The following is a 72,089-nucleotide window of genomic DNA, read 5'->3' as shown; positions in this document are numbered from 1 at the left end:
TGTGTGTGCGCGCGCGTTCAGCATTAAACTATTGTGCAACCTTATACACTGTACATGAATATTGGTCCAGTCATTTAGACATACAGAGAGACAGACAGATTATCAGGACAGATTATCACATAGACAGACGGATAGATAAATATAGATAGATGGATGGATAGATGGATATACAGACGGATTATCAAGACGACAGACAGACCCCACCCTCACACACACACACGTTTGTATGTTCAAATGTCATCATTGGGGGAGTAAGGTTACATGGGCTATCTATGTTAAATTATATTTATCTATTAATTCCTGCATTTCACTGGAAGCCCTGGTATGCATGTGACAAATAAACCTCTTGAATCTAATTCTGTCATGAATGATGGATTCAGTCGAAGCCTGTCTATCCGCTTTGTCTAATTGCAGTTTGTTTGTTTTGTTTAGGTGTGTTATTTATAGTTTCTTTTATGTGTTTTGTGTCAATGTATGGTGATGAGTGTGAATGTATTTATGTGTGTCTGTGTCACCGTGTAGATTATTGGACCCCAGGAAGAATAGCTGCTGCTATGCAAAAGATAGTGGGGATCTAAATAAAACACTCACTCACTCACTCACTCACTCACTCACTCACTCACTCACTCACTCACTCACTCACTCACTCACTCACTCACTCACTCACTCACTCACTCACTCTCACACACATACACTGTATTTGCATGTGTGTAAGAGGCGACCATTATGTCTGTATGTGATGTAATGTACACCCTGGACTCAGGGGCGTAGCTGGGGGGGGGTAGCTTAGGATGATTCCAAGGGCCCAGCACTGAGAGGGCCCCCCCAAATTTTTTTTTTTTTTTTTTTTTTTTTAAACTAGACATCACTCGGGTGTATTATTGATGCTCTCATTGATACTATGTTTGTTTCTGAAGTGTGTGTGTGTGTGTGTGTGAGATATATAGAGAGAGAGGGGGGGCTTTGGTAGACTATTGCATTGGTCCATTCATTGAAGATGAACGCAATGCGACATCCTTTACTAGGCTCACCCACCAACAGTGCAGGTGCTGAACTGCTGATCCGAATGTATAGGTAAAAACCATATTATGCGTTTTCATCAATAAAAAAATGGCCAAAAAATATCTGCTTGCGCCCTTACGCGCGCTTGCATTCACTGGGGGCCTACAAATACATTCTTTCATGGGGCCCAGAATCTGGAGCTACACCCAAGTCAAGTCAAGTCAAGAGTTAATGGACTTAATGAACCAGTACAATGATGTTAATTCAGTGAGGGAAAAAAAGCTTATTGTGGAACCTTAATGTCAGGAGTGTCACTTTTCAGCGTCAGAAAATCTGTATCATTTGACTTATTATAACTGTTCGCCCTCTGTGAGCACAGCCTACTCTCAGTAGGTTGAGTGGGCGTGGCCTTCTGTTCATTGAAAGGCGATGTCAAGTTAGTATCATAATACCGACTCTTTCAAATGCAAACAAATTCATTGGACCAGTGTGATCGTTTGCTATGGGAGATGGAACATTGGCTAATAAATTCATCACATTGGTGATGAATAAATTGTCACAGTTGCTGTGGGTGGAGAATTAACTAGGAACTGGGCTTATTTGGAACGCACATTAGAGAGGGTACATTCGGTACCCATTAAACCCATGCCACACTTTGGACATATTTCCTTGAATTAAATAATACAAAATGTTTAAAAGTGGTATAAATGAATTACCAAAACGTCAAATGAGAGATTAATGTTTCATTTCATCTATCATTTTCTTAATTAAATTGTGGCAGTATATATATATAAAACATTTCTGCAAACTGGGACATTTACTCTAGATCAGGGGTTACCAAACTTTTTCAGCTCGAGACCCAAAAGAGAAATTTGGTGTTTGCCCGGGACCCAAACTTACAAAAATACATCATGAATTGCCATAACATACATTTATAAACTACTGATAAAGACCACAACAAACCATGAATTTCAAATGTATATGAAATGTATTTATTTAATTATAAAAGTACATCACAGCAATAATCAGAGTGTAATGTTAAGTTGCTCACCACCTCATAACACATGTACATACAATTTTGTAACACTTTTAAAAACAAACATGTTCTACTCTCCTTTCTATTTCTCACCCCTTTTTCAACTCTCCATTTCTTACCCCCTCTCTCCGTCCCTCAACCTTAAACCCCAACATTGAGCAACATTCTGATTAATTTGTACTGACTTATTAAAAAATTCTACTGACCTGATATCATGCTAGAAGGGGTATAATATTTCATCTATGGCACAATGAAATCTAATGAGAGGTATGTGGCTGGTTGAAGTTTTCAACCAGCAGATCTATTCTGGGCTTGGTTTTTGAAAGTGCTATTATGAGGTCATGCTGAGCATTTAGTCTGTTTCTGTATTTGTTTTTCAGGTATGCTAGAGTAGAAAACCCAGATTCACATAAGAATGTGGTGCCAAACTGAATCAACACATCTACAGCTTTAAAAAAAAAATATATATATATATATATATATATTTTTTTTTTTTTTTTTACTTTTTATATGCGACCCAATAAAAACGGGTCCAGAGTTTGGGAAACGCTGCTCTAGATTATAGCAAACTAGTTTCATTATTTGTTTGTGGACTAGCTAGCTCATAGTGGTTTGTGTAAAGTAAAAAAAATCTGAGCACTTTGGCTCGGGGGACCTAGAGACTGTTTGGTTTACTTTGGTACTGAGGAAACCTTTGCTGTAGTCTAATGCATCACTCCTGGGTTTACTTTGGTACCGAGGAACCCTTTGCTGTAGTCTAATGCATCACTCCTGGGTTTACTTTGGTACTGAGGAACCCTTTGCTGTAGTCTAATGCATCACTCCTGGGTTTACTTTGGTACTGAGGAAACCTTTGCTGTAGTCTAATGCATCACTCCTGGGTTTACTTTGGTACTGAGGAAACCTTTGCGGTAGTCTAATGCATCACTCCTGGGTTTACTTTGGTACTGAGGAACCCTTTGCTGTAGTCTAATACATCACTCCTGGGTTTACTTTGGTACTGAGGAACCCTTTGCTGTAGTCTAATGCATCACTCCTGGGTTTACTTTGGTACTGAGGAAACCTTTGCTGTAGTCTAATGCATCACTCCTGGGTTTACTTTGGTACTGAGGAAACCTTTGCTGTAGTCTAATACATCACTCTTGGGTTTACTTTGGTACTGAACCATTTGCTGTAGTCTAATGCATCACTCCTGTGTTTACTTTGGTACTGAACCATTTGCTGTAGTCTAATGCATCACTCCTGGGTTTACTTTGGTACTGAGGAAACCTTTGCTGTAGTCTTAATGCATCACTCCTGGGTTTACTTTAGTACTGAGGAAACCTTTGCGGTAATGCATCACTCCTGGGTTTACTTTGGTACTGAACCATTTGCTGTAGTCTAATGCATCACTCCTGGGTTTACTTTGGTACTGTGTGGAACCCTTTGCTGTCGCCTAATACATCACTCCTGGGTAGGGGTGTAATGATGCAACCTCACAACGATTAATTTCAATTACGATTATTCAGGCAACTATTCAATGCATCATGAAATCTCTTCATTTGACCACGATTCGATTCATTTTCTCTCAGTTAATTCCCCAAAACATTTTGAATACACAAATGTGGCTGGGGGAACTGATTCACTCAGCATGAATGGACTATAGGTCAATAAAAACACAATACACACAAAAAAAAACATAACATAAATATTAAAATAAAATAAATTCCTGATTAATTTCTATTATAATCTATTCTAACATTTTCAAATCGATGCAGTTGAATCGTCACATTAGAATCGATGCATTTCGATTAATTGATGCATTGTTACACCCCTACTCCTGGGGTGTGTATGGAGTGCTTTTGTTTGTATAACTGGCCTTTGACTATTTCCATTTACAAAACAACCTCTGCATTTAGATTCTGACGGGGCAAAATCGAATCCTTAATTATAGCGACCTATTATGCAGTCGCGGGTCATGTTTCGGCGTGTAACGTTGAGCCTCAGTGTTAATATTTCCTCTCTTAGACACTTCAGCACCAATATATTACAATACATACATCCACTATAAGCTACATATATATATTATTTTTTTACTTTTTATATGCGACCCAATAAAAACGGGTCCAGAGTTTGGGAAACGCTGCTCTAGATTATAGCAAACTAGTTTCATTATTTGTTTGTGGACTAGCTAGCTCATAGTGGTTTGTGTAAAGTAAAAAAAATCTGAGCACTTTGGCTCGGGGGACCTAGAGACTGTTTGGTTTACTTTGGTACTGAGGAAACCTTTGCTGTAGTCTAATGCATCACTCCTGGGTTTACTTTGGTACCGAGGAACCCTTTGCTGTAGTCTAATGCATCACTCCTGGGTTTACTTTGGTACTGAGGAACCCTTTGCTGTAGTCTAATGCATCACTCCTGGGTTTACTTTGGTACTGAGGAAACCTTTGCTGTAGTCTAATGCATCACTCCTGGGTTTACTTTGGTACTGAGGAAACCTTTGCGGTAGTCTAATGCATCACTCCTGGGTTTACTTTGGTACTGAGGAACCCTTTGCTGTAGTCTAATGCATCACTCCTGGGTTTACTTTGGTACTGAGGAAACCTTTGCTGTAGTCTAATACATCACTCCTGGGTTTACTTTGGTACTGAGGAAACCTTTGCTGTAGTCTAATGCATCACTCCTGGGTTTACTTTGGTACTGAGGAAACCGTTGCTGTAGTCTAATGCATCACTCCTGGGTTTACTTTGGTACTGAGGAACCCTTTGCTGTAGTCTAATACATCACTCCTGGGTTTACTTTGGTACTGAGGAACCCTTTGCTGTAGTCTAATGCATCACTCCTGGGTTTACTTTGGTACTGAGGAAACCTTTGCTGTAGTCTAATGCGTCACTCCTGGGTTTACTTTGGTACTGAGGAAACCTTTGCTGTAGTCTAATGCATCACTCCTGGGTTTACTTTGGTACTGAGGAAACCTTTGCTGTAGTCTAATGCATCACTCCTGGGTTTACTTTGGTACTGAGGAAACCTTTGCTGTAGTCTAATACATCACTCTTGGGTTTACTTTGGTACTGAACCATTTGCTGTAGTCTAATGCATCACTCCTGTGTTTACTTTGGTACTGAACCATTTGCTGTAGTCTAATGCATCACTCCTGGGTTTACTTTGGTACTGAGGAAACCTTTGCTGTAGTCTTAATGCATCACTCCTGGGTTTACTTTAGTACTGAGGAAACCTTTGCGGTAATGCATCACTCCTGGGTTTACTTTGGTACTGAACCATTTGCTGTAGTCTAATGCATCACTCCTGGGTTTACTTTGGTACTGTGTGGAACCCTTTGCTGTCGCCTAATACATCACTCCTGGGTAGGGGTGTAATGATGCAACCTCACAACGATTAATTTCAATTACGATTATTCAGGCAACTATTCAATGCATCATGAAATCTCTTCATTTGACCATGATTCGATTCATTTTCTCTCAGTTAATTCCCCAAAACATTTTGAATACACAAATGTGGCTGGGGGAACTGATTCACTCAGCATGAATGGACTATAGGTCAATAAAAACACAATACACACAAAAAAAAACATAACATAAATATTAAAATAAAATAAATTCCTGATTAATTTCTATTATAATCTATTCTAACATTTTCAAATCGATGCAGTTGAATCGTCACATTAGAATCGATGCATTTCGATTAATTGATGCATTGTTACACCCCTACTCCTGGGGTGTGTATGGAGTGCTTTTGTTTGTATAACTGGCCTTTGACTATTTCCATTTACAAAACAACCTCTGCATTTAGATTCTGACGGGGCAAAATCGAATCCTTAATTATAGCGACCTATTATGCAGTCGCGGGTCATGTTTCGGCGCGTAACGTTGAGCCTCAGTGTTAATATTTCCTCTCTTAGACACTTCAGCACCAATATATTACAATACATACATCCACTATAAGCTACACGACTAGCTCTGCACAGAAGGATGGACCTCCAGAGCAAAGTGACCAGACTGCCCACAACTCTTTCATTACACCGGAATGAGGAAAAAAAGGTTCTCCAGACACGCCTATGTTCTATAATGAACAAATAATTGATCATTGTAAGTAGTGTTCCTTATGGTTTCAGCTAATGCATTGAAGGCAATTTTCTTTTCCCCCCCAAATATTATTTTAATTAGCAATGGCAACCGTACCAAACCGAAAACCGCGATATGAACCGAACCGTGATATCTGTGAACTGTTCCACCCCTAGCGGATATCCATTACTTACAACTACTGACAACTGACGATTGACTGAAATGGTTTCATTCTGTTGATCTCCATTGAGGTAGAGATCAATCATTTTCACAACAATTCTAACATTTTGGGGGCGGCTGGGTGGCGCAGCGGTCTAAGCGCTCGTCACCAACGCAAGAGACACCAGTATCGGGCGGCTGATTGGCGCAGTGGGCAAGACGCTCTCCTCTAACGCAGGAGACGCTGGGTTCGAGCCCAGCTCTTGGCATTGCTACCGGCTGGCCGGTCGTTCATACTAACACAATTGGCAAGTGTTAGAGGGTGAGAAAGCCGGTGGGTGGGGATTTGACGTTGTGGACAGCGACTCCTACAGGTCGGTTTGGTGACACCGGTGCGACGGAAGCAGGAAGTGACGGGGGCAGCGTGAGCCTCCCACGTGTTACTCCTCGCCACAGAGTTCGAGCTGCTGCGGTGAAAAGATGCGACAGGCTGCCTCCTCGTGTACCGGAGGGGACACGTGATGCAAGGCTTCTGTCCTCACTACAACCGACCTGTGGGATAGGCATAGTCTAGCAACGTTCAAGACGGGGGAGGGAAGAATTTTATATACAAAATTGGGATGGGAGAAAAATAGAAAAATGTGGGGGGAAAAGCAGATAAAAAAAACAGACACCGGTATTGAATCCGGCTGTCAGCGTTGCCTCCGACTTGGCCGGCGGTCATACTGGCTCAATTGGCAGAGTCAGCATGAGGGAAGCCGGTGGGGTGGTATTCTGGTCGTTGTAAACAGCAACTCCTACAGGTCGGTCATGGCGCCTACACAGCAAAGAAGGGATATGTTGAAGGTAGTGTGACCTCCCACGCGTTACACTTCACCAATGAGAGTCCGCGCCGGCAGGTGAAAAGAGGTTGCTGGCTGTCTCCTATGTGACGGAGGAAGCATCTGATATACTTCAGGACTCCCTAGACCGACCAGTGGGGGGCACATGCGAGCAATGACCAGGAAGGGGAGGGGGGAATTTGCATAACGACTAAATTGGGATGGGAGAGAATCCGAGAAAAACAGGAGAAAAAGTGAGAAAAATTATAATAATTCTAACATTTTGGGCAAACACGATTTTCATTGTACTAAATCTCTAAGATGCCTAATTAGATTGTTATAGGCCTTCTGCATTACGACGCATGTGCACAGATGCACTAAACACTAGGGATGGGCATCAGTTTTCGAATATTCGTTCATTTATAAAAAATCTAAGTTCGAGTTTATGCGAATATTGTTTTGTCTCAAAAAATATATTTCTCAACTGTGTATTGAGATGGGACCCTATTAACTGTTACACCACTGAACGGCATGCTTGCTGGGTACAGCTCACTAGCTAGCCAGGTAGCATAACAGTCCGTTAACAGCTGGGAGAACAGAAAAGAAAGATGAAGAAAGAGAAACTGGAGATGTTGCATGGTAGCAACGTTTTGTACATTTGCCATGTTGTTTCACTAAGTTCACACATTTCAAGCATCAGTGATGTAACTTTGGGAATTAACACTTTACGTTCGCCTGCTCCGCTAGCGTTAGCGGTTAGCAATGACAGCAGCCAGCTAGCTTGCTTGTTGGATTATCTCGTTTGCTACCAAGTAAAAACAAAACCATACGTTAACGTGGAAACGTTTCAACCATCAACAATGTAACCTTCCAAATTAATGCTTTTGTTCCTGGATATAACGTTAGCCTGCTGCGACTCTGAAATATCTAGCTGTTGCAATGATAGCAGCCAGCTAGCTCACTTGTTTGATTACTCACATTCGCTATTAAGTAAAAACAATATTGTTGGGGCGATCTTCAATTAGTATTCGAATAGTTCCTAGTTCCTACTAGTGACAATCAAATAGTCATTTTGTGAGTTTGGCCCATCCCTACTAAACACACCTGTCTTGTACTGTGCTGTGTTGCCTGTGTGCTTCTCCATCGCACAACAGAGCTGTGAAATTGAGGCGGGAAGACGGCAGGAGTAAAGTAGACATTATTCGTTGCTCTGAGACTCGATTAGGGATGCACCGATCCAACTTTTTCAGTCCCGATACCTGGGCTTTGGGTATCGGCCGATACCGAGTACCGATCCGATACCCATTGTTCAATTAATAATGGAAGAGACTGGGATCATTCTTTTGTGCAAGGCAACAGGCTTGACTTAAAAACATTACTTTCCTAACTTAGTGAAACAAAATGTAACTAATTAACACATAGATATAAATGTACTGAATTACATTTTTATTTATTTATTATAATATATTATTATTTGATACCCCGATCCAGCTATTTTAGTCATATCGAGGCCGATATCCGATATCAATATCGGATCGGTGCGTCCCTAGACTCGATCAGCTCTCTGGCATCAGTTCTCCCATTTTCTCCCCCAATTTAGTCCACGTCTCCCTGCTGAACGGTTCTGAATATTGGAACGGCACAATGTTGATGTGTGACTAATGAGATTTGCTGAAAAGAAGTAATCGCTTTCGTGCATAGATCTCTAGATTGATCAATTTCTTTATACGAGTTTCATTCAACCTTCCCTGGTTGATAACAAGATCATAGTTATCAAGTTCATAGTGGCGATGATTAAATTACCAATGGTGAAAGTGTTCTGACGGCACAATAGCTAAGAGATTCGCTGCTGGGGGAAACATCTTTTGTATTTAAACTACAACAATACAAGGTTGACTCTGGTTGTAAACTTGTAAAGTGTGTTGACACACAGAGATGACCATGAACATGGAGCAACATTTGTTATGATTTCCATTGGCAGTATCGAATTGCAGCACAGATGGCATGATGGCGCCTACCGCCCCCAGACCAGTGCCTACAATCAGCCCTGATGGGTGCTGCTCAGCGTGGGTCAGTTGACAGTGGAGAAAGCAAAACAAAGCGGGAGCATGGATTCCAGCACGACACGGTAGCAGTGGCGAATCCTTGTGGAAGCCAACGGAAGCCATGCCTCCCTATAAATTTCATATCAAATTATGAAATATGAAATATGAAAAAAAAAAAAAAAAAATATAAGCATCTGTGTTTTTTTTTTTTTTTTTTTTTTTAATGTCTCCCTCTTCTCCTTCTCACTCCCTCTAACACACTGTCAGACTGTGCTCACTACTGCAGCTAGTATAGGAGAGAAGCAGTGGGTAGGTCTCTTTCTCCAGGCTTCCAGCATTATAGAGTGAGTCCAAACTCCAAATCCGATCCTAGCCAATCAGATTCGAGCTGACTGCCACTGGCCACACCCTAAAAGTTTAAAACGGAGCTGGGAGGAAGACGTTCAGCATAATATTCCACCTGGAGGCGGGGCAGGTGCCATATTTTCCCCTCTGCACTCTGAACATTGTATTAACCCGTAACTGTTCCCACGGGCCGAATATTGCCCCGATCCTCGCGAGATTAAATCCACGGGGACCTCTCGGCGTGCCGAAGCTTTTCCTAAATCACTTCCATCATCGAAAACGAGGGGAAAAGGTCGGCTCGCGACCCTGAAAATGTCGCGTGATTTTAAAAACGCTGTATTAAGTGAGCCTATTATGGGATCCACGCGAGCTTTCTATCGTGGAAACATCTGGGCGTCCCGCAACTTTTACTGATTCACATGTAGCCCCTAAAATGCTTAGAAAAGGAAAACAGAAAGCGTGGAATAAACTCGCCGAAACGGAAAAGTGTCCCACGGGCGCGCCGTGATTCCGATCCGCGTGAAAATATTCACGGCCATAGAGGAGACCGTGGGACACCTTTTTGCAACCGAATATGTGTCTCGAATTTGCTCCCACGCGGCGCGCAAAATCGCGCAAGGAAAAATCGGACAAAAAATTAACCAATGCTCCAGCAGTATTAATGACCCTGATGTAAACAAGACAAACGTCTTTCTCTGGTCTGCATCCCCTTATACAATTGTGTGTGAATGAATGAAAACTTTATTAACAGATTGCAGAATGGGTACAGTACAGTACAGCTCAATACATACAATTGTTAAGGGGATGCAGACCAGAGAAAGACTTTCGTCTTGTTTACATCAGGGTCCCCCATTTTCAATTCATCGTAAATGTGTATTGAGCCGTACTGTATTGTACCCATTCTGCAATCTGTTAAATAAATAAAAATAACGTTTGACTGGCCGCCGAGCCATACTGTAGTGTACATGGTGAAAAAAAAAAAAAAAAAAAATAATAAAAATATTGAATAATTTTTTTTTTAATAATTTTTTTTGGCTTCCCCTGTTATTTTACCCACGCGACGCCACTGCACGGTAGTGAAAAAAACAAAAACTTAGTAACACTAGAATACTAGTTTGCCTGCTTGGTCCCCATCAGCCTGTTTGGTCCCCATCAGCCTGTTTGGTCCCGGTCAGCCTGCTTGGTCCTGGTCAGCCTGCTTGGTCCTGGTCAGCCTGTTTGGTCCTGGTCAGCCTGTTTGGTCCTGGTCAGCCTGCTTGGTCCTGGTCAGCCTGCTTGGTCCTGGTCAGCCTGCTTGGTCCTGGTCAGCCTGTTTGGTCCTGGTCAGCCTGTTTGGTCCTGGTCAGCCTGTTTGGTCCTGGTCAGCCTGGTTGGTCCTGGTCAGCCTGCTTGGTCCTGGTCAGCCTGGTTGGTCCTGGTCAGCCTGCTTGGTCCTGGTCAGCCTGCTTGGTCCTGGTCAGCCTGCTTGGTCCTGGTCAGCCTGCTTGGTCCTGGTCAGCCTGTTTGGTCCTGGTCAGCCTGTTTGGTCCTGGTCAGCCTGGTCAGCCTGCTTGGTCCTGGTCAGCCTGTTTGGTCCTGGTCAGCCTGTTTGGTCCTGGTCAGCCTGCTTGGTCCTGGTCAGCCTGCTTGGTCCTGGTCAGCCTGCTTGGTCCTGGTCAGCCTGTTTGGTCCTGGTCAGCCTGTTTGGTCCTGGTCAGCCTGTTTGGTCAGCCTGCTTGGTTGTACAGTGTGTGTATGTATGTAGTGGTGGTGTGTATATGTAGTGGAGTGGTGGTGTGTATGTGTAGTGGTGGTCAGTGTGCATCTTGAAACAGTACTGAACAGATAGACTAAACAACACAGATTGAAGCCTGCATTTCTAGACCCGGGTGCCTTGCCTACCGTTTTGCTGTGGAAAGAGCTGGCAAGTTGATTTACGGCTTTCAGGTGTGGAGGAATGTTGTCATGTGTCGAGTCTGCTGTGATTTTGGAGACTGGGAAAATACAGTTTTCTTACCTTGTAGTAGTGACGTGAATATTTAGGAAAATAGCTTTAGGATCACTTCTGTAAAGAAAGACTTCGCTGTGGAAGAGAAATAAACCATTTGGATATCTTTGTTTTACACTGGGGCGGCTGTGGACATTATTTTTCTTTATCAATGAACGTACTACTCACGAGTAAGCAACTTTAACCAGTAGAGTGGAACGTCGGCCCTCATACTGTGAGCGCTTCCACGGTTAGCTTGCGGCTAACATTAGTTAGCTCGCGGCTAAAGTTAGTTAGCTCGTAGCTAACGTAACGTTATATAACCGAACAATACACACATGCCCTGAATACGTACCGTTCGGTACGACCTCCACGGTTCGGGGCATGTGTGTATTGTTCGGTACACTGTTCGAATGCGTACCGTTCCACCCCTAGTAGAAACTAAAGACAGAAATATAGGCAATACAAATGTAATCTGAATATAAACTGACTGAAAATAAACGGTATAGACAAAGGTGCAGATGAGTGTCTGTATACCCTATCGGTAATGATAGGCTATACGTTATTGTCCATGCAGGCAGGGTCCTATAGTCTGTGTATCTGTAGTGTTGGTGTTGTTGTGTCTGTTTATTGTTGGTTGAATGAAGAACTGACAGAGTGCCATGCTGTTACCCACAATGCCATTCAGGACAGTTCATGTTAAGAGTGTGTGTGGGGGGGGGGGGGGGGGGGGGGGGTGCACCTGCCAGCTGGTGTCAGAGTTCTGAGACCGATATAGCTGCTCCCACTTTAACTACACACACACTCACCCATTAGGGCTGAATGAGAGAGGGAGAGAGAGAGGGAGAGAGAGGGAGAGGGAGAGGGAGAGGGAGAGAGGGAGAGGGAGAGGGAGAGAGAGAGACACTAATTGATCTACTGTATACTATTGATCTGCAGTTCATCTACTGTTAGTCTACTGTGTTGATACTATTGATCTACTGTTGATACTATTGATCTACTGTTGATACTATTGATCTGCAGTTTGTCTACTGTTGATACTATTGATCTGCAGTTTGTCTACTGTTGATACTATTGATCTACTGTTAGTCTACTCAATACTATCGACCTACTGTTAGTCTACTGTTGATACTATTGATCTGCAGGGCCCTATTCCCCGTACCTGGTTCAACTAAGTCGATCAAGAGTCCCATTATCCAGATTCAATTAACCCGATGTTTGAAGCCGGGATTTTCCTGTTCCTCGAAGGTGGATTCAGTCTCGTTAACTCGAACCAGACTTGATACTCAGGATCAGTGCGCGCGCCCGCCTCAGCCGAGAAGGCAGCAAGTGTCGAGAGCAGAGATCCTGATTTTCTAACGGCATTGATTGATTTAAAACTTTATTAACAGATTGCAGTACGGCTCAATAGCCTCACCGACAAGTTAAATGCATAATCTATAGGCAAATTTTAAGTCCCTCATTACCCCAATCAATCAATCAGATTATATTTCTTTAAACGTGCCCTGCTGGCAGTAGGTTCATGGAATGGATAATCAAATGAGATCTTGCTAGCGAAAATAATTAGTTCAACAGTTTCAGAATAAGGATACGGCTCTCTTATCCATTGATGGATGTATGGTTGATGTTTCATTTGTCTGCCACCGTGGTCTGATGGTCGAGCATTTTGTCTTTCACACGGACGACCCGCGTTCGAATCCCACTTCTTCTAGCTTTCTTTTTGAAATGTAAATACTTCAATTTGGTGCACGTTGAGAGCTATATAAAGAATGACATCCTCAATGCATGTAGATTTATAATATTTTAACTTAAAACTAGGCTACTTTTGCGTATAATCATTAATATTCCAAAAAAATCATATTGGAAACGCGGGGTCTCGAACCCGGGTCGCCGGCTTGCCAGGAGTGAAGACTGCCGTTGGACCACTGTGCCAGACGGGACATATCCATTGTGTATCCAAGACCATCAATGGACAAGAGACCCGTGTTTAGAATATTTTTCTTTTGAATGAAGTTTTATCTCTTTATTCTCAAATGCATTAATCCCAGTTACAATATCACAATAACGTGTGAGTGATGATACAATTCAACAATCCTCAGATTCCTCGTAATTCATAATCCACAAAAACCACAATCCACGCATAGACACTTCAATTTTATGCTTGAATGAAACACAATCCAGGCGCTCCCACAGCGGAGAATATGAAAGGAATCAGAGCCAAACGAGCGATAGGTTTCAATCATTAAAAATAGCCCCGCAGGATTCACATTTGCAATGCTGCGCGTTGTTAAAATAACCACATAATGTGTACATCGCACCTAGCGAGTGCCACGGTATATATAACGTGCATTATTTAGGACAACGTGAATTTAGTATCAGCATTTTGGGTCTATTTTACATTTCAAAAGCCCCCTCTGGAAGAATGAAGCACAAAAACGTAATTCAGAATGGTATAATGCAGATCCTAGACTGTGAGAATCATTTCAGGAAGCGAGCTGTCATTTCTTTGCGGGGGCGTGGCCATGGTTCATCCAGCTAACTGAACTTAAGCCTGCTCTCGACCAGGCTCAAACTTTTTGATCTGTTGTCATGGTGATTTGGACAATCGAGCGTCGGGGAACGGAAAGGTCCGGCTTAAGTCAGGCTATACTGGAAATTATCCGGCTAACTCAGTTAGCCAGGTACGGGGAACGGGGCCCAGTTCATCTACTGTTAGTCTACTGTTGATAGTATACTATTGATCTACTGTTAGTTAGGGGTGGGAATCACCAGTTTCATCATGATACGATACGATATAGATTCTTTGGACAACGATACGATATTTGCCGATATCACAAAGTCTCTCACGATACAATACGATACGATTAGATTCAGGTGCCTGCGATCGATATGAGATGATATCATATGCCCATTTAACACAATCAGTTATGAGACTCGCCACAGGATTTTCAAAATAAGAGTATCGATATGAATCGATCTTATTACATCGCATCGATCCGATTCGATCGTTGATAATTACATCGATGTATCGATCTGGATCGATGTATCGTCCCACCCCTACTGTTAGTCTACTGTTAGTCTACTGTTGATAGTATACTATTGATCTACTGTTAGTCTACTGTTGATAGTATACTATTGATCTACTGTTAGTCTACTGTTGATACTATTGATCTGCAGTTCATCTACTGTTAGTCTACTGTTGATAGTATACTATTGATCTACTGTTAGTCTACTCTTGATACTATTGATCTACTGTTAGCCTACTGTTGATACTATTGATCTACTGTTAGTCTACTGTTGATACTATTGATATGCAATTCATCTACTGTTAGTCTACTGTTGCTCTACTGTTTCTCTATTGTTGCTCTATCTACAATGTAGGGTTACCTATCCACAGCTCTGTTTGTGACAGCCAGGGGGGAGAAACTAAACGTGGGGTTGGGTTTCAGTCCACCAAGACTCTGTAAGTCGGTCAGTAGATGTATATGTCTTTTCTACGCTGCAGGAGTTGTTTTTTTGGCAAATGATCAGTAAATCTCTGATGAGCAATGGGTTTAAAGAGGTCTGTCCTCAGTCCTCACGACTGCATGCAGCAAAGCAAACGCAATCTTATAGATCTGGTCAATGAAACCAACTCATCTTTGGTCGACCAAATCTACAACTCTTGGTCGACTAAGAATGTCTTCGACTATAAGGGACTGCCCTAACACACGCGGCATATCGGCATCTAAGGACGATGAATCTGAGAGGAGAGACGGACAGACAGAGAGAGAGATGGAGAAAGAGAGACGGAGAGACACAGAGAGAGAGAGAGCTACTTTCATTAGCAAGGCTTCTGCATGGTCCTGGCAGAGTGGGCAGGCCACAGGGTAGCCATGGTAACAACATTCCTTCCTATTATAAAAGTACAAGACAAGTAGCGTGCTACTGTAGAGAGATAGAGAGAGAGGGAGGGGGGTGGAGGGAGACGGAGAGAGAGAGAGAGGGAGAGAGAGAGGCAGGCAGAGATGGAGAGAAGTTGCAGGCCAGCATGGTAGATAATCTGATGAACTATGCTGTTGGAGCCTTGTGGTTTTAAATTGGCATCCCATAGAGCGGTGGTGTCCACCCTGGTGGCATGACCCTGGAATACGTCCATAAGTACAGGGATTGACGAGTCTGAACATGGTACTACTAGGCACTAGGCAGGCACCTGTCAGGCCATGTCATCAGGAGCGGCTGCTCTCCCTCCTGTGTTGTGAGTAGCCCCGCTACTCTCTCTCTTGTGTTGTAAGGCTGTTTCCCCCAAGCCTGTTTTTGGGATTCGAACTTCGTCAGGGTTTTTCGAACGGCCGTTCGAACCTTTGTTTTTAATTTAAAAATAAAAAATAAAAAAATAAAATAATATATATATATTTTATATCCTCAAACTAAATCCTCAATTTGAATAAAGTGATTAATCTGATTAAATCTGCCTAATCTTTATCTGCAACTGTGAAGAAAAAACCCATTGGTTTAAACAGAATGAATAGACACATAAAAAAAATAAAGAAAGAAATAATTATTAAAATTCAAATGTTGATTTTAGGATTCGAATGCCAACGTGACGAACGATGGTCCGAACGTTCAGACGTTTGGGCTCAGCCCTACTGTGTTGTGAGTAGGCCTGCTGCTCTCTAGAGGTCATCAGGAGCGGCTTCTCTCTCTCCTGTGTTGTGAGAGAAGCCGCCTTTTCTCAGTCCTAGCCCCACAATGGTGGAACGAACTGCCCACCACAGTTACTTAGGACAGCCAAAACCCGTCCAGTCTTTCGGCGTCGACTAAAGAAGCACTTCTTCAACTATTATCTGAAAAAATTTAATAAAAATGTATTTAAAAATAATAATTCTAACCCGTCCCTAACTAACCTTACTGTCTATGCACTTGTCCCAATATACTAACCTACACTGTAGCACTCAACACTTTGATGAACATTGTTACTCAGCTGATTGAGTTGTGCCCTTCCTGATGACTTGTCGTACAGAACTTGTAAGTCGCTTTGGATAAAAGCGTCAGCTAAATGACTAAATGTAAATGTGAGTAGGCCCGCTGCTCTCTCTCCTGTGTTGTGAGTAAGCCTCACAACACAAGAGGCTTTGAATAATAACGGATGCAATCAGGGCCGGACTGGGGAAATAATTCATACCGGGAGATATAGCGTGAAATATAGCCCCAATCAGGCCACTTTTTAAGCGGGGGGTCTGGGGGTCCCCCACCAGGACATTTTTTGTTACAAAGACTTACTTTCCTGCATTCTGGTGAATTTTAGTGCATGTGAATCACAAACTAATGAGCCAACAATTGCTTAGTACAATGTACTGTTATGAACCTCAAATAAAACTGTTGTTGCACTAGCAATGCTACTCTCTCCACCTTCAAAAAGAAAAAAGCAAGAGCACAACATATTTTTCTATTTACTATTATAATACAGTTAACCACTCTCTCCACCTATTCAAACAGAGCAAGAGCACAATACCATATTCACTTTACTGATGCACTACCCATCAACAGTTAAAATAGCCCTTTACACAAACATTAAATAACAGACCTTTCATTACAATACTATAATAACAGTAGCCACTGCCAGAATAGTGACACATGTATCGCGTGTGGTGAGCACACGCATGCATGCACAACGAAGACAGAAGATTGCGTTGTCTCAATCATTTTAACTATAAAATGAGCTCAAAGTATGAGCTCACTGACTGAAATTTCCAACAAAAAGCATCAATTGTCAAATAATATTGATCACATTAACTAGACTAGATCTTTTTGAGGAAATTAGAAAGGGAACAACAACTTAACCCTTGTGTCTGATCAGATTCTTATTTTTTTGATAACTTTGCAGTAATTATGTTTGTAGCCAATGTGGCAAAGGTGTGTAATCTTTGAATTATCTTGGAATTATTTTGACTTTCTCTTTCATAAATTGTTTATTCAACTTCAGCCCCAATCATAACCACCACATAGTTTTTTGTAATGTCAGATTTAACAACTCCTTTCAGAAAAGTGGGAGTGTGCCATCTGCCATTCCATTCGCCGCCTCCGCTGTCAATCAGTTGTATCGCCTGGTCCCGCCTCCACCAATCACAAGTGGCAGCACGGCTCCATTGTGTGTGTGTGTGATCCGCGTGAGGGAGAGAGAGTCGGATAGTTCTCCAACTCTGTCGCATACAGTGAAATCCTGGTTGTTCCCCACCCACCTGGTTATCTAACTATCGCGCCGCGCCGCCGCCACAACTAGAAACAATGGCCTGGCAAAAAATAAATAAAAAAATTATAATAAAAAAAATATATCATTTTCTTTTTTTTTTTATAATTTTTTTTTTGTATCTGTGCAGGCCAGGCCACCGGGAAAACTCCCGATGCTCCCGATGGCCAGTCCGGGCCTGGATGCAATGTAGGGATGATTATATTATCCTGCACGCGTGAGCAGCACGTTGGCCGTTTACGCCCCCGCTCATAGCCCTGCTGGCATTAGTAGGTGTGCCGTGTGTCTGGACTCTGGACCTACATCACCTGGCAAGAAAAGTGTTACATGGCAAATAGCCTGCTAGCAGCTTGTGCGCCTCATGATGCCGATCGTCATACATGCTGCCCCTACCTCGCGGAGAGCAAAGTGCACGATACCTGATAATCTGCAGGCAACTGAACATCATGTCTGTCTGTCTCTCTCTCTCTCTCTCTCTCTCTAGTTTCCCAGACCCTCAGCCCATCAGTTGTTTTTCCGAGGAGCCGTTTAACCGCGGCGAGGAGGAGAGTGCTCTGAGCGACGACGGTCAACGGACACCAGAGGTCACTGTCGGAACCCGAACGCCCAGCCCGCCCCCTCCCCCCTCCCCACCGCCGCCAACGGTGCCTACCAAAGCCCCCGCCGCCCCCAAACTATTCAACCTGAGCAAACACACCTTCACTGTAAGAGCTGTTGGTGGTCTATGTGTTGAAGACAATTCTTATGTTTGTTTATATGTGTGTGTATGTTACCTGTCCGTTCATAGTTAACAAGGTGTTCAGTAGGGCTGCATGATTAATCGTAAAAAAAATAAAAAATCGCGATATCGATTCATAGACGTATGCAATCTCATTTCTAAATGACGACGATTCTAATGTATTTGCGTCAAAATGGAGATCGGTTGCGTTCAAACACTCGCTCCTATTCCCATATGCATTCACGTCGCGCTGCATTCACGTGTTGACTTATTTGCTTCGGAACAATCCCAGTTGCGATATCAATCACACTTAACTTACACGATGTAAAGCAAAACACGCTATTAATTCAACATTCAATATATTTTCTTACTGGTTCGAGCCCAGCTCTTGGCGTTGCTACCGGCTGGCAAGTGTTAGAGGGTGGGAAAGCCAGTGGGTGGGGATTTGACGTTGTGGACAGCGACTCCTACAGGTCGGTTTGGTGACGCCGGTGCGACGGAAGCAGGAAGTGACAGGGGCAGCGTGAGCCTCCCACGTGTTACTCCTCGCCACTGAGAGTTCGAGCTGCTGCGGTGAAAAGATGCGACAGGCTGCCTCCTCGTGTACCGGAGGGGACACGTGATGCAAGGCTCTGTCCTCACTACAACCGACCTGTGGGAGGCACACACACATAGGGCCCACGTTGATATATATGTGAAAAAAGCTCAGATTATCCCAAGACTGGTAAAATAGATTCCTTAGTCTAGCAACGTTCAAGACAGGGGAGGGAAGAATTGGATATACGAAATTGGGATGGGAGAAAAATTGAAAATGGGGAGAAAAAGTGGATAAAAAAAAATATATATATTTTCTTAATTTTGTGTTGACTTGTCGCTAAATTCCTGTTTTTGGGTTCCAGAGAAGAGGTAGGAGCTGGACAACACAACGGTTCCATAGCCTGAAGTCTTATAGTCATACAGTCCAAAGTTGATAAAAATCCCACCGAAAATCAGTGAATTCATTTTGTAATGTGTGTACCGGTAGCAAGGCTTTTTTTCTTCTTTTTTCTGTGTGATTATCCAAAATGGCCGTCCACTTCATAACATTCTGACGCTAGAGTCGGGACAAAGTGATAATTTGACGGAGCGCTTGTCATGGCACCCTTAGCTGACTGACGAGAGCAAAGTGCACGCGTGTCCCGACTCCCGCGCACGGGTGTAAGAGAGGAAAAGAGACTTGAGTTATTTTGTATGTTACAAGAGACTTTTAAGGAGAAAAATCGTGATTCACATTTTAGAAAGAATCGTGCAGCCCTAGTGTTCAGGTACTTTCTCCTTCTCTCTTCTCTTCTTCTCTTTTTTGTTCTCTCCTCTCCTCTCCTCTCCTCTTCTCTTTTCTTCTCCTCTCTCTGATATTGTTATATTGTATTTGATCTCTTCTGCGGTGCAGATGAGGAGGCCCAGGAACAGTTTTTTAGCCAAACTAGTGAATCTTCTTTCTAACAGGGTTTCCTCCTCTCCCTCTCTCCATAGTCTTCATCCCAGTCCAGAACCAACATGAATCTGTCTGACCTTCCCACCTTCACCCCCAGTGCCTTCCCTCCCAGTGGCTTCAACTACGCTCGGCCTCGCCACTTCATTCAATCCCAGGCGGCCTTCCAGGCCCCCAGCTACGAGAGCGTCCAGAGAGAGGCCCAGTCCCAGACCCAGGCCCACTCCCAGGCCCAGACCCAGGCCCACTCCCAGGCCCAGACCCAGGCCCAGACCCAGGCCCACTCCCAGGCCCACTCCCAGGCCCAGACCCAGGCCCACTCCCAGGCCCACTCCCAGGCCCAGACCCAGGCCCAGACCCAGAGTATCCAGACCCAGGCCCACTCCCAGGCCCACTCCCAGGCCCACTCCCAGGCCCAGACCCAGAGTATCCAGAACCTGGTTCAGAATAGTCAGAACGTCATGGAGACGTCGGGTCACACTAAGCATGAGTCCAGCCAGGCTTTGAGCCAGAATCAAACGGTTTCCCAGAGTCGGTCTTTGAGCCAAACTCATTCAGTCGCTCAGTCTGTCTCTCAGTCCGTCGCTCAGTCCGTCTCTCAGTCCGTCGCTCAGTCCGTCTCTCAGTCCGTCTCTCAGACACAGTCTCATTTTCAGTCACTGAATCTCAACCAAAACCGGAATCAAAGCCAGTCTTTGGCCCAAACCCAGATCCACCCGCAGGCCAACGGAACCGGCAAGTCTTCCCCGTCCTCCTCCAGCGTGGGCTCTCACACCTCCACCCCGGCCTTCTCCCTCCCTCCCCCCGTCTCCCTCCCTCCTCCCCCCGTCTCCCTCCCTGCCCCTCCATCTGCCTTCCCACCGCCCTCTTCCCTCCACGCCTCCTCTTTCCCTCCTCCTCCGCCCCCCTCCTCCCTCCCCGTCATCTCCCCCCCTTCCCCCTCCTCTCCTCCCTCCCGGGCCCCGATGCGCTCCACCATCACCCTGACCCCCCGCGTGCCCAGCGCCACGGGTCTGGGCAGCGCCACCCTGCCCGCCAACCAGGACCAGGTCAGGTCGTCGCCCGCCGCGTACCTCTGCTCCGTCCTGCCGCTCTCCTCCTTCCTGCCCTCCTCCTCCTCCTCTAGACCCCAGGACTCATCTCCTCTCCTCCCCTCCAGGGGGTCAGCCTTCTCCCAGCCCCTCCCCGTCTCCCCCTCCTTCCCCCGCTCCCCCCCCTCCTCCTCCTCCTCTGGCCTCCAGCCCATCCTGGCTCCGCCTCCTCAGATGCTCCCGGTGGTGTCTCTGCCCGCCAGCTACAAGTCGTTGCCCAGCATGTGAGTCTGTTAACCCCGTTAACCCTTTCACTGCCGCACCACCACCAAACGGTTAACCCTTTCACTGCAACGATACGGCAGGTTAACCCTTTCACTGCCACACGACAGCAGGTTAACCGTCTGCGGTGTGATGGTAAAGGGTTAACCTTCTGTAGTGTGGTAGTGAAAGGGTTAAGCGTACCCTACATTTTGCATAAAAAACGCCTGACGATTGCGTACCCAAAGTAATTTGCGATTTATTATATGCATGAGTCCGGTCTCTTTTGTCTGAAGTTTATTACACAAAAAATCACTCTGAGTGCTAATGTAATGGAGAAACGGAGGTTTGAACACACTGAAATAAAATATTTACTCCTTACCTTTGTGTTGACTTGTTGCCAGATGCCTGTTTTTGGGTTCCAGCTGAGAGGTAGGAGCTGTAAAACGTAACGGTTCCATAGCCTGAAGTCTTGAGTCATACAGGTCCAAAGTTTATAAAAATCCGATGAAAAATTTGTGTTTCACAAAGGTTTTTGTAATGTGTGTACCGCAATAATTCAGTGTGATTATCCAAAATGGCCGTCCACTTCCATTCTTTCAGACGCGCGAGTCAAACAAAGAGCTTGTTTGTCTTCTTCTGCCCCCTTTCTCCTTGCAATCAGCGCTCGTCTGGGATCGCTTTCGGAGACGCTCCTTCTTGGCTACAACGGTGGTCAATCATTTTCGCCATCAGAGGTGACTGGTCAGTTCAGGACCGTTCGCAAACCGGACGTGGTCACGGCTTGTCAAATGACGCTCTTGTAACTCGAGACTGAAGGCACGCAATAAACGTGAAATAGTAATCAAACCATTGGGGGATCCGTATGATGCTTCTGTCGATTAATAATTAAATATCTGTTCAGTAAGCCTACATTAGCCTATATATACTTGTTTCATGTTTTGTTTAAATAAAACTAAGGCACACAATTCCTAGAAATGTGACTAAACAAAGTCGTTTTGCCCCTGAGGGATGATTTACAATAAAATTAGAGTGCTTAAATTCTTGACGCTATAACTCTCAAAATGCTAGCGTTAGCACTTGGCACACAAAAAGATACACGCGACGTAGCTGACTTAACGCTAACTGGTGCAGCATGAATCCGAAGTATTTCCAGGCGGGGCTTTTCAGATTGAGCTCGGAGTGCAAATCACTCTCTCCGGAGCCGAGTTGGGATCTGAACTCCCTGCCATCATCACGAATTGGAAGCGACGGCAACGACGTCAACAACTATTAGCCGTTCGGGGGGCGGTCAGGTGGCGTAGCGGAGATTGTGCTCGTCACTCACCAATGCAAGAGGCTGCGGTCTCGACTCCCGGAGAGTCAGCATTGCCTTGGCTCGGGCTGATCGCTATACTAACTCGTTTGGCTGAGTTAGGGGGAGGGGAGCCGTGGGTGGGTCCTGGGCGTTGTGGACAGCGACCCCTACAGTTCGGTCGGGGCGCCTGCTCAGCGAGCGTAGGATCTGGAGAGAGGTAGTGCGGCCTCCCACACGTTACACTCTCCCGGTGAGAATCTGCGCGGCCAGGCTGGGAGAAAAATCGGTAAAAAGGAGGGGGGAAAAGATAAAAAAAATTAAATAAAAACGATTAGCCGTTCGCTATTTCCTGGTCGATTCCGGACATGATGTCAGAATGAATGCCAGGCGGCTCAGCCAATAGGCTATTCGTTCAGGAGCCTCTACTGTCAGTCATGCAGCGAGTTCTAACCTCGTTCCCAGTTTTATCTCCGTGAGATGAAGCCTGGTAAAGAACTACGGCCGAAAGTGTCTATGCCGGGTTAGAATTTCCGGTGTACAGTATGTACTTCCCCTGGAAGCTGCCTCCAAACGGACCAAACTTTTCCCGAATCCTGTCGGCAAACAAGCTATAGAACGTCCCGGTCATGTAGTGAATTCTTCAGGCAAAGCCGTTGCAGCGGCTTAAACAAGGAAATATTGTGCACTTCACACGTTTCTATAATTGTTTTGTTGAAACCGGAACGCCTGTAGCCGGTACTTCCTGTACTTCCGTTTAGACATTTTAGGAGGCATATCTTTACCAGCCTAAGAGCGTTCAGACACGGGCGAGAAGTCGAGAGGGAGACCACCGGGCTGTTTAAATTATTAATATCTTTTGTACACAAATCACACTTCGAATATACATTTTTACTATCTAATGTAAAAAAACAATTTTTTACAACGATTATGAATTTTTATATAGAATATTCGTTGACAGCCCTGGCTGCACCCCAGCTGAGACGGACACCTTTCACAACCTGGCCAGACCTGAGCCAAGGCCGACTGGGACGCGTCTGTGCCAAATACAACGCAGTTCGGTTTCCGGATTCCTCTGATTGGCCACTAAGCCCACGTGACGCGACTGGGACTGTTGCATCATCACGGTTTAGCACGGCAGTCGGTGGTGTGAATTTTGAAAGGTTTCCTAGCAACCGGAGAGTTTACAAGCAACGCATAAACGCATATATATATAATGGAACTAGGGCCGGGGGAATTTTTATTCCACAAACATAATAGAACTACAGGTAGAAGGCGGCTGGGTGGCGCAGTGGACATTGCGCGCGTCACCAACGCAAGAGACACTGGGTTCGACTCCGGCTGTCGGCGTTGCCTCCGGCTTGGGCCGGTCGTCATACTGACTCAATTGGCAGAGTTAGCCGGTGGAAGTCGATGGGTGGTAATCTGGACGTTGTGGACAGCGACTCCTACAGGTCGGTTGGGGGACGCCTGCACAGCAGAGACAGGAAATAGTGGGGGTAGCGTGAGCCTCCCACACGTTACACCTCGCCACAGAGTCCGCGCTGGCAGGTGAAAAGATGCGACAGGCTGCCTCCTCGTGTACCGGAGGGGACACGTGATGCAAGGCTTCTATCCTCCATACGACCGGCCAGTGGGGGGCATATGCGAGCAACGTTCAAGACAGGGGAGGGGAGAATTGGCACAGCGGGTAATTGGGATAAAAAAAAAAAAAAACAAGAAAAAAAGTGGATAAAAAAATTAAAACTACAGGTAGAAGATATTCTAGATATATAATACAACTAAAGGTAATATATATTCTACAAATATAATAGAACTAAAGGTAGTATTCTAGATATATAATACAACTAAAGGTAATATATATTCTACAAACATAATAGAACTAAAGGTAGTATTCTAGATATATAATACAACTAAAGGTAATATATATTCTACAAACATAATAGAACTAAAGGTAGTATTCTAGATATATAATACAACTAAAGGTAATATATATTCTACAAACATAATAGAACTAAAGGTAGTATTCTAGATATATAATACAACTAAAGGTAATATATATTCTACAAACATAATAGAACTAAAGGTAGTATTCTAGATATATAATACAACTAAAGGTAATATATATTCTACAAACATAATAGAACTAAAGGTAGTATTCTAGATATATAATACAACTAAAGGTAATATATATTCCACAAACATAATAGAACTACAGGTAGTAGATAATCTAGATATATAATACAACTAGAGGTAATATATATTCCACAAACATAATAGAACTAAAGGTAATATATATTCCACAAACATAATAGAACTAAAGGTAGTATTCTAGATATATAATAGAACTAAAGGTAGTAGATATTCTAGATATATAATAGAACTAGAGGTAATATATATTCTACAAACATAATAGAACTAAAGGTAGTAGATATTCTAGATATATAATAGAACTAGAGGTAATGTTCTAAGGTAATAACTCTTCTCTCCAGCCTTCCTAAGCCCATCCTGAAGAAGACTGTGGCTCCTCGCCCTTCCTCATCTCGCTCTACAGATGAAGACATCCAAGGATCTAAAGACGCTCTGATCCAGGACCTGGAGAAGAAACTACGCTCCAAGGAGGCCAGGAGGAGGAACAGTCAGGTAACTACAGTGATGTCACTGACCGGGAGGAGCAGTCGGGTAACTACAGTGATGTCACTGACCAATAGGAGGAACAGTCGGGTAACTACAGTGTTGTCACTGACCAATAGGAGGAACAGTCGGGTAACTACAGTGATGTCACTGACCAATAGGAGGAAGAGTCAGGTAACTACAGTGATGTCACTGACCAATAGGAGGAAGAGTCGGGTAACTACAGTGTTGTCACTGACCGGGAGGAGCAGTCGGGTAACTACAGTGATGTCACAGTGATGTCACTGACCAATAGGAGGAACAGTCGGGTAACTACAGTGATGTCACTGACCAATAAGAGGAAGAGTCAGGTAACTACAGTGATGTCACTGACCAATAGGAGGAAGAGTCAGGTAACTACAGTGTTGTCACTGACCGGGAGGAACAGTCGGGTAACTACAGTGATGTCACAGTGATGTCACTGACCAATAGGAGGAACAGTCGGGTAACTACAGTGATGTCACTGACCAATAGGAGGAACAGTCGGGTAACTACAGTGATGTCACTGACCAATAGGAGGAACAGTCGGGTAACTACAGTGATGTCACTGACCAATAGGAGGAACAGTCAGGTAACTACAGTGATGTCACTGACCAATAGGAGGAACAGTCAGGTAACTACAGTGATGTCACTGACCAATAGGAGGAACAGTCGGGTAACTACAGTGATGTCACTGACCAATAGGAGGAACAGTCAGGTAACTACAGTGATGTCACTGACCAATAGGAGGAAGAGTCAGGTAACTACAGTGATGTCACTGACCAATAGGAGGAAGAGTCAGGTAACTACAGTGATGTCACTGACCAATAGGAGGAAGAGTCAGGTAACTACAGTGATGTCACTGACCGGGAGGAGCAGTCGGGTAACTACAGTGATGTCACAGTGATGTCACTGACCAATAGGAGGAACAGTCAGGTAACTACAGTGATGTCACAGTGATGTCACTGACCGGGAGGAACAGTCGGGTAACTACAGTGATGTCACAGTGATGTCACTGACCAATAGGAGGAACAGTCGGGTAACTACAGTGATGTCAGTGATGTCACTGACCGGGAGGAACAGTCGGGTAACTACAGTGATGTCACAGTGATGTCACTGACCGGGAGGAGCAGTCGGGTAACTACAGTGATGTCACTGACCAATAGGAGGAAGAGTCAGGTAACTACAGTGATGTCGGGCGGTCAGGTGGCGTAGCGGAGATTGTGCTCGTCACCAATGCAAGAGGCTGCGGTCTCGACTCCCGGAGAGTCAGCATTGCCTTGGCTTGGGCTGATCGCTATACTAACTCGTTTGGCTGAGTTAGGGGGAGGGAAGCCGTGGGTGGGTCCTGGGCGTTGTGGACAGCGACCCCTACAGTTCGGTCGGGGCGCCTGCACAGCGAAGGTAGGATCTGGAGAAAGGTAGTGTGACCTTCCACACGTTACACTCTCCCAGTGAGTGAACTCTACACACGTTACACTCTCCCCCTGTAGAACTCTATAGCACAACCCTCCCTGTGGAGTTTGTCCCGCCCTGTGGAGTTCGTCCCGCCCTGACCCCTCCCTGTGGAGTTCGTCCCGTCCTGACCCTTCCCTGTGGAGTTCGTCCTGCCCTGTGGAGTTCGTCCCGCCCTGTGGAGTTTGTCCCGCCCTGTGGAGTTCGTCTCGCCCTGACCCCTCCCTGTGGAGTTCGTCCCGTCCTGACCCCTCCCTGTGGAGTTCGTCCCGTCCTGACCCCTCCCTGTGGAGTTCGTCCCGCCCTGTGGAGTTCGTCCCGCCCTGTGGAGTTTGTCCCGCCCTGTGGAGTTTGTCCCGCCTGTGGAGTTTGTCCCGCCCTGTGGAGTTCGTCCCGCCCTGTGGAGTTTGTCCCGCCCTGTGGAGTTTGTCCCGCCCTGTGGAAGTTTGTCCCGCCCTGTGGAAGTTTGTCCCGCCCTGTGGAGTTCGTCCCGCCCTGTGGAGTTTGTCCCACCCTGACACCAAACCCCTCCCTGTAGAACCCGCCCTGACACCATTCAAAGTGACCTTAAGACCCAGCTAACCCCCACAATGTTATTATTGCTTATCTGACAGTATTGTATTCTATCTCTTTATTAAATAGTTAAATTCTTGTTATACAAGTCTGTATTATTATTATTATTATTGTTGTAATGTTGTTATGACGATGTCTCCTGTCAGAAACTGTCCTATGAGGAGCGCATGGCGCGCCGGCTGCTGGGGCCCGACAACGCCTCCTCCATGTTCGACCAGGAAGGCTACGACCTGCCGCTAGAACAACAGGTACCCTGTCTGTGTGTGTACCCGTTACCTGTGTGGGTACCGGCGTGTGTACCATAGGGCTGAGCCCAAACGTTCGAACCTTCGTTCGTTACGTTGGCATTCGAATTCTAAATCAACATTCGATTAACATTTTTAATAAAAAAAAATGTTTATGTGTATTCATTCTGTTTAAACCAATGGGGTTTTTCTTCACAGTTGCAGATAAAGATTAGGCTACACTAATATTATAGTATTAAAAAAATAATAATAATCTTTATATTATATATAACTATTTATATTCATTAACACATTGGTTGCCAGCCGGATATGACTATTTATCGCTTGGATGCCACCACGTTAATCAATGGGAGGACGAGCACATTTGCGAACGCATAAACTATATCTTAAATTATGGCTATGTGTCTAATACACCCGTCGCTTATCAATGACTTGCTTGCAGTCAACATGTACGAAACGGATTGTTTTTTCATCAGTACATTTCCGTTTTATACCGTTTTGAATACGAGTATAGTTTCGGAGAGTTCTAGTAATTTCAGAGAAATTCCGCGAAAATAGCCATTTACTGGAATACACAAAACACGTTGTCATTTTCCGGCTGATTTATGAATAGTTTTCAAATGAATGCTAGATTATCGAGAGTATTTGTGTTCTTATGCACGATACAAAAGTGGGCTGAAAAATCATTTATTCGTGCCGCGCTCAGCGCCTAACGCCACACACACACACACACACACACGTTGTGCAATCTGTGAAAAACAACTCTGATTAACCCAAAACTGGTAACATAGATTCCTTACCTCAGATCAGATGTTCTGCAAAAAGATGAATCCAATTCCTGATCGCCATTCCAAATATTGATCGCGTTTATTGATCCAACGTTATAGTCCGAGACGCATAATCCAAGCTGCTTCCAGCCTCGCCAGTGACTCTGGTAACAGACCGGAGTATTTCTCTGATGCACTTTTTCACTCAATCAAATGATGTGCATTACCATCCGGGAGACGATAGGGGCGGTATTTGCTCTTTTCGAGCTCAGAGCCATTCCCAATGATAATGTCAGGCTGGACGGATGAAAAATGAATGGATATCGCTAATAAAAGAAATAACGATTAAATAACAAGAAATCTCGTTATTGGCAACCAACGCATGGCGGCCAACAACGAGATTTCTCGTTGTTGGCAACCAATGTGTTAAAGAAAGTTGATTCAATTTTTTTTTTTTAAATCTTTTAATCAGATGAATCACTTTATTCAAATTGAGGATTTAGTTCGAGGATATTTATATAAAAAAAATATATATACATTATTTTGGAAAAAATTATTGGAAATATTTTTTAATTTATTTAAAAATTTTATTAAAAGCGAAGGTTCGAACGTCCGTTCGAAAAACCCTGACGAAGTTCGAATCCCAAAAACAGTCTTCAGGGACAGCCTTAGTGTACCGGGCGGTGTGTGTAGCAGTGTTTGTCAGAGACGCTGGACGCGTGAATATTAAAGGCAACAAACTTGTGGCTCTCATATTTGCGAATACAATAGCGTTCACCCTGATGTAAACAATTCTACAACGGAAGACGGCCGCTGCAACTCTCTGCCGCGCGGCAGCGCGGTCACGTGGCCGTGTGGCCAATCAGAGAAACGCTGAACGCAAGGCTGAACACAAGTTTGTTGCCTTAATATTCACGCAGCCTGGACGCGTGTAGCTGTTTCGCAACAGTAAGTGACTTCCGGGGTAGGCCTGATTGGCCCCGACAGGCACGTGACGCGCAACTTTCTCTGCCGCGCGGCACGCTCCGCGGGGCCCTTACGGAATTACGTAACCGTCCAAATACGCCATGACTCTCATTCGGCGCTATAGCTCACCTCGCAGAGCAGCGGTCCTGCGATCCTGCGGTCCGTTGTTGGTGAGTTCGAATCCCATCAAATCTTTTTTTTTTAACGTGATTTTTTTTTTAACGTGTATTCTTTCGCCGGTTAAGGTTAGGCATGGTTAAGGTTAAGGTTAAGGTTAGGCATTGTTTCGGAGTTGGTTAAGGTTAGAACGGTTAAGTTTAGGCGCTGTTAAGGAGCTGGTTAAGGTTAGAGTTTGTGTTAGAGAATGGCAATATTCTTTCTATGGTTAAGGTTAGGCATGGTTAAGGTTAAGGTTAGGCATTGTTTCGGAGTTGGTTAAGGTTAGAACGGTTAAGTTTAGGCGCTGTTAAGGAGCTGGTTAAGGTTAGAGTTTGTGTTAGAGAATGGCAATAGACAGCCTATTTCCGCGCGACAGCTCTCAGCAGCCTCGTTGCGCGTCCTGAGTTTGCCGCGTCACGTGCCTGTCGGGGCCAATCAGGCCTACCCGGAAGTCACTTACTGTTGCGGAACCGGTACACGCAGCCTGGACAGGCCTCTGTGTGAATGCTCTGACAGTAAGTGTGTGTGTGTGTCTCCTGACACAATAGTCCTGTTGTCACCAGTAAAGAGGCCCCTCGTTCTCAGAAACCAGGCTCGAAATAGCAAGCCCACTAACCGAGAAAGTGTGTGTGTGTGTGTGTGTGTGTGTGTGTGTGTGTGTGTGTGTGTGTGTGTGTGTGTGTGTGTGTGTGTGTGTGTGTGTGTGTGTGTGTGTGTGTGTGTGTGTGTGTGTGTGTGTGTGTGTGTGTGTGTGTGTGTGTGTGTGTGTGTGTGTGTGTGTGTGTGTGTGTGTGTGTGTGTGTGTGTGTGTGTGTGTGTGTGTGTGTGTGTGTGTGTGTGTGTGTGTGTGTGTGAATAGCGGACGCCAAGCCATTTATGCAGGAGAGAGGCTTCCTGACACAGGAGGACAGGAGGACACTTAGAGCCCGTTTCCACCTGGCATTAAGATCTGATCCGGAGACGCGGCTCTTGAGTGCAAGTGTGAACTAGACTAGAGGATGAAATTTTTTCGGGATTCCCGCGGGATGGGAGTCAAATTCACTTTGAATCACGTGATTGGGCAGGACCGGGAGTAAACGTCAACGGGGGCAGAAGGGAGTGGGAACTATATGACAACAAAATCAATGGGATTCGGGCGGGAGTGGGAGGGGGTGGGGATCAGTCTCTGTGGGAGTGGGAGGGAGTGGGATTTTTTTTTAAACTCTCACTCGGGATTGGGATGGGATGGGATTATTTCTGTGGGAGTGGGAAGCAGCGGGAGTCAAAATCCACTCGCATGTCAGCCTCTAGTGTGAACGCACCCTCGAGACACACTGAGATCCGATCGCTCAGTCTGTTTAAACTTAAAAAAAAGCACAAAATTTAAGGGGTGGTGATAAAATTCCAAAAGAAAATCGCACAAACAAAGACCATTTGAAACATGTGATATCGAGCGTCTGCACAATCTGTGTGTCAATGTTGGCAGCATTTGAATGAACACTACCACCATCAGGACTATTGTGCCCCGTATTTGAGGATGCCTAGTTTGGCATTGGACTGGACTGGACCTTTGTGCATTGTTTTGTAAAATGTCATGCCTATGAATGCTGTACACACTTATTTGGCACTATTGCGCCCCCTATAGAGCAATTTTATGGTTTGTCCTCATGATCATAATATTCACTACTGAATACCATGATTATTGTGTAAAATATTGATGACTTCTGGCCACTTTTTTGCTAAGAGACTGACTTCGTCGAAGTTTGTCGGTTGGCGATGGCTGATACTATTTATCCAATCTGGCCAGTTTGAAAAGCCTTGAGGGGAAAACATTTATTTTGACACAATTTTAAATGGCAGAAAATCTATCTAGGTGCAAAATGGGGTGTGGTTTATATGGATATATGCATTTGGACCGGCATAATCCAGGAAGAAAGAGGGTGTGGTTTATATGGATATATGCATTTGGACCGGCATAATCCAGGAAGAAAGAGGGTGTGGCTTATATGGATATATGCATTTGGACCTGCATAATCCAGGAAGAAAGAGGGCGTGGTTTATATGGATATATACATTTGGACCTGCATAATCCAGGAAGAAGTTTCTTTCTAAGACTTAAAGTTCAAGAGTCACTGACCACATAAGGTTTGTTGTTATAGTGCTACCATCTGGCTAATCGGTACAATTTATTTTGTCCGAGTATAGTGGGTGAGATTTCCAACCTATTTGTCTGAGACCCAGACACTTTTAGCAGAGAAAAATAAGAATTATATAACGGATACAATAGGGTTCAAAGCCCCTTCTGGGCTTGCACCCTAATAATAAGAATCCTAACGGATAAAATAGGGTTGAAAGCCCCTTCTAGGCTTGCACCCTAATAATAAGAATGCTAACAGATATATTTGGTGCAACATTGACAGACAGACAATTACGGTAGAATAAAGTAAAAATGTGGAATCAAATAAAATGGAATATAAACTAAATTAAAATAGAAGCACAATAGACTATAATATAATTATAAAATAAAAATGGGATAAAAATAAGCCAGGGCTGTACAATTGTGCACGGAAGATATTATAGGCCCTGTAATATCTTTTGAAAATCTTAATATGCATGGCATTTCCTGCTTGTTTATGAAAGTTAAAAGCAGCTTGACTATATGATTAGTAGAAAGAGGATTGTTGAAGCTGTTTTCGTCATGGTGGTGTGATTTATAGGCATGCCTCAACTGTTAAACCTTCTGCCTTCAGATTTATTACTGGTGACCGATATGATACCCACCACTGTGTCCTTTATGAAATGGTTGGATGGCCTTCTCTGGTTGAAAGGCGTAACTGTCATTGGTATTTGTTTATTTATTGGTAAACTTCCCTCTTACATCACAACTAGGGATGTCCGATATTATCGGCCTACCGATATTATCGGCCGATATCGGCATTAAAATGTGATATCGGAAAATATCGGTATCGGTTTTCAACATTATTATTATTTTTTTTTTATTTTTTTACATTTTTTTTTTTTTTTTACATTTATATAACCTTTATTTACCCAGGCAAGCAAGTAAGAACAAATTCAGATTTTATTTATTGTCAAAAGTATGCATAATGCATTACAACAAGAGATATGTAATGTTAATTACCTGAAATTATTCCATTTTTTGGGGGGGGAAACCCTGCATATATCGATATCTGTTGATATCGGTATCGGAAATTAAGAGTTGGACAATATTGGTATCGGTAAAAAATCCTATATCGAGCATCCCTAATCACAACACTGCTGGAATGGAATCTTGGACCCTATTCTACACGTTCAAATGACTGGCTTGTTCTTAGGGTTCCTCCAGTTTGCTCGGAAGCATCAAAGGAAAAAGCAGTTTTTCCTAGTTCAAACACCTGGAACGCCCTCCGACTGACTCTGAAGCTGAAGGTTCTTCCTTATTTAGCTATAAAAGTATGATCTCCGACCACTGTTTGTAACTATCTTAGCAGATTTGTTATTGTTTATTCTTATTTAATATTATCTTATTATTACAGGATATGAAATTGTTGATAAACTGTGTCTTGTTTTGTAAGCTTGTCGTTGCTGTACATGAGGGTAACCTCAGTGTCTTACAAGTTGAAATAAAGGTTTGAAATCAAATTAAATGTAGGTGTCATACCTTTCACATGATAAAGATACGAAATTGCATTACTGTCTCATGTCTTAAGTACCATTCAGAGCATTTTAACTCGGAATCGTTGTAGCTAACGGCAGGTCATGAATACATTGAGCCACAACTATGAGAAGTTACTTGACAATTGCAATTCGTTTTTTTTGTAGTTTGACTTTACTATGTGAACGACTCGCATGAGGCCAGAAAAATAAATAAAAATGATATTGATAATGAAGATACATAATATGTACCCTAAATAATAATGATATGTAATAATGAAGATGCATAATATGTACCCTAAATAATAATGATATGTAATAATGAAGATGCATAATATGTCCTCTTTAATGTAATGTATCTTTTATTTTACAGCCAGATTCACCAGAGGGCAGACACACTGGAGGACTGTGGTAAATATACACACTGTAATACACCATATATATGGTAAATATACACACTGTAATACACCATATATATATAGTGAATATACACACTGTACTACACCATATATATGGTAAATATACACACTGTAATACACCATACAACACGGTCTCTGAAACCGAGGAGTGTCATGTGTATAAACAATCGTGCCGTTGTTGTTGTTGTTGTTGTTGACGAAAAAGTCATAGGTTGAACCATGTGTGCATATTTTTTATTCAGCTGTTGAAACGTGCCCCCAAAATGTTTTAGAAATGTACCAATAGGGGGCGCTACAACAAATGCAAAGAAATGGCAGGGGGCGTGGCACAACATAAATCAGACTATACATAAAAAAAAATAGTTTGTCCAATCATTACAAGTGTAACTATTTAGTTGTTGCTTATCTGTATCTCCATGGTGCTACACCTTATATTTTTAACAATGTATAAATAAAATAATCAATAAATAATAATAATAATATTTTATAACTAGGTTTGAACTGATACACGAAGCTGGTGCAACATGCTGCTTCTTTTACAGCTAAGGTTCCTGTGTGTGTGTGTGTGTGTGTGTGTGTGTGTGTGTGTGTGTGTGTGTGTGTGTGTGTGTGTGTGTGTGTGTGTGTGTGTGTGTGTGTGTGTGTGTGTGTGTGTGTGTGTGTGTGTGTGTGTGTGTGTGTGTGTGTGTGTGTGTGTGTTCCTAACCCCTCCTGAGTCCAGTCTCTCTTACAGCCGCCATGAAGTCACAGTCCAGCAATAGAAGAGGAACTCGGAGAGATAGAGAGAGAGATAGAAACGGAGAGAGAGAGCGAGAGAACTGAAGGGAAACTTCATGCTTTAATGTGGCTGAGGAGCGCCTGATTTAATATTGAACTTTTGGATTGTTAGAGAGAGAGACCCGGGGAGGAGGGGTGGTTATTTATGCAGGATCGTGTTTCTCTGTCTCTCTAGGCCGGGACAGTTTTATTAACTTCTTGCTCCGACGGTTCACTTGGGGCCTACCCCCCCAGCGGCTGTAGTAGGCATAGATATTTATAGAACACTAGATAGCTTAAGGCGGAGTCACCAGCGTCACTGAACCGCCGCCATCTTGCTCCAGTTAGCCTTGAGTGAGAGTGAGTGAGCTGCACAGACAAAAATACTCATAACTCGCTGAAATATTGACGGATTTACAAACGGGTTGGTTTGCTATAAACATCAAAGATGTAGTTATGATGCTGCATACTTATAATTTTTTTTTTTTTAAAGATGTTTTTTTTACAAACCGCTTGAATCATAGCCACGTTAATAATGCTTGTAATAAACCAAACCGTTTGTAAATCCGTCAATATTTCAGAGAGTTATGAGTATTTGTGTCTGTGCAGCTCACTCACTCTCACTCAAGGCTAACTGGAGCAAGATGGCGGCGGTTCAGTGACGGCAGCGCGGGCAAGCTATCTAGTGTTCTATATATATCTATGGTAGTAGGCGTCTATACACCCCCCCCCCCCCCCCCCCCCCATCTGTTGATCTACAATCCGTTAATGCAACTGCGGAACTCCTTTATCCGTATTCCGCTGCTGAGCTGATTGTAGTGGGTGACCTTAACCTGAGCCGTTTAAATGATATCTTAACGCATTGGACGCCAGAGGGCGCTGTGGGCATTGGGCCGCTGCGTGCCAGAGCTTTGTTCAATGGAGATAATGCCGTGTTTGATGACGAAATATTATAGCTATGGATCTAATGACGCTGTCGATTGTCAGTGAGTTACTTCTGGTCAACATGCAAAAAACAGATTGTTTTTTCATCCGTACATTTCCGTTTTATACCGTGGTGAATAAGAGTATAATTTGGGTGATTTTGAGTAATCACAGGAAAAGACGCGAAAATAGCCCTTTAGTGAAATCCAGTTATCTTATCACGTTGTCATTTTTCGCCTGATTATCGAATCTTCCTGAAATCAACGCTAGATTATCGTTATGTCTCCTCATGCACCCATGAAAGGGGGCTTGTAGCGGGGCTCCCCTGCGTGCTGTGATGTGACCAACGGTAAACAGCACACACACAGTCCACACACAGCTTCGATCACGGGAAAAAAAATATCAGATCAACGCAAGATTAGATATAGTGTCATTACCTTGTCTCTGATGTAATGCAAAAAATATTATCCAATTATCTGATCGCCATTCCAAGTACTGGTCGTGGAGGTCCGTCCCACGTTGTCCGGCATTGCATATGAACACGGGGGGGGGGCTACTTGATGCATCGTTGTAAGCGCTTGTCCTGCCGGAGTATTTAAACCCCGCCCGCACGGCTCAGCTCGGCCCAGAAAACAAACGACATCGTTTCAAATGGAGTGCAATAGCGGCCACAGGCGTTAGAGGGTGGTATTGACCGTCTGCCAGCTCAGACACATTCAGAACAGTATGCACAGGCTGCCCCGATTAATTATGAATGGCAATAGCGAATAAAAGAAATAACGATTAAAACCCGAGATATCTCAGGTTTGGCGCCCAGCGCATGGCGAGTTAACCCGGGATATCTCGGGTCTGGCCCCGAATGTGTTAAGGAGGTCAGGGGTGTCCTAAATGTAATTCAGCCGATAACAGAACCCATTAGACCTAGTTTGAAAGATCGGTCACTAATTAGGGTTGACAACATCATTGCCTGCGGTGGACTGGAGCTGGGAGGAATCGGGGATCACGCTTGCCCTATAGACCTGTTCGCTGTATACGTCAGACTCGGTGTGCGCGCGCATCACTGGGGCAGAAAGGAGCGTAATCCTGGTCAGAACAACGGGGCAGACTACAATATATTTGCATTTGTTAGCCATGCTAGCGATCTAAACAATCAATCCATGCCAAAGCTAATGTAAAAGGTGAAAGACTCATACTCACAGCCATGCTGATTTGGCTAAATTACATCCAGCCGTTTTCGTTTGAAACAACTTTTAGTCAGGGGAGTGCCATGGTTTCTCCATAGAGCCCTGTCGTATTCTTTTAGCGCAGCAGCTCTTAGTCACGTGACTCGGTTGGTATTGCTGATTGGCTCGAACACGGTATGTTTGTATACAGTGAATAGGTCTATTGCATGTGTCAGAAGTGTGTGATTGGAGAATACAAGGTCTTGCATGGTAATGAGGAGAAATCTTAGTGACCAAGCTGTTTAAAACAAATAATAACAACAACAATATATTTACCCACAAAATGGATAAATAAATAAAATAAGATGAAACAAAAAAAAACACTTTCAACAATGGCGTTGACTTAAATCCAAAGACTTTGTTATGAGTTTGTTATTATTTACACACACAGGCCCTATTGGTAACCGTCCACTTCCCCTTGCACAGAACAGAGTGCCTTCAGACTGACAAAGTATGAAATATACACGAATACTTGAAATATACATGAAAACAACAGCAAAAAAAGGTACAATCAGTCAATTATATTAATAGTTACACTGCCGGCCAGTATGACTTACTACCATAGTGTCTATACCTGTATCACTGTACATACTACTACAACTTATGTACGTACATCTGATTAGCACTACATCTCAGTAGTCCCAATTTGTATATTTTATACCCAGTTCAATCACCTGTACATTGTATATTACTATTGTACTATTGAGACCGGCCCCTGCTGATGGCGCTCAGTCATTGATGTAAATGTTAAACGGTGTTGGTCTCAGGCGGCAGCCCTGTCTCACACCTCGTTTTCGGGCGAAGAATTCAGTTTGGAGAATATATATATATAGCGATATATATTTATTATAGAATAGGCCGTCATGCCAAATAGAAACAAAAGCTTTAAGCCCTGCTGGTCTCTGAGAAGAACAAGTTACAGGTTGAAAAAACCCTCAGCTCAGAACTGCACCTGGCTCGCTGATAACAAACTATCATTACACCTGGGTAAAACAGAGTCCATTCTCTTCGGATCAAATAACAAACTCAGCAAGACCGACGGCTTCTCAGTTACAGTGGGTGACAATATTGTCACAAGGAAAGATGAAATAACATACCTAGGTTCCATCCTAGAGGAAAATCTTTCCTGTGACAAAATGGCATCCAATGTAATAAAAAAAGTCAACCAACGAACTAGATTCTTGTACCGGATCTCCTCTCTGGTAAACAAGAATACCCTGAAGACTCTAGCAGGAGCACTCATTCAAGGGTACTATGACTATGCCTGCACCTCATGGTACCAAAGCACCTCAAAGGCACTAAAAACAAGATTACAAACATCACAAAACAAACTGGTCAGACTACTACTTGACCTTACTCCTAGAACCCACCTCACCCCTGCCCACTTTGACTACCTAGGATGGCTTAGAGTAGACAACAGAGTACAGCAACTTGCAATGGGCCTGGTCTACAAGATGCACTATACGACTAAGGTACCCATGTACATGTCAAAATACTTCCCAAAGGTCAGTGAATACCACGACCACAACACCAGAGGGAGCTCAACAAATCATGTTAAACCCAGATTCGGCTCAAACAAGGGACTAAACACGTTTTGCAATTATGCCACATCAATGTGGAACGCCCTACCCAAAGCTGTAAAGGAATGTGAATCCCTACCCACATTCAAAACCGCTCTTAAAGAGCACCTACGGGAGGCTGCAATTCGAAACTGGCCACCGTAAATGTCCAAACCCCCCCACCCCCACCCCCTCCTAATAGACGGTCTCCTCCCCACCGTATGTATATATTCTCTCCCCACCGTATGTATATTTCTCTACCACCCACCCACCCCCTCCTAAGGTACAGTCTCCTCCCCACCGTATATATATATTCTCTCCCCACCGTATGTATATTTCTCTCCCACCCACCCACCCCCTCCTAATGTACAGTCTCCTCCCCATCATATGTATATATTCTCTGTTAGGATCTATGGGTAACAGTACTGTATATTTGCATATCGTATATGTCACAAATGTAACAGTACTATATACCTGTATGTCATGTATGTCCCTATGCCATAAATGTCATGATGTCATGTATGTTGTGTATATCATAAATGTCACTATGAATTGAAAATGGGGGACCCTGATGTAAACAAGACAAACGTCTTTCTCTGGTCTGCATCTCCTTAACAATTGTGTGTATTGAGCCATACTGTATTGTACCCATTCTGCAATCTGTTAAATAAAGTTTTCATTCATTCATTCAACAAAACAATCACATATTTAGGTTTGGTACACGTGTTTTTCAACAAGGGTGTGTAGGGTGTAAATATGTAGTACAGTAATTTGGAAGGAAGCCAATCTGACACTTACTCAGGGCATTGTGTTTCGTTAAGTAAGGATATAAATCCTTTATTTAAAATGATACAAAATACCTTCCCCACACTACCGCTCACATACTGTAGATGCCTCTGAAATTATTGGGGTCTAATTTATCTCCACTTTTATATATGGAGGAAATAAGCCCTTGGCTCCAGAAAACATCCAGAACTCAGAACCAAGTTGAATAACTTTAGGTCTCTCTCTCTCTCTCGCTCTCGCTCTCGCTCTCGCTCTCTCTCTCTCTCTCTCTCTTCCCCCTGTCTGTCTCTCCAGGGGTAAACACCATTCAGGAACAGATGAGAGGGGGAACGAGGGATCAGCCATTCAGGAGAAATCTTACGTTCCACGTTTCCTCCAGATCCCACCGGACCTGACAGTAGAGGAGGGCCGCTTCTGTCGCATCGACTTCAAGGTGACACACTGTTTAGTGAGGACATAAAGTGGAGTTTCGTTTTCAGTAGGGATGCACCGAAATTTCGGCCACCGAAAGTTTTTTCTGCCGAAAATGACCAAAAATGGCCTTTCGGCTTTCGGCCGAAAGAGTTTTTTCACCGAAAATATATCACCGAAACAGAAACAACCTGTAACCTAACGCGTGTTGTTGTGGTTACAGTCATTACATGCGCGCTGTTTCTATGTGTCGCACTGTTTCTATGTAAACTCAGCGCGCAACGCGTCCAATAAATGCGTCTTTAACATGCTTTATCCTTATTTACTATTATGCCCGTCGCGGTTAACTTAAGAGGGGGGGATTGTGTTTCTCACATTGACGCTGTCTGTCGTTGATAATATAATCTGAAGAGCATTATTATTATTATCATTCTCGAGAATACACGTCGTGCGTCTACTGTGCCAAAGTCAAGAGAGCACATTCATCTGCGGACTAGAAAGGTGCGCTCAGTAGAGCACAGATGTCCGCCACTTGACTTGGAATTAATGTACTGTATGCATTCATAAGTGCTGAATAAATGTTTTATGGACCATAATAGTGATTATTTATTATTTAAGTTAAGTTTAGCCATAATCATCTATTTTTCCATAATCAGGTAGCTGAACAACATTGGTAAAAAAAAATCTATTCTATGAATCATTTTCGGCCTTTCGGCATTCGGTTTTCGGCCAACTGTTTACTATTTTCGGTATCGGTTTCGGCCAAGAATTTCCCATTCGGTGCATCCCTAGTTTTCAGTGAGGACATAAAGTGGAGTTTTGTTTTCAGTGAGAACATAAAGTGGAGTTTCGTTTTCAGTGAGGTAATCGACTCTCATAAATCTTCCGGCTCTCTTTCCTCTCTTCTCTTTTCTTCTCTCCTCCTCTCTTCTCTCCTTCCTCTCTTCTCTTCTCTCCTTCCTCTTCTCTTCTCTTCTCTCCTTCCTCTCTTCCAGGTTGGAGGTCTTCCTACACCAGACCTGTGCTGGTATTTGGACGGTAAAGCCATTCGACCAGATGACTACCATAAGATGTTGGTGTGTGAGAAAGGAATGCACTCCTTCATCATCGAGATCGTCACAGTCCACCATGCTGGAGTATATGAGTGTGTGGCCAGGAACCGTGCTGGGGAGAGTCGCTTCACCATGAGGCTGGATGTATTAGGTGGGTACTGGATGTTAGGGGTGTAACGGTACACAAAAACCACGGTTCGGTACATACCTCGGTTTTGAAGTCACTGTTCGGTACGGGTTTTCGGTACAGTGGGGGAAAGTTTGGCTTTCCATGTTCCACTCAGGGGTGATGTAGTGTGCAATAACTAATTGTACCTGTAGGGCTGTCAACGAATTGAAATGAATAATCAACTTGTTAAAAAAAAAAAATTATATTAGATTGTGAAAGAAACAGCCCCCGGTGGGCGGCTGTTAGTGGTTAACATACCGTTGTATTCGTTCGGTATACAGTCGTACTGAACCTAAGGTCCAGTACTGAAACGGTACGGATACGTGTACCTTTACACCCCTACTGGATGTATTAGGTGGGTAGTGGATGTATTAGGTGGGTAGTGGATGTAGTAGATGGGTACTGGATGTATTAGGCGGGTAGTGGATGTATTAGGCGGGGTAGTGAATGTATTAGGCGAGTAGTGGATGTATTAGGTGGGTACTGGATGTATTAGGCGGGTACTGGATGTATTAGGCGGGTACTGGATGTAGTAGATGGGTAGTGGATGTATTAGGTGAGTAGTGGATGTATTAGGTGGGTAGTGGATGTATTAGGTGGGTAGTGGATGTAGTAGATGGGTAGTGGATGTATTAGGTGAGTAGTGGATGTATTAGGTGGGTAGTGGATGTATTAGGTGGGTAGTGGATGTAGTAGATGGGTACTGGATGTATTAGGCGGGTAGTGGATGTATTAGGTGGGTAGTGGATGTATTAGGTGGGTAGTGGATGTAGTAGATGGGTACTGGATGTAGTAGGTGGGTAGTGGATGTAGTAGATGGGTACTGGATGTAGTAGGTGGGTAGTGGATGTATTAGGTGGGTAGTGGATGTATTAGGCGGGTAGTGGATGTAGTAGATGGGTAGTGGATGTAGTAGGTGGGTAGTGGATGTAGTAGGTGGGTAGTGGATGTAGTAGGTGGGTAGTGGATGTATTAGGTGGGTAGTGGATGTATTAGGCGGGTACTGGATGTAGTAGATGGGTAGTGGATGTAGTAGGTGGGTAGTGGATGTAGTAGATGGGTACTGGATGTAGTAGGTGGGTAGTGGATGTATTAGGCGGGTAGTGGATGTAGTAGATGGGTATTGGATGTAGTAGATGAGTAGTGGATGTATTAGGCGGGTAGTGGATGTAGTAGATGGGTAGTGGATGTAGTAGATGGGTAGTGGATGTATTAGGTGGGTAGTGGATGTAGTAGGTGGGTAGTGGATGTATTAGGTGGGTAGTGGATGTAGTAGGTGGGTAGTGGATGTAGTAGGTGGGTAGTGGATGTAGTAGATGGGTACTGGATGTAGTAGGTGGGTAGTGGATGTAGTAGATGGGTAGTGGATGTAGTAGATGGGTACTGGATGTAGTAGGTGGGTAGTGGATGTATTAGGTGGGTAGTGGATGTAGTAGATGGGTACTGGATGTAGTAGATGGGTAGTGGATGTATTAGGTGGGTAGTGGATGTAGTAGATGGGTAGTGGATGTAGTAGGTGGGTAGTGGATGTAGTAGATGGGTAGTGGATGTAGTAGGTGGGTACTGGATGTAGTAGGTGGGTAGTGGATGTATTAGATGGGTAGTGGATGTATTAGGTGGGTAGTGGATGTAGTAGATGGGTACTGGATGTATTAGGTGGGTACTGGATGTATTAGGTGGGTAGTGGATGTAGTAGATGGGTAGTGGATGTAGTAGATGGGTAGTGGATGTAGTAGATGGGTAGTGGATGTAGTAGGTGGGTAGTGGATGTATTAGGTGGGTAGTGGATGTAGTAGGTGGGTAGTGGATGTATTAGGTGGGTAGTGGATGTATTAGGTGGGTAGTGGATGTAGTAGGTGGGTAGTGGATGTATTAGGTGGGTAGTGGATGTATTAGGTGGGTAGTGGATGTAGTAGGTGGGTAGTGGATGTATTAGGTGGGTAGTGGATGTAGTAGGTGGGTAGTGGATGTAGTAGATGGGTAGTGGATGTAGTAGATGGGTAGTGGATGTATTAGGTGGGTAGTGGATGTAGTAGGTGGGTAGTGGATGTATTAGGTGAGTAGTGGATGTATTAGGTGGGTAGTGGATGTAGTAGGTGGGTAGTGGATGTATTAGGTGGGTACTGGATGTAGTAGGTGGGTAGTGGATGTAGTAGATGGGTAGTGGATGTATTAGGTGAGTAGTGGATGTATTAGGCGGGTAGTGGATGTAGTAGGTGGGTAGTGGATGTAGTAGATGGGTACTGGATGTAGTAGGTGGGTAGTGGATGTAGTAGGTGGGTAGTGGATGTATTAGGCGGGTAGTGGATGTAGTAGATGGGTACTGGATGTAGTAGGTGGGTAGTGGATGTAGTAGATGGGTACTGGATGTAGTAGGTGGGTAGTGGATGTAGTAGGTGGGTACTGGATGTAGTAGATGGGTAGTGGATGTAGTAGGTGGGTACTGGATGTAGTAGGTGGGTACTGGATGTAGTAGGTGGGTAGTGGATGTAGTAGATGGGTAGTGGATGTATTAGGCGGGTACTGGATGTAGTAGGTGGGTAGTGGATGTAGTAGATGGGTACTGGATGTAGTAGATGGGTACTGGATGTAGTAGGTGGGTAGTGGATGTATTGGGATGTATTAGGATGTACTTTATTCCCATCCAGCCCAGGAGGTCCTGCGCCCCCCCACCTTCATCCAGAAGATGGTGAACTCTCGGGCTCTGGAGGGAGACACCGTCAGGTTGGAGTGTAAAGTCGATGCCTCCCCTCCCCCCCAGCTCCACTGGAAGAAAGATAAAGACATGCTGCGCCTTGACCCCAACAGGATGAGGTAACCTTCTACACACCTTAATATACCGCTGCTGTCGGGACAAAACCTCATAACTCCAAAAACCCAACTTTTCAGCAGATGAAAAAAACGAACACAGATTTGAGGGTGAATAGAGTTAGGAGGTTTAGACAGATGATCGGTTTAATGCTTTCCCATTGTTTAAACTGTGTAAAACCCACACACACATATGGAGGATGATCTACGGAGTTGATTTATATAAAAAAATATATATATAAAAAAAATTGAGTTATGAGGTTTTGTCCCGACAGCAGCGATACTCTGGTACACCCTAATACACCGTACAATGTTTACAACATATATCATACAATATACCTTACAATATATCTTACAACATATCATACAATATACCTTACAACAATTCCCTGGCCTACAATGTACTTTAACAACACATCATACAATATATTATATAACATATATAGCTATGATGTAAAGACCTCAACATGATGCGGTAACCTTACACCCAATATACCCTAATTATACACCAGACATAAAATATACCAAACAATATACAATAAAATATACCATGTTCAGACGGACTGTTTGGGGACAGAGAGATGGGGTTCCTGCCGGTTTTAACGAGTTAAATGCAAGACTTTTTTTAATACCACTTTCTGTCTCTGTCCCCCTCTCCCTCTGTTTCTCTCTCTCTGTGTCTGTATCTCTGTGTCTCCCCCTCTCTCTCTGTGTCTCCCCCTCTCTCTCTGCGTGTCTCTCTGTCTGTCTGTCTGTCTGTCTGTCTGTCTGTCTGTCTGTCTGTCTGTCTGTCTGTCTGTCTGTCTGTCTGTCTGTCTGTCTGTCTGTCTGTCTGTCTGTCTGTCTGTCTGTCTGTCTGTCTGTCTGTCTGTCTCTCTCTCTCTCTGCTGTCTGTGTCTCTCTCTCTCTCTCCTGTCTGTGTCTCTCTCTCTCTCTCCTGTCTGTGTCTCTCTCTCTCTCTCCGTCTCTCTCTCTCCTCTCTCTCCCCCCCTCCAGCCTATACCAGGATGGATCAGGCCGACAGTGTTTGCTGATAGAGAGAGTTGTGAAGACTGATGCTGGCTGGTACACTCTGTCAGCCATCAACGAAGCTGGGATGTCCACGTGCCACGCCCGGCTGGACGTAGGGAGTAAGTTGTGTGTGTGTAGCCAGTGAATATAGTAAGGTGTGTGTAGCCAGTGAATATAGTAAGTTGTGTGTGTGTGTGTGTGTGTAGCCAGTGAATATAGTAAGGTGTGTGTAGCCAGTGAATATAGTAAGTTGTGTGTGTAGCCAGTGAATATAGTAAGTTGTGTGTGTGTGTGTAGCCAGTGAATATAGTAAGGTGTGTGTGTGTAGCCAGTGAATATAGTAAGGTGTGTGTGTGTGTGTGTGTGTGTGTAGCCAGTGAATATAGTAAGGTGTGTGTGTAGCCAGTGAATATAGTAAGGTGTGTGTGTGTGTAGCCAGTGAATATAGTAAGTTGTGTGTGTGTGTGTAGTCAGTGAATATAGTAAGTTGTGTGTGTAGCCAGTGAATATAGTAAGGTGTGTGTGTGTGTAGCCAGTGAATATAGTAAGTTGTGTGTGTGTGTGTGTAGCCAGTGAATATAGTAAGTTGTGTGTGTGTGTAGCCAGTGAATATAGTAAGGTGTGTGTGTGTGTGTAGCCAGTGAATATAGTAAGTTGTGTGTGTGTAGCCAGTGAATATAGTAAGTTGTGTGTGTGTGTGTGTGTAGCCAGTGAATATAGTAAGGTGTGTGTGTGTGTAGCCAGTGAATATAGTAAGGTGTGTGTGTGTAGCCAGTGAATATAGTAAGTTGTGTGTGTGTGTAGCCAGTGAATATAGTAAGTTGTGTGTGTGTGTGTGTGTAGCCAGTCAGTGAATATAGTAAGTTGTGTGTGTGTAGCCAGTGAATATAGTAAGTTGTGTGTGTGTGTGTGTGTAGCCAGTCAGTGAATGTAGTAAGTTGTGTGTGTGTGTGTGTGTAGCCAGTGAATATAGTAAGTTGTGTGTGTAGCCAGTGAATATAGTAAGGTGTGTGTGTAGCCAGTGAATGCAGTAAGTTGTGTGTGTGTGTGTAGCCAGTGAATATAGTAAGGTGTGTGTGTGTGTGTGTGTGTGTAGCCAGTGAATGTAGTAAGTTGTGTGTGTGTGTAGCCAGTGAATGCAGTAAGTTGTGTGTGTGTGTAGCCAGTGAATATAGTAAGGTGTGTGTGTGTGTGTGTGTGTGTGTGTAGCCAGTGAATGTAGTAAGTTGTGTGTGTGTGTAGCCAGTCAGTGAATATAGTAAGTTGTGTGTGTGTGTGTAGCCAGTGAATATAGTAAGTTGTGTGTGTGTGTGTGTGTAGCCAGTGAATATAGTAAGTTGTGTGTGTGTGTGTGTGTGTAGCCAGTGAATGCAGTAAGTTGTGTGTGTGTGTAGCCAGTGAATGCAGTAAGTTGTGTGTGTGTGTGTAGCCAGTGAATGCAGTAAGTTGTGTGTGTGTGTGTAGCCAGTGAATGCAGTAAGTTGTGTGTGTGTGTAGCCAGTGAACGCAGTAAGTTGTGTGTGTGTAGCCAGTGAACGCAGTAAGTTGTGTGTGTGTAGCCAGTGAATGTAGTAAGTTGTGTGTGTAGCCAGTGAATATAGTAAGTTGTGTGTGTGTGTAGCCAGTGAATATAGTAAGTTTTGTGTCTGTGTCTAGGTTGATCCATCCCTACAGAAAGGTCTTTAGAATTAGAATCCGAAAGGTCTTTATTGCCAAGTAAGCTTTCACATACAAGGAATGTGTCTTGGTCGTTTGGTGCATCAACATTAACAGACAATTCAAGTAGAATAAACTAAAATGGAATATATAAACTAAATAAGAATATAATATAGGACAGGGCTGTACAATTGTGCAGGATATAGTAGAATATAATATACACTAAATTAGAATAAAAATACAGTGGAATAGATTATGTAACAGGGCTGTGTATTGTGCTAAAACAAAAAAGTGTAATCATACAGATTCGTGTCCGTTTGGACGAACTGATGGATGCGCTACCGCCCGCAAAGCGACAGTAACACTTTCCATTGAGTTTCTATCCATAGTAACATAGTGGTTACCATGGCAACCCAGGTTGTAAAATCAAAACAACAGATGGGGAATGCCCTGCACGCTACACTGAACCACACAGACACACACAGACACACACACACACACACACACACACACACACACACACACACACACACACACACTAGTATTGTGTGGTAGGTATAGTTTGAGTTCTGCCTATTAGGTTTCGGCTTGATCACATAACAGCATTTGCTAGGCGAGCTAATGGCTAGGATACTGGATACTGTATGATTAGCTTGGCTTCTATGAGATAAGGCCACTGGTATTTTATCACCCTGCGGCTCAGAGGCAATGTTGGCATCCACAAAATTATCCATAGTGACTTTCTTTCACCAGGACTTCATGCCTTAATTATCAATAGTGACTTTCTTTCACCTGGAATTTAACCCTTAATTATCAATAGTGACTTTCTTTAACCAGGACTTCATGCCTTAATTATCAATAATGACTTTCTTTCACCTGGAATTTAACCCTTAATTATCAATAGTGACTTTCTTTAACCAGGACTTCATGCCTTAATTATCAAGTGACTTTCTTTCACCGGGAATTTAACCCTTAATTATCAATAGTGACTTTCTTTCACCAGAAACACAAGCTTTAATTATCAATAGTGACTTTCTTTCACCAGAAACACAAGCTTTAATTATCAATAGTGACTTTCTTTCACCAGAAACACAAGCTTTAATTATCAATAGTGACTTTCTTTCACCAGAAACACAAGCTTTAATTATCAATAGTTGACTTTCTTTCACCAGAAACACAAGCTTTAATTATCAATAGTGACTTTCTTTCACCAGAAACACAAGCTTTAATTATCAATAGTGACTTTCTTTCACAAGGAATTTAACCCTTAATTATCAAGTGACTTTCTTTCACAAGGAATTTAACCCTTAATTATCAATAGTGACTTTCTTTCACCAGAAACGCAAGCCTTAATTACCAATAGTGACTTTCTTTCACCAAGGAATTCATGCCTTAATTATCAATAGTGACTTTCTTTCACCAGAAACACAAGCTTTAATTATCAATAGTGACTTTTTTTTTTTTTTTTTATTATTTGATTTAACCTTTATTTATCCAGGCAAGCAATTAAGAACAAATTCTTATATACAAAAGCAGCCTGTCCGGCAGGCTTTCATATCAGAGTGAGAATGATATACCTTTGTAAACGCAGCCAGGAATTAATGGAGATTAATATGCCATATTTTTCATCTTTAAATTCACAAGTAGGCCTGAGGTTTCATAAGTTGACCGCTGCGCTATGGGCTAAGCTAACAGTCAGAATGGGCATGATACCATATATGATTACTAGATGACTATCTGATCAAATAATAGCATCCGGCAGCTCGGGACTAGGAGCGAAAGAGAGGACTTGTGCTGCCTTCAAATGGAACTTGTGAGTTTGTGGTCTCAACGTGGGAAGTTGAGTCTACCAAGGATATAGAACAGTAGATGTGACCTATCTCAAACCCTGCCCTCTTTTCTTGATCCTCCAATCACAACTGTCGCTTACCTCAGACTTCCTCGTAAGCGACAGCTGTGATTGGAGGATCAAGAAAAGGGGCAGGGTTTGAGATGGGTCTATTGGAACCAGAGGTGAAAGAGGTCGTAATGTTGTCTTTCCAATCCTTGGAAAGGATGAGACTGAATACAAAACCAATAATGTTTTGTATTCAAAGTAATGAGTGTAAGACAACAAGCCGGTCTAGAATGAACCAAAGAAATGTAATTCTGGTAGAATCTTGATTGTAATAAGAAAACAAATCATGCTTTCAATCATGAAGATGATCTCATGAATTATAATTGTGCATTTATATTGTAGACAATGATTTTATTTTTGCTAGTTTGCCTGAACATAATACCATATGTAAGAACTGTATTTTTTGGTATTCTGAATGGCTAATATACTACATTAAGCAATATATTTAATGTATTATTTTGCCGTTACACTGTGACCATGCATATGCAATAGCCTATTCTCACATATCAATAATAACTACCATATACATATGCATTTCAAAGTCCTATATTTATCTCAATTACACTAATTTCTTTGAGACTGCAAACTAATCAAATCAAATCAAATTTATTTATAAGGCCCAACAACACACGTTAATGTCCCCATGGGCCGGACACGTCTTCTTTAAACAAGTCAAGAAGAAAACATAACAATAAGTCAAGAACAGAACAAGAACACCATAAGGTCCAAACATATTTAGATGAATGCAATAAAAAAATAAAAAAATAAAGAATGCAAGCACTCCCAGACATACCCCACGCGAAGGTAAGGAAAAACTCACTAAAACCTAACAATAGGGAAAAAAGCTCCACAGGCAGTGTGGAGGAGAGAAACCTTAGAAGGGCCATTCAAGGGGGGATCGCCCTTCTTAGATGTCGGTGATAGTAGTGTTGCAGACGGACAGTTGGTAAGCATGCACTCATGTGAGTAGTGAACCACAGATGAGTGCATGCAATAGCAACTGAACATTCAATCTTATTCAAACCTATCTCAATTCTTCATCAGAAACAATATAGGCTACTGTAGGCCTATTTTTATTCGTGCATTAGAGACCCTATTAAATTGTGGGGTCTTCATAACCCCTGTTGACCACATGACCACGTGAGAGTTGAAAAGAACTGGACTCTGAGCCGTTGAACTACAAATCCCCCGTCTCCGCCTGGATTACTGATCGAGACGTGGGTTATTTTTGGTTTGCTTTACGGAAAGGAATATCATGTAAAGGCACCGAGGTCAGCTCAGCTGACAACAAGTGATGTTAATATATGATGACAGGACTCAGTTTGGGGTTAGCTAGATGTGGTAGCGTTATTTGCGACCCCTTAGCTAGCATTAAAGCAATGTTTGCGGGTTATTGCTCTGTTTAGCTAATAGTTAAATACTATTACAGTAGCTAGCAATCAGCAAGGTTAAAACCATAACCTTAAAGGTGCTGTAAGTGGTATTTTCTTGTTAAAATAAGTGTTAAATAGCTCTACATTCTGACGGCCATCACTGATATAGAGTGTCTGGCCAGTAACATGGGTCTCCCAGTCCCTCCGCTCTGCTGTAAACATAAAATACATTTATATCCTGTTCCCACTTTATCCAATCAGGAGAGAGAACTCCACACTGCAAAGATGGTCTGAAAAAAATAAGTTTGAAGTGAATATGTGTTTGAAACAAGTAAAATAATCTCCCAGTGCAGTAAGCAAATTTGGCTTGGCAAGATTTCTTGAAATAAGTAAAAAAAAAATATCTAGGGTTCTCTCTCCTGATTGGATAAAGTGGGAACGGGATACCAGAACATTTATTTTCTGTTTACTGCAGAGCGGAGGGACTGGGAGACCCATGTTACTGACCAAACACTCTACTGTATATCAGTGGTGGCTGTTGGAATGTAGAGCTATTTAACACTTATTTTAAAATACCACTTACAAGGGTATTTTAAACCCATATAAGGGACAGGGAGAATGTGAGACAGACAGACGGACAGAGAGAGACAGATGGATGAGAGGAGAATGTTGACCTCCACAGAACTCAGACTTGTAACAGGAGCTGCCTAAGCTTAATACACATACACACACACACAGACACACCTCTCCCCTGGCTTTGATATAGTGTATTACACCGGGCTGTATCATGCAGGGTAGAACAGGGTTATAACCAGACTTTACCATGCAGGGTAGAACAGGGTTATAACCAGACTGTATGATGCAGGGTAGAACAGGGTTATATATCATCTGGCTTCGCGTCTCGCTCTGCCTATACTGAGATATATCATTATCTCCAGCACCTAGTGTGCCCACGGAAACAAAACAAATGCACCCACTTGCACGTGACCACGCCACTCCCATGCGTGCCTCTATATTAGGCAGGAAGTGGTCACGCCTCACCCTTCCTCATTCGTTTCCAAACGTGGAAGCAACTAGATGCACTTTCAAACAGGAACTTTGTTATGTAGGGAGAAATTACGCAATGTTGGGCTTTCGCCAGAAGTACGCCAGCCCCCGGATCCTTCTCGGCACGTCCAGAACAGCACGCCGGTCCTATCCTGTGTTTTTTCCTCGTCGCTTGACAGCGGACCGATGGACTTCGCGCGACGCTTGGCAGTCGAGCCAAGGCGCGCTCAGGTAGGACCTGCGTTGGTACTGGCATGTGTAATACTGCTTGTTGTCTCGTGAGATGACCGGGCGATGTATTGGCGCGGGGGGGGGGGGGGGGGTGGGGGGGGGATATTTGGATAAACGTGGTCATCATGACTCACTGTTGGATGTTTCTCCAAGTATCTTAGCGCGCGCAGCTGGTGCTAATGCTACAATGTTGGGGCGCCGTTTCCCATGTACCCCGCCGGGGCTGTCTTTACTCTTCCCTCCTCTTAACCATTCCTGTGAGTTGCTGTCCTGGAGTGCTGTCCGGAATGTCGGACGTCCCGTGATGAAGGCCGGGAGGATGCGACCCCCTCTGCGTGCCCTCCTGTCTCCGGAGGTCTCGTAGTGGTGACCGGAGTGCCGGACGTCCCGCGATGATGTCGGGGAGTTCGCGACCCTCTCTGCGCCGCCCCCTATCTCCCGTCTCCGGCTGTCCCTGAGCAATGACCAGAGTGTTGAATGTCCCGTGATTAAGACGGGGAGGACGCGACCCTCTTTGCACCGCCCCTGTGCCTCAAATAGATTCGCTATCAGCTCTATCTTCAATCTTTCAAAATGTTCAGTTGCTATTGCATGCACTCATCTGTGTTTCACTACACACTTGAGTGCATGCTTACCAACTGTTAGTCTGCAACACTACTATCACCGACATCTAAGAAGGGAGTCCCCCTTGAATGGCCCTTCTTTTTTTTCTTTTTTTTTTCTTTTTCCCCCTCCATTTTCCTCCGATTTTCTCCCATCCCAATGTTAGTCGTATGCCAATTCCCAGTCCCTTCCTGGTCGCTGCGCTTTACCCCCCACAGTCAGATCATTTGGGAGAGTGGAGGCTACCACGTGCTTCCTCCGACACACGTCCAGCCAATCACCGCTTCTTTTCACCTGGCAGCGCGGATTCTCATTGAGAGGGCGTAGCGTGTGGGAGGACCACACTATCCCCCTCACGTCCAATCCGTGCTTAGCAGGCACCCCGACCGAACTGTAGGAGTCGCTGTTTACAACGACCCGGACCCACCCCGCCAGCTTCTCCCACCCTCTGATACAGCCAATTGTATCAGTGCAGACGGCCAGCCAAGCTGGTGACAACCCCGGAGCTGTGAGCTGGATTCGAACAGGCGAACCAAGCTCACAGCTCCGGGGCTGGTGACGAACGCAATCTCCGCTCGACCACCTAACCGCCTCTTGAATGGCCCTTCTAAGGTTTCTCTCCTCCACACTGCCTGTGGAGCATTTTTCCCTATTGTTAGGTTTTAGTGAGTTTTTCCTTACCTTCGCGTGGGGTATGTCTGGAGTGCTTGCATTCTTTCATTTATTTGCATTTATTTTAAATTTGTTCGACCTTATGGTGTTCTTGTTCTGTTCTTGACTTATTGTTATGTTTTCTTCTTGCCTTTTTTAAAGAAGACTTGTACGGCCCATGGGGACATTAACGTGTGTTGTCGGGCCTTATAAATAAATTTGATTTGATTTGATTCATGCTGATGGTCAATCGGTGTCTAATGTTGGGGCTTATTTACCCTTTACATGGGTGGATGGGCTGACGACAGGGCTCAGGGCAGGTGTGCATTTTGTGAATCTGTGAATTGAAAATGGGGGACCCTTATGTAGACAGGACTAACGTTTTCTCTGGTCTGCATCCCCTTAACAATTGTGTGTATTGGGCTAGCCATTCTGCAATATGTTAATAGAGTTTTCGTTCATTCATTCATTTATCCCTTCACGGGTGCACACCGCAGTGGAGGTTGTTACATGACTACTGGTGGAGCAGTGCTTTACTAGTAGTAGACTTTGGTCAGCAGCCGCCACTGGTGTTCTTTGCTTAGTGGAGCAGGTGGCATCGGTCCTTTGCCCTGACATGGTGGAACGGTATCCCGCCCGGCCGACAAAAGGCGAGTCGGCCCGGCAGGTGGCTGGTGGGCTGATGAAGCTTATACCGCCGCGGTACAGAATTTAGCAGCAACTAACAACATTGCTCAATTGGCTGCTTTTCTGTCAAAAATGGTGTCGGTGGTGGGGCCTTAGGGCCAGTCGACGTCAACCATCGCGTCGTGGTCCCATGGGAGGACACGATGAGCGGCGTTTCCTCCCGATATTCTCTGGTGCCCGAGAAATCGGGGGGGGGGGGTCAGACCCATACTGGACCTGTCTCATGGAAGGTTCAGAATGTTGACCGTCACCAACCTGTTAAGCGCTGTCAGGTGGGGGACTGGTTCACCTCCATAGACCTGAAGGATGCATATTCGCATCCCGATCTTCCCTCCTAGGACATACCTACGCTTCCTTTTTCATGGCTTAGCGTACGGGTACCAGAGGCTGCCGTTCGGCTACTCTCTGGCTCCTCGCATCTTCACCAAGTGCGTGGAGACCGTGCTGGGGCCTCTGCGTCGTCAGGGGATACAAATTTTATTCTACCCTGGAGGACGTTCTGGTCCTCGGCCGGTCAGAGAAGATCGCCAGGTCTCATACCAGGCAGGTGGTGGAATTCCACACCAGCCTGGGTTTAGCTGTAGTCTGGAACAAGAGTGCTCCTCTTCCTAGTCAACGGGTGGAGTACTTGGGCTTGTTTCTAGGTCTAAGGTCTGTGGGCATCCCTCTCAGAGCGGCGGCGAGAGGATATTCTCGGCACGCTCGGGAGGTTCCGTCCTGGCAGGACGGTTACGGCGCTGACCATGATACGCCTGCACGGTATTATGGCATCTGCTCAAGCTGTGATCCCTCTTGGCCTCCTCTTCATGAGGAGGATACAGAGGTGGGTTTTTCAGTGTGAAAATAGACCCTGTGAGAGTCAAGTGGAAGCAGCTGAAGGTTCCCATGTCAGTACTGGGGACCTCGCCTTCTGGGGCGGGGGGGGGGGGCTGGGGCCCTCACCAGCGGGGTCCCCATGGGCAGCAGGCTGTCACACGTCACGGTCTTCACCGACGCTTCCCTCACGGGATGGGGGGGACATGTCGGACCGACGCAGTAGGGGGCAGCTGGCAAGGACCATGCTGCCCGGTCTGCACTACATATCAATGTGTTGGAATTGAAGGCAGTGCTGTACTGTAAATTGCACCTCATCCCATTTCTGCCTTGCACTATATAGTATTGTATATTAGTACACTGCATAGTATTGTATATTATATGGTAACTCAGTTACGTCTATTCTGCATCGAACATTGTACATATGTCTATACTGAACACTGTGACCTAATTTTTTTACTTCTAATTTACATGCTATACTATGTTATTTTATTTCATACTTATCTTGTCTTGCACAGTCTCTGGAGCGTAACAGTAAGAAGCATTTTGTATAAAAGTATTCTGTACTTCTGTATGACAACTATTAAAGAAACTTGAACTTGCTTCTAGTCCTCGGACGGCTCGGCCATCATGTGATGGGCGAGCATGTTCTGATCAGCACGGACAGCACGACGTCGGCGTCGTCAGACAGGGAGGAGTACGCTCCCCCCGTCTCCACCGGGCGGCGGCCGATTCGGTCCGTGGCCGCCCGGGATTCTGTACGCGTTCCCCCCCATACACCCGATAGCTCAGCTGTTGGGGCGGATACGTCAGGAGCGTGGGACTTTGATCATGGTCGCGCCTGGCCGGGGCTCGGCTGTGTGGTTCCCGGCCCTGATTCAGCTCTTGGTGGCCCCGCCGTGGCCTGTTCCGTGGTCACCGCTGGCCCTCTCTCAGGCACGCGGAACTCTGTTCTGCCTCCTGTTCTGGGGCAGCCTCTGGGCTTGGCTGCTGAAAGGGTGAATCTAGTGGGGATGCGTCTTAACTCTTCTGTGGTTAACGCCATCCGGAACGCGCACGCTCCGTCCACTACCGCGGCTTACGCAGGGAAGTGGCGTATGGTTCGAGAGTGGTGTGAGGTTGGGGGCTTGGACCCGGTGTCATGCCCCCTGGACTCGGTTCTGTCCTTCTCCAGTCTATCCTGGATGGGCGGTTGGCCTCGATATTTAATATTATTATTAATATTATGCCGCAGCTATATCTTCTTGTCATGTTGGCTTTGAGGGCAGAACACTGTTCAGCCACCCTCTCGTTGGACGTTCTTGCTTGGCGCACGGCGTCTCAAGCCTGTGGAACGTTCTGTCTCCAAGTCGGGACCTCCAACTGTTCTGGAAAGGCTGTTGGGGGGGCCCCGTTTGAGCCTCTTGAGCAGGCGCCATTGGATCGTCTGTCTTACGACCGCATTCCTTTTTTGGGCCATCACCTCCGCTAAATGCGTGGGTGAGCCAGAATGGGTACAGTACAGCTCAATACACACAATTGTTAAGGGGATGCAGACCAGAGAAAGACTTTCGTCTTGTTTACATCAGGGTCCCCCATTTTCAATTCATAATGACATTTAGGACATACACAACATATAGATATACACATATAATAATAATCTAATTTAATCATCTAATCCAACTTTATTTATAAAGCTTTAACAGCATATTAAAAAAATATAAGCAGCACTAAAGTAAGTAGATAAAAGAACAAGAGTGCTAAAAAGGGGGGGAGATAAACATAGGCAACAATACAAATGTAAATAGATATAATCATGACATTCATGATATACAGTACTGTTACATTTGTGACATACAAGATATGCAAATATACAGTACTGTTAAACAGATCCTAACAGTAAATATATACATACGAGGGGGAGGGAACACATTAGTAGGGGGTGGGTGGGTGGGAGGGGGGTTCAGATATTTACGGGGGCCAGTTTCGAATTGCAGCCTCCCGTAGGTGCTCTTTACAATATTGTTGTTTAATAACCTTGATGATGAGGTAAATAATGATGTTAATATCATGTAGATAATTAAACTCCTATGGAGAGTGGGGTCATTACTGATTTATACTGGCTAAAGGTAGATGTGTTATGATTAAATTAATCTCTCTCTCTCTCCCTCCCCTCCCCCCCCTCCCCTCCCCCCCCCCCCCCCCCCCTCTCGTCTCCCTCTCCCCCTCTCCAGCTCGTACAGCTCCGGTTATGAAGACGGCCCCTCCGGGTTCTAAGACCCTGAAGCTCTGTCCTCTCATCTGGCTCATCTGCCTGCCTCTCAGCCAGCCGCTCAGCCCGCCGCTCAGCACACCGCCCCGCTCTACGAGAGCGAAGAACTCTAGAACCACCACGGAACCTAAACGCAGAACCTTATCAGAATTCATGTAAAGTAACTGTATATTATCTCACCTTTAGCGCTGATCCGGGCTGCGCTGACGGGCTGGAGTAATGTTCCTTTTAATTCCAACTGGAGACGGAAAACGGTTGTCGGCTAATGGCGACTACGAAACAAAGTGCTCCTGCATTTTATTCTCAAGGAGTGGCTACATCGATTCATCACCGAACCAACCGACTGTCCATTAAGTTTGTTTTTAAATTATAATCCAACATAATCTCGCGTTTGCTAACGGATGGCGACGTATCCGTCGGTTTTCGGAAGGTTCATCCCCTCCGAACTTTTCTGTCCATCAAGATGGACCCCGGTTCTGATGGAGATGGACTCATCACGAGCCCCGTCCAACAGACGGACATTGAAGCATAATGAGAAACGGACGTAGATGGACAGACGCAACGGATCGATGTAGCCAGGCCTTCGACCTGCAATCAAAACATCTTTATTGGCAACAACATTTCAGTACAATCTCTTTGTAACATGAAGGTCTTCATAACGTGGTTATAATGTCTTTGTAGCTGCTTTTATAAAGCTCTTTGTAACCGGTTATAAAGATATTTGTAACCGGTTATAAATGTATTCGTGACATGGTTATAATTATAAATGTGTTCGTGACATGATTATAATGGTCTTTGTAACTGGTTATAAAGGTCTTTGTAACTGGTTATAAAGGTCTTTGTAACTGGTTATAAAGGTATTAGTACTGAAACATTGTTTAAGCTCTTGGTTCCTCAGCTGCAGACTCTTTAAACCTCCACTAGATGTCCCTCTAGTGCTGAGAGAGAGCTTACATCTCTGTCCGTCTGCAGCAGAGATGGACCCAAGTTCTATTACAATCTGATGTTTTTTTTCCCCAACATGATAAGCTTATGCTCAGCCCTCAGCCAGTATCTCTCTACAGTAACAGCTGATCTGAGACCAGTTGTGTCACTTCAGACGCGGTGAGGTTGATAATATCGTCACGTGATCCTCCTCCTCCCCGTAGGAACCGTTATCGTTTAGGCAGCCGATGAACTCGGAGCCCCCAAGGTCAGTCGGATACAGATACAGTGAGCTCTCCCGTCCCTTGTCGCGTGTCGTCGATATAGACGGCAGCTTGTCTCGTGTGTTTGAGGCTGCGGGCACGAGGGAACAGAACCAGAACCACTCTGCATGCTGCCCTACTACTGGGTCTTGAAGGGGTTAAACACACATCTGACGTTCTTGTTCCTCCGTAAATCCAGCCTATATATTATAATATTTCTGTTTTTAAAAGTTTTAATTATTATACCAGTATAAATATGGATGAAGTTATTTATTTGAATTTAAGTTGAAGAGATGCATACGCAGTTGCCTTGACAACAGTGTTGGGTGAGAGAACCAGAGATGCATATCGGTAAGAGTTTAGCAAACCTGTCGACAAACTGTACAAAGTTTTATTTTATTTTTTCAATCTGTTACCGATAAGGGCTAAGATCTCCGGAATGCACATGTATTTGACATTTCGACATTTGTCATCGGAACTTAAAAAGTGGATATTGCGTTCATTTACCAGATTTGCCAAACTCTTACAAACCACCCCTCACTGGCCAGAGTTAGGCTATATTATTATATAAAAAGGTTTCTGTGTATGTCATGTTGTTGTTGCCAGTCGACATCAGTAGGAACTTTTAACTGTTTAACCCTTTCACTACCACACTCAGGGGCGGACCTAGCACATTTGGCGCCCTAGGCGAGATTCACCACTCACCGCCGTAATTTTTTTTTTTTTGTAATTTTTTTTTTATGGCTTTTGTCTCTTCATAGTTCTCTAACGTTAGTCTTTCTTTCCTCGACGCTCAATTCTATAAACACTTGACCGATACCCATCAATGCACAGCGCTCTAGCATGTTCTGACTGTGAACACCTAAAGCTGAGGCTCAGACCGACCGACCGTTTTAGATTTTTGGCTCATTTTCCCTTATGTTAGAATTTTTTTTATGTAAAAATAATGGTTGCAGATATAGAGGGGGGCGCCAAAACTGCACAGAGAAATTTTTTTAAAAAAAAATTTAAATTTTTTTTTTTTTTTTGGCGCCCCCCTCTGGGTGGCGCTCTAGGCGACCGCCTATATCGCCTGTAGGAAGGTCCGCCCTACACAGCAGGTTAACCCTTTACTATCACACTACAGACGGTTAACCTTCTGTAGTGTGGTAGTGAAAGGGTTAACCTGATGTCGTGTCGCAGTGAAAGGGTTAACCGTTTGGTAGTGCAGCAGTGAAAGGGTTAATGCTGACCTGTTTTAGGGACAGGGTGATGGTGTCCAGTGTCCACACACACCGATAAACAGCATTTTGAATGTCTATTTTGCAGAGTGTCTCACACACATCTCACACTGTAAAATATATATATATATATAGGCTCGCTGGAAAATCGCACTGAAATGAAAAGCGAGTGAACCCTGGTAGGGGCGGGGTGAGTCCCGGGCCTGAGACTTTAGAGACTCCCGTCAGAATACATTTATGAATTATTCAAAGTAAACATAACTACACGGTTCTTTTATATCGAAAATATTTGAGTAACCCTGCTTTATTGTCCCTTCTGCCGCCTCCCCAGAAACACTGACTTCTAGATGACCTCTAGTTGATGGCACCATAGAGGGAGCACTAATGAAGAATCCTGATCCTCATGGCTCGACACCATGTGTGGGTCAAATCATCTTCTATAGTGTAGGAGGCGACGGACTGTCCAAATCCAACAGTGCAAAAATGCGGAAGCATTCGTCACCGCACGCCACTACGGTAAAGCGCCTTTCTTTTCAGGCCCGCTTTGGGAGCTGTCGCGCGGAAATAGGCTGTCTATTGCCATTCTCTTTGACAAACTCTAACCTTAACCAGCTCCTTAACAGCGCCTAAACTTAACCGTTCTAACCTTAACCAACTCCGAAACAATGCCTAACCTTAACCTTAACCATGCCTAACCTTAACCGGCGAAAGAATACACGTTAAAAAGAAATCACGTTAAAAAAAATATATTTGACGGGATTCGAACTCACCAGCAACTAGCTGTAGGATCCACAGCCATGGCGTCTTGCTAATTGAGCTATTTCTGGATACTGAATTTGGGGCGGTGACTTATATATATTGTTAAGGCGGGATCTCATGCGCATGCGCGAGCACCTCGCGAGCACGCCGCCGCTGGGCGCTGCGTGAAGGAAAATGAAAGGCGCATTACCGCACGCCACTACGGTACCTCCGGTGACGAATGCGGAAGCATTTTTGCACAGTTGGATTTGGAAAAAGCAAAAGGCGGACTGTCCCCATGTGTGTACTGCCACCTCTGGTTACCAATCCACTAGGTGGCAGTAATGCAGACAAGTCTCAAATGAGGAAGAAGTCTTCTGGGCAGAGAGAACAGGTGGGGTTTTCTGAATTTGCCTCTTAATAGAGCAATGGCAGTGGGAACACGTGGCTGTACTGTGTAGAGGGGAAGTTCTCTCTAGCTTTAGTTTTCATGGTGTTGTAAACGGGGTGGATATCTGCTCTACTAGTCTCAGGTCAGGGTCACAGTAGAAGCCATGAGGTCATTAGGTTGGGGTCGCAGTTACACACATCATCTGCTCTATTGGCAGTAGTCTCTGCTGTAATAAATGTTTTTGGGAAAGCTGTCCTCTGGCTGTTGGTGAAACCTCAGAGCTTCAGGTAGTCAAGTTTCAGTGTGTATTCTACAGTATTGTTTGTTGTGTAAAGATGATTGACATATCACTGGATGAATGAGGAATAAAGTCTTGTTGACCTTAGTCCCGCCGCCTCCTGTTTTTTCCTCTGACGCCGCTATCTGCAAAACTCCCAACAGTGAAGAAGACTTCAGAGCAACAGTGTTTGTTTATTTGGACGTGAGATCTATCTGCTGAATCTTCTGGTCCACTTAGTATTCAACTGGTAAACCGACTACATTACAACTCATGCCACGTGAATGAATGAAAACTTTATTTAACAGATTGCAGAATGGGTACAATACAGTACGGCTCAATACACACAATTGTTAAGGGGATGCAGACCAGAGAAAGACGTTTGTCTTGTTTACATCAGGGTCCCCCATTTTCAATTCATAGTGACATTTATGACATACACAACATATATGACATCATGACATTTATGGCATAATAATATAATAATAATAATAATAATAATAATAATAATAATAATAATAATAATAATAATAATAATAATAATAATAATAATGCAGGGCATTAGGGACATACATGACATACAGGTATATAGGGGAGAGTGGGGTAAGTAGTGCCAATTTTTACTTAAAGTGGCTTTAAAGGATAACTCCACTATTTTGGGAAATTAGCTTATTTAACATCTTCCCTGGAGTTAGACAAGAAGATGCATACCTTTTTTGTCTCTGTGCGTGCATTTTAGCTTTGGGAATAGATGCTCCGTTAGCATAGCTTAGCTTCATCACTGGAAGTGAGGCAGGACAGTAGCCTTACAGTGCCTTACAGTGTATTGCAAGGTCTGACATTGACCAAACTTGATATGCATGACCTTGGTGGGCTCTAGGTCAACTCCTGAAAAGGGGGTCAATGTCAGACCTTGCAATCAAAAGTTAGGGGCGCACTGAAATTATGGCAAGGGTTATTAGCCCCCTAACTTTTGATTGCAAAGTCTGACATTGACCCCCTTTTCAGGAGTTGACCTAGAGCCCACCAAGGTCATGCATATCAAGTTTGGTCAATGTCAGACCTTGCAATACACTGTAAGGCACTGTAAGGCTACTGTCCTGCCTCACTTCCAGTGATGAAGCTAAGCTATGCTAACGGAGCATCTATTCCCAAAGCTAAAATGCACGCACAGAGACAAAAAAGGTATGCATCTTCTTGTCTAACTCCAGGGAAGATGTTAAATAAGCTAATTTCCCAAAATAGTGGAGTTATCCTTTAAAGCAAGGGGATTACAGTAATGCCCCCAACTAAAATATGTACATATAGTTTATGATGTTGTGCATCCCTGGGGACAATCACTTTGGATCTTAAATAAACTGTTTCAGAAATATAGCTTTAGAAAAAAAAGTGGTTTTGTGGCACAACTTGCCCCCGGTGCGGGGTAAGTTGTGACATTAGAGACAATACACTGGGGTAAATTGTGCCATTGATAATTTTAAGTAAAATGGATCATTTTAATCTCAAACGCGGTAAAAGCATCCTGCAGATCTTCATCTCCTTTCCAACCTGACGTATAGTCTTCCCCTGTTGCACCTCTTTCACTGCTCTTTCCAACTTCTCAAGGAGTTGAAACCCTGTCTGTCTTCCGTTTGTATCTGCGTGGCATGATGGATTTTGGTCTAAAATTAAGAATATCACATAGTTTTAGTGATCAAATGTAAGAATACAATGTACAATAACAATAAAATACAATAAAGTAATATATATAGTTAATATAATTATAAGTTGGGGCAACTTAACAAACAGAACATCTGGCACAACTTAACCCAGGCCCTTTGGCACAAATCACCCCAAGCCTACCATTTTGAAAAAATGCATCCCCCAGCTGTTTTGAGCTAGCATCATGCTAACTGTATAGACTCATGGTGTAGCTTACTAAAGCACTAAAACATGTGAACTGTTTTCAAAGTTGTCTATAATTGTTCAAACACAGCAATAAAAAAACCTTGATCATAAAATTTTTACTTTGGAGGGCAAAACAATGTTTTTTTTAACTTAAATGTGCTTAAATGTGTCTCCCTTCTTTGCAGGTTGAGTGAAATGGATGCCTCTTCAAAAATATGTTGTCACATGACCAACTTCTTCTATGGTTTTCTAGATAACAGGGGTACTTGCCCCTTGGCACAAATTACCCCACTCTCCCCTAGTACTGTTACATTTGTGACATATACGATATGCAAATATACAGTACTGTTACCCATAGATCCTAACAGAGTATCATATGATGGGGAGTAGACTGTACATTAGGAGGGGGTGGGTGGGTGGGAGAGAAATATACATACGGTGGGGAGGAGACTGTCTATTAGGAGGAGGTGGGGGGGTTTGGACATTTACGGTGGCCAGTTTTGAATTGCAGCCTCCCGTAGGTGCGCTCTAACACTTTCAGAGCCACCAGGGGGTGTCGTACTTACCTGGCTGAATGCCAGCACCCACTTCAATGATAGTATTGTGAACGCATAATCTCTGTTTTAAATTATGGCTATGTGTCTAATCTGCCCGTCGCTTATCTGTTTGACTTGTTTGCAGTCAACATTGTCGAAACGGATTGTTTTTTTAATCGCTTCATTTCCGTTTTATAGCATTTTGAAAAGCCCTCGTTTTTCAGGAAAATATAAAGATTCTGTGATAAAAGGCATTTACTGGAATATTCTGGCATACACAAAAACGGTCATTTTTCGGCCTATTTATGAATCGTTTTCAAATAAACGCTAGATTATCGATAGTATATGTGTACTTATGCACGCTATAGAAGCGGGCTGAAATATCGATTCTCATTTCCTGATCAGCGGCACACACACACACACATATGGGACACGTTGATATCTGTGAAAAAAGCTCTGATTATCCCAAGACTGGTCAAATAGATTCCTTACCTCAGATGTTATCCAAAAAGATTATTCCAATTCCTGATCGCCATTCCAAATATCGATCGCGTTTATTGATTCAGCGTTGGGTGCTGGAAATACATAATCCACGCTGTTCTGGGGTCGGCGATCAACTTGGATCTCTTCAGTTGGCTTGACGGAAAAGTTAAATGAGGAAACTGGCTCGCCCCCCCCCCCCCCCCCCCCCATCAGTCTAAACTAATGGGGTGCAGTTACACAGGGAGAGACGATAGGGGGCGGTATCTTCCCAATTGAGCTCAGGGAGACTCTGCAGCACTAACCTGAGGCTCGATTGATGAAATATGAATTCAAATCGCCAATAAAAATAAATACGACAAACAAACGATATATAGCATTGGTGGCATTCATAGGTCGGCATGAACTAACGACAACGCGTGGCTGGCACTCAAAGTGTTAAGAGCGGTTTTGAAAGTGGGTAGTGATTCACATTCCTTTACAGCTTTAGGTAGGGCGTTCCACATTGATGTGGCATAATTGCGAAACGTGTTTAGTCCCTTGTTTGAGCCGAATCTGTGTTTAACATGATTTGTGGAGCGCCCTCTGGTGTTGTGGTCGTGGTATTCACTGACCTTTGGGAAGTATTTTGACATGTACATGGGTACCTTAGTCGTATAGTGTATCTTGTATTGAGCCGTACTGTATTGTACCCATTCTGCAATCTGTTAAATAAAGTTTTCATTCATTCAGGCCCATTGCAAGTTGCTGTACTCTGTCGTCTACTCTAAGCCATCCTAGGTAGTCAAAGTGGGCAGGGGTGAGGTGGGTTCTAGGGGTAAGGTCAAGCAGTAGTCTGACCAGTTTGTTTTGTGATGTTTGTAATTTTGTTTTTAGCGCCTTGGAGGTGCAAGCATAGTCGTAGTACCCTTGAATGAGTGCTCCTGCCAGGTGCCAACCTGCTCATCAGGAGCAGTTAGGGGGTTCAGTGTCTTGCTCAAGGACACTTCGACACATTGCCGCGAGGAGCCGGAACCCGGGAACCTTCTGATTACCAGACGACCAGCTCTACCTCCTGACCAACTGTCGACCCGCATTCAGGGGTTAGAATAGTGTTTCCCACAGGATTTTGTGAGACTGGTGGGTGAACCCTCTAGGGGTCCGGGGGCATGCCACCCTGGAACATTTTAACTTTTTTGTACATTTTAAAGTTAAATACATCAACCTGGTGCACTTTGAGAGCAAAATAAAGAGGCTAGATCTATGATGAACTTTGTGCTCAAAACGACTAGACTAGAGCATACATTTGAGCCACCAAAGAAATGAAGCAAAAGTGGTTACCAGTGTTGAACTGGTTTATTTTTTTATAAAATAAAAAAATATACCGGATTACTATTACGACTACTACCACTGCCAATATGACTGATAAAAAAAGAATTTATAATAAGTTTTATTTTCGGTTAATTATAAAACTGTGGCGGGACACATCAGACTGTGGTGGGCTTCCACAGTCTAGGTAATTAATGGGAAACACTGTAGAATCAGTGCCACTGTCACAATAAATAACGATTACCTCTGAAAACACAAGGCGATTTTATTAAAAACACAAGTTGACAACATCAAAAACTTTTTTTCTGGCATATAGAGGACAGTTGAAAGGCTAACGGTATAAAATGGACCCAATATGGAGACAGAATGGCCTCGTTGTCACCCGAGCCTTAGAAACTAACTGCCGAGGACCAGTTTGCGTTATGAACTTACTTTTTACACAGGAAACCATCCTGTTCCCGGGTCAGTTCACAAAGTAAAAGACCGTTTTATTTTTTTTAAAGTGCTGCCTCAACATCACAGCTACCTCCCTCTACATGACTAAAACAATCGAAAATTTACATACACAGTAAAAAAAATAATTACAGAAACATAAAAGATAACGGACGTTGTTAGGTCTGGTCTGAAAAGCCTCTTCGATCAGGACATCCATCATGACCTTCAGCGTCTCTTGAGCTAGGGGTCGCCGGACCGCTTCTGGAGTACAGGCACCCTGTATACCCCCCACATCTGAAGCTTCTGGAGTACAGGCACCCTGTTTACCCCCCCACGTCTGAAGCTTCTGGAGTACAGGCACCCTGTTTACCCCCCCACGTCTGAAGCTTCTGGAGTACAGGCACCCTGTTTACCCCCCCACGTCTGAAGCTTCTGGAGTACAGGCACCCTGTGTACCCCCCACGTCTGGAGTACAGGCACCCTGTGTACCCCCCACGTCTGAAGCTTCTGGAGTACAGGCACCCTGTGTACCCCCCACGTCTGGAGTACAGGCACCCTGTGTACCCCCCACGTCTGGAGTACAGGCACCCTGTGTACCCCCCACGTCTGGAGTACAGGCACCCTGTGTACCCCCCACGTCTGGAGTACAGGCACCCTGTGTACCCCCCACGTCTGGAGTACAGGCACCCTGTGTACCCCCCACGTCTGAAGCTTCTGGAGTACAGGCACCCTGTATACCCCCCACGTCTGGAGTACAGGTACCCTGTATACCCCCCACGTCTGGAGTACAGGTACCCTGTATACCCCCCACGTCTGGAGTACAGGTACCCTGTATACCCCCCACGTCTGGAGTACAGGTACCCTGTATACCCCCCACGTCTGGAGTACAGGTACCCTGTATACCCCCCACGTCTGGAGTACAGGCACCCTGTGTACCCCCCACGTCTGAAGCTTCTGGAGTACAGGTACCCTGTATACCCCCCACGTCTGGAGTACAGGCACCCTGTGTACCCCCCACGTCTGAAGCTTCTGGAGTACAGGTACCCTGTGTACCCCCCACGTCTGAAGCTTCTGGAGTACAGGTACCCTGTATACCCCCCACGTCTGAAGCTTCCTGGTTCGTTTGGAACCGTGGTCAGAACCGCTCGGCACTTAGCGAGTATGGCATGGCATCACCTATATTACTACTACTATAGCATGTATTTCATACCACTTTTTTTTAATGTCGGAAAATACCAACAAATCTCTCTTAAGATATCTTTAACCCTTTCACTACCACTACAGACCGTTAACCTTTTCACTACCACAAGTGGAAGGGTTATTAACCTGTAGGGGTGGCTGTGAAAGGGTTAACCCTTTTGGTAGTGTGGCTGTGAAAGGGTTAATCTAAAACATTTAGAAAGCTTTCGAAGTTTGACGGGGTAAAGGTTCCAAGCTGGACGCCAGCTAGCAGGCTTGACGGAGAGAGAGAGAGAGAGCGCTAATGGTCGGTGTGTGACGCTCCTGACCAGAGCTAGAGCTCGTCGACACCAACGGCATTTTATCTGCCGTTTGAGATATTGTCACTTTACAGTGTGCGTGTTACCAAGGTAACAGGCCTCATGGTGTGTTCTGCTGGTCCTAGTAAAGGTCGGATGTTTTTTAGTTTCCCACCAGGAAGTCACACTCGAACAGCCGACCAAGTGGTAAATACCATAGATATATATATATAACTAGATGGTGCAATGCGGAGTCTCCAGCGTAGTTCACCGGCGGCCATCTTGTGACAGGCAGCACGCCCACTCATAACATGAATGTCTATGCTGCATGTACTATTGAAATAATCATAGCGTGCTCAATTTTCAACCGATTTACAAACGCTATTAACGTGGCCGTGATTCAGGATGCTTGGAGATGTTGAAATGTTCATATGAAAGTCCATTATAAGTATGCAGTATGATAATCACATCCGACGTTTATCAAACCGTTTGACAATTGAGCAAGCTATGGTTATTTCAATAGTACAGGCACCAGACATTCATGTTATGAGTGGCGGCGTGCTGCCTGTGGCAAGATGGCCGCCATGTGGCAACGTCTGTCTCCATTGGCCAGCGGCGCGGGTGAGTCGTCTAGCCTTTATATATGTCTATGGTAAATACCAGTGGTGAACTGGTAAAAAAGTTCCATGATAACCGAGTTGCGACTTCATCAGTGACCTTTCACCTTTTGTGGCGCAAACACTTTATTATGAACATGGGAGTTATGATGAGACATCAGAAATATGATATTGACATACTGGGATCCCTAAAAGATCTGCTGCCTTGGATCCGATTGGTCCCGACGTGCGCAACCCGAACACCATCATCTCGTGTATATATATATATATATATATATATACACACATACATATATATATATATACACACACACACGACTTGGTCACACGATAAATGTATGACTTTTTACCAGTCGACGAGGACCGACCAAACGCAGCCATCTCCATTTAACCATAACCAAAATATAGGTGAAGAAAGCCATTATTCTGAATGTTACCATGGTAACAGACCTCATGTCCACCTTGTCCCGGCTCTGAGCAGGATACTGTGTTTATTATATGAACAATGATGATCCCATCTCCAGACGCTGACGGAACACTGGTTCAGTTGTTAAGGGTCAGGAACACCGCAGAAACAGTCCTGGATTATGGCACCATCGTCACGTGGGAAACACCAAGGTACTCTACTTTTAGTGAAAAAAAGGATCCAAATTCCTTTACATCTATAAACGGAACATGATTAATATGTTTGAGCTAATCTCCCATCTTCCTTCTCCGGCTACTCCTCTTCATATTTTGTCCATACGTTTTGTCTTATTCTTACGTTTATATTTCAGATCCCCAGACTGTAATATTGTTTTTCTTCATTTTTTTTTATGTAAACAGAAAAATAATAATAAAAACAGTGATAAAAAAATTTAAAAAGGAGGTTCATATTTTGAATCACGTTCCGTTTATAGGACTCGTCAATGAAATAAAGGCATTTGAATATTTTTTTCACAAAAGTCATTTGGATTGCCCTCCTCGTCGGTGACGTCCTCTACAGAGAACGCTCTTGTTCGCCTCCACTACTAGTCTCAAGGAGCTCTGCCGGTCCAGGGTCCACCGCCACGCTGAGCGGCGATGACGTCTTCATTAAAAAAAAGATACAGATGTTTTCTTCTAAGAGTCTGACCAGACGTCGTTCCAGACGCTGCAGAGGTCCGTTCAGTCCGACCGGCGCTTCACTCGCTGGCCTTTTCCGTTTCTGGACAAAAAACGTCTGCAGAAATGTCTCAAATCTCCCAAAAATGTGTTCGGGAGAAAATCTAACCTTGGGGATAAGTGTGAGCGTTCCAGATGGAGGGAGGGGGGGAGGAGGAGGGGGGAGGGAGGCAGGGGAGAAGGGTCCTTCTCGTCAAATCTCCACGTCGCTCTCTTTGTCGTTGTCGTGGTCACCGTCGTAGAACTCGTTGGCGGCCTCCGGCCTGCAGGGACGTGACGTCATCAGGTTAGTTACAGGGAGTGACATCATCAGGTTAGTTACAGGGAGTGACATCATCAGGTTAGTTACAGGGAGTGACGTCATCAGGTTAGTTACAGGGAGTGACGTCATCAGGTTAGTTACAGGAAGTGACGTCATCAGGTTAGTTACAGGAAGTGACGTCATCAGGTTAGTTACAGGAGTGACATCATCAGGTTAGTTACAGGGAGTGACATCAGGTTAGTTACAGGGAGTGACGTCATCAGGTTAGTTACAGGAAGTGACGTCATCAGGTTAGTTACAGGGAGTGACATCATCAGGTTAGTTACAGGGAGTGACGTCATCAGGTTAGTTACAGGGAGTGACATCATCAGGTCACACCACAGATATGACAGAAGCGCGGGAGAAGAACGAGGCTTTCTGAAGCTTTGGCACCGTTTCTGGCTCCACCTGGTGGACCTAAACAGTAATTCAGGTGATTTTCAACCTTGCTCCTCTCTCATCAGGGTCTGGTTCGTCTGTATATATATATATGTATGTGTATATATATATATATATATATGTATGTGTATATATATATATATATGTATGTGTATATATATATATTATGTATATATATATATATTATGTATATATATATATATATATATATATATATTGACCTGGCATAGCCGGCCTCGGCTCCTCTCTCGTCAGGGTCTGGTTCGTCTGTATATATATATATTATGTATGTATATGTATATATGTATATTGACCTGGCATAGCCGTCCTCGGCTCCTCTTTCGTCAGGGTCGGGTTCGTCTGTGCGCTCGTAGTTCAGCAGGTCAGAAGGAACATCGTGGATCTGGACACTAGGAGCGTGATTCAACATCTTCAGGTTCTCAAACACTGTCTGACGAATCTGCTCCAAGTACTGAGAGGAGAGGAGAGGAGAGGAGGGGAGAAGAGGAGAGGAGGAGAGGGGAGAAGAGGAGAGGAGAGGAGGGGAGAGGAGAGGAGAGGAGGAGAGGAGGAGAGAAGGAGAGGGGAGAGGAGAGGAGAGGGGGAGATGAGAGAAGAGGAGAGGAGGAGAGGAGAAGAGAAGAGAGGAGAGGAGGAGAGCACATGACAGGAGAGGAAAGGAGGGGAGGAGATGACAGGAGAGGAGGGGAGGAGAGAGGGGGAGAGGAAGGAGGAGAGGAGGGGAGGAGAGCACATGACAGGAGAGGAGGGGAGAGGCAGGGGGGAGAGGAGAGGGGGAGAGAAGGAGAGGAGAGGAGAGCACATGACAGGAGAGGAGAGGAGAGAGGGGGAGAGGAGAGGAGGGGAGGAGAGCACATGACAGGAGAGGAGAGGAGGGGAGAGGCAGAGAGGAGAGGGGGAGAGGAGGAGAGAAGGAGAGGAGAGGAGGAGAGCACATGACAGGAGGAGAGAGGAGGGGAGGAGAGGAGAGCACATGACAGGAGAGGAGAGAGGAGGAGAGCACATGACAGGAGGAGGAGAGAGGAGGAGAGGAGGGCACATGACAGGAGGAGAGAGGAGGGGAGGAGAGGAGAGCACATGACAGGAGAGGAGAGAGGAGGAGAGGAGGGGAGAAGAGGAGAGCACATGACAGGAGGAGGAGAGAGGAGGAGAGGAGGGCACATGACAGGAGAGGAGAGGAAAGGAGAGAGGGGGAGAGGAGGAGAGAAGGAGAGAGGAGAGGAGAGGACAACAGGAGAGGAGAGGTGAGGACATGAGACGACGGGAGAGGAAATTACAGTATATGAGAGGAGAGGAGAGAATAGGAAAGGAGAGGATATGAGAGGAGATGAGATGAGGGGAGAGGACAAGTGTAGAAGGAGAATGGTAAGTAAGTGTGTGCGTGTGCGTGCGTGTGCGCGTGCGTGTGTCTGTCTGTATTACCTGTCTAGAGTTCTGGTTCTCTATCCTGGTGCTGACATCTGGATGTAACGTGAAGTCAGGAGCAAAATACTCAAAGTACTCTATATGAGACAGGAGATCATTGGTTTAGACATATTGCTTAGCAACACACATGCATGTAAATAGCATTACTGTTATTTAATAAGAGTAAATATCATTAGTTATATGATAACACTAAATATCATTACCATGTTATTTAATAACAGTAAATAGCATTACTGTTGTATAAAGGAGTATGCCGTTTTGATTTTCTATTTATAAGTCATAAGTCAATGCTGAAACTTGAAAAACATTTCCATCTCTCACAATGGCCCACTTAAAAGAGTAGAACATAGGTCTTAAGACGGTAGAAGAGAAAGGAACATAGGTCTTATAAGACAGTAGAAGAGAGTAAAACATAGGTCTTATTATAAGACAGTAGAAGAGAGTGGAACATGTCTTATTATAAGACAGTAGAAGAGAGTGGAACATGTCTTATTATAAGACAGTAGAAGAGAGTGGAACATGTCTTATTATAAGACAGTAGAACTCACCACTATAAGGCAGCTCATCACTGATGGGTTCATCTACCAGCAGAGACGTCTCATACGTCCTATAGAAGAGAGGAGAGGAAGCGAGAGAAGAAAAGAGATGAGAAAAGCAGAGGAAGCGAAAGAAGAAAAGGAGATGAGGAAGCGAGAGAAGAAAGGAGGAGATGAGAGGAGCAGAGAGAAGAAAGGAGGAGATGAGGAGCAGAGAGGAAAGGAGGAGATGAAAGGAGCAGAGAGAAGAAAGGAGGAGATGAGGAGCAGAGAGGAAAGGAGGAGCAGAGAGGAAAGGAGGAGATGAGAGGAGCAGAGATAAAGGAGGAGATGAGAGGAGCAGAGATAAAGGAGATGAGGAGCAGAGAGAAGAAATGAGGAGATGAGGAGCAGAGAGAAGAAAGGAGGTGAGGAGAGAGAAGGAGATTAGAGGAGCAGAGAGAAGAAAGGAGATGAGATGAGCAGAGAGAAGAAAGGAGATGAGATGAGCAGAGAGAAGAAAGGAGATGAGAGGAGCAGAAAGGATGAGATGAGAGGAGCAGAGAGAAGAAAGGAGATGAGATGAGCAGAGAGAAGAAAGGATGAGAGGAGCAGAGAGAAGAAAGGAGATGAGATGAGCAGAGAAAAGAAAGGAGATGAGATGAGCAGAGAGAAGAAAGGAGATGAGAGGAGCAGAGAGAAGAAAGGATGAGATGAGAGGAGCAGAGAGAAGAAAGGAGATGAGATGAGCAGAGAGAAGAAAGGAGATGAGAGGAGCAGAGAGAAGAAAGGAGATGAGGAGCAGAGAGAAGAAAGGAGATGAGAGGAGCAGAGAGAAGAAAGGAGATGAGGAGCAGAGAGAAGAAAGGAGATGAGGAGCATAGAGAAGAAAGGAGATGAGATGAGCAGAGAGAAGAAAGGAGATACAGAAGATTAACCCTTTCACAACTACACTACAAAAGGTTAACCCCTTCACAACCACACTACAGACGGTTAATCCTTTCACTACCACACTACAGACGGTTAATCCTTCTGTAGTGTGGTAGTGAAAGGGTTAAGACAAGCTTCCTCGAGGCTTTTGAACATGTAGGGGAGACCTTGCTGGTGACGGAGCAGCCGAGAGAAGAGGAACCTCCAACTCGCGGGTCTTTGTTTCCTTCTTTCTTTTATCTCAACGCACATCTTTCCAAAGATTATTACTAATATTTCCGTGGGGGGGGGGGGGGGCAAACGACCCATAAGATAGTTGTAATGTAGTTAAGTTTTACTACTAGATGTACTGTGGTTTTACCGTCATCATTTTACTGTATATTAGTTTTACTATAGTTGTACTGTGGTTTCATCAGAGAACTACTCACCAGCAGCGAGCTACATTCCTGACGGTGTATCCGCCACCTCCCAACACCAGCAGAGGAATCGTAAAGCTCTTCACAAACTCCACGCACTCCCTACAGGGGAAAGAGAGACATTCCACACATTAGAGATAATGAAAATTATAAAATTTAGATACCTGTCCTTGTATACTGAGGTTGGTTGTAAAGGACAGTGTCTTTAGTGTATATATCTATGTTTTAATATATCTTACCCGTGTCCTCGTATACTGAGGTTGGTTATGAAGGACAGTGTCTTTAGTGTATATATCTATGTTTTAATATCTTACCCGTGTCCTCGTATACTGAGGTTGGTTATGAAGGACAGTGTCTTTAGTGTATATATCTATGTTTTGATATCTTACCTGCATCCTTGTGTATACTGAGGTTGGTTGTAAAGGACAGTGTCTTTAGTGTATATATCTATGTTTTAATATCTTACCTGCATCCTTGTGTATATTGAGGTTGGTTGTAAAGGACAGTGTCTTTAGTGTATATATCTATGTTTTAATATCTTACCCGTGTCCTCGTATACTGAGGTTGGTTATGAAGGACAGTGTCTTTAGTGTATATATCTATGTTTTAATATCTTACCTGCATCCTTGTGTATACTGAGGTTGGTTGTAAAGGACAGTGTCTTTAGTGTATATATCTATGTTTTAATATCTTACCTGCATCCTTGTGTATATTGAGGTTGGTTGTAAAGGACAGTGTCTTTAGTGTATATATCTATGTTTTAATATCTTACCCGTGTCCTCGTATACTGAGGTTGGTTTTAAAGGGCCGTGTATTTAGTGTACATATCTATGTTTTAATATCTTACCTGCATCCATTTTAAAAAGCCCTAAAAATCCACCTTTTTACCCTTGCCTTCAAGCCTTGAACTCCTTCCTTTTATATAATTTTGTAATATTTTTTCCTACTAAAACTGTATATGTTTATTTTGCTCTGTAAAGTGTCTTTGAGCATTCGGAAAAGCGCTATATAAAAATGTATTTATTATTATTATTATTATTATTATTATATATATATATCTATGTTTTAATATCTTACCCATGTCCTCGTATACTGAGGTTGAAGCAGCCTAGTCGGTCACAGCCCAGAGAGTCTGCTCCACACTGGAAAACAAATATAACACACAGATATAT

General features: G+C 44.1%; 2 protein-coding genes across 2 annotated transcripts in view; one reads left to right on the top strand and one right to left on the bottom strand.

The window, feature by feature from the left end:
* Positions 1-19,918: 19,918 nt before the first annotated feature.
* Positions 19,919-55,326, top strand: myot (myotilin; the record flags this gene model as incomplete). Its single annotated transcript, XM_084331950.1, is given in 10 exon segments — positions 19,919-21,168; positions 24,932-25,082; positions 27,266-27,367; positions 33,260-33,297; positions 38,848-38,986; positions 39,960-40,167; positions 42,834-42,999; positions 43,990-44,123; positions 55,176-55,234; positions 55,237-55,326. Coding segments are annotated over 10 exon segments (2,337 nt in total).
* Positions 55,327-64,628: 9,302 nt separating this feature from the next.
* Positions 64,629-72,089, bottom strand: part of hdac3 (histone deacetylase 3) — a 20,716-nt gene continuing 13,255 nt past the window's right edge. The window contains exons 10-15 of the mRNA XM_084331561.1: positions 71,995-72,059; positions 70,930-71,019; positions 69,605-69,663; positions 69,054-69,133; positions 67,925-68,082; positions 64,629-67,173 (exon numbers count right to left, since the gene is read on the bottom strand). Coding sequence (XP_084187687.1) covers positions 67,104-67,173; positions 67,925-68,082; positions 69,054-69,133; positions 69,605-69,663; positions 70,930-71,019; positions 71,995-72,059 — 522 coding nt within the window. The 3' untranslated portion in view covers positions 64,629-67,103. The remainder of the gene's footprint in view (positions 67,174-67,924; positions 68,083-69,053; positions 69,134-69,604; positions 69,664-70,929; positions 71,020-71,994; positions 72,060-72,089) is intronic.

Source organism: Notolepis coatsorum (genome assembly GCF_963971535.1).
Source record: "Notolepis coatsorum genome assembly, chromosome: 16".
Taxonomy (NCBI): domain Eukaryota; kingdom Metazoa; phylum Chordata; class Actinopteri; order Aulopiformes; family Paralepididae; genus Notolepis; species Notolepis coatsorum.
The sequence above is the reverse complement of the archived record's forward strand: the minus strand, read 5'-3'. Positions and strand labels throughout refer to the sequence as shown.